The following is a 71,658-nucleotide window of genomic DNA, read 5'->3' as shown; positions in this document are numbered from 1 at the left end:
TAGGTACATGACAGCACACCCAAGCCCAGATGGCCGTCATTAGGCACAGAAGTTGGAAATAACTCCTGAAGGCAGCAGCGCTGCCAGGATCGGGCTGTGGTCCCAGCCCTCGCACCCACCCGGGGACCACGCCAGGCTCCGTTACGTGTGGAGTTCGTTAACATCCCGCTGCTTAACGAGGATGCACGGATCAGTTGCACGGACAAGGAAAGGCTTGTCTTTCAGTTTGGCATTAAATAAAATACGTGTCGCATCACGTTGTTAACGAACACACACATCGCTGGCAGGGCTACTGCATAATTTATCACCACAAATACCATCTTTCTCCAGAGTTTTCATAATTCTCTTATCTTTATTTATAAAGTGTTAATGTGCTTAAAAAAAGGGAAAGAAAAAGTTCACATGTAAGCCCTAAAATGTGGTAAAATAATGGAAACTGTAACTGGAGAGGAAAGGATTCAACTATATATTTTTGTCACTTTCAAATGCCACACGTTCCTGAAATTCTGAGTTTTGTGGCAGTTATACTCAGCACGTGGGGTCTGAGTCATGCCCTGAGCTGCCGGACATCACAGAAGAGGAGGAAGAGGCTTTGCTGTTAAACTGCAATTGAGACACACTTTAGCTGCGATTGCCTAAAGCCAAGTGTCATGTTCCCCACTCTTTGGGTAACTTTGCAGCATTAAAGGCTCAAAAATCTCTTTGGGATTATAAATTCAGTGAGAGAAGGGTTCTTGTTTTCCTGTATGATACCTGCATACTTCCACATGCAACCGTAGTATCTGAGTATTTATAGCAACTACAGAAACTTTGAAAACTGTTGGCTCTTGCACTCTTCTTTTGGTGTCAAAACTCTGCTAGAAGCAACAGGCTTTTGTGTATCTTCAATAGAGGAAAATATTTGAGATTTGAGGGTTTGGCTTTTTTTTTTTTTTTTTTTTTTTTTTTTTAGAGGTTTGATGGTAATAGGTGATACATCACATATATCATTTTTGTAGTGAAGACCTCTATCTGACCAGTGATTTCCACAACCAATGGTAAATGCTTGTATAAAAATCTGTAAATGTTCCACTCATCAAACAGAAGAAATTGTGGCATTCAAATATTCTCACCCAAAAGCAAAATGACAATCTTTAGCAGACCAGAAATGAAACAAGCAGATTATACCCCCAGAGATAAGGGAATATGTTTGGAAAAGCTTTTAAGTATCTCAAGAGCAAAGGGTTATTTGAAAACCAACATGTCAGTCAGACATTTTGACATGAACATGCTGGTTCCATCAACACCGCTATAGTAAATATTTCAAGATAAACTTGTCCTGAAATAGAAAAACTAGCTGCTTTACTTGAATGCCTTCATCGCTGTTGGGTTCCTAACAGCGAACTAAGGCTCAGCATGATCAAGCTGGTCGAGCCGTGTAATGCTGAGGCGGGGGGAGAACACAACCGGGCTTAGGAGGGCGATGTCAGCCTGGGGAAGGCTTGCTGGTACAGCGTAAGCACTCAAACCCCGTTGCTTGCTGAGTGCTTAGGTGAGAGCTACCTGCCCATCTCCCATCCTCAACACTGATGTGGCTCCACCTTCCCAGGAAGGCTTCCCTAATTTGAAGGGGAACGCAGCCAACCCCTTCCCTGGGCCAACAGGGCATTTTGCTGCTTTGCAGCAAGCGCCATGAATTGAAGAGAAAGGATTTTTTTTTTTACTTTTAGAGAAGAAGTGGCATCTTTTTCCTCTTTTCATAGTCACACCACAGCAGCTCCCACCCGTGCTCCTAACAGGGCATCCCTCCCCTTGGCGAGGTGTCGGCAAAGCTGCAGCCGCGAGCCTTGGAGAGAGGGGAGGAAACCACGTTCTCCCTGCTCTCAAACTAGGGCCAAGCATCCAAACCACCCCCTGATTTTTCTGCATTTTCTTTTTTTTTTCTCACACAGACAGAATGCTTTCCCTTTGCTCCTTGCCCTCAGTGGAGTCTCCTGCAGAAACTGCTGACATTAATCCCAGAAGTGATTCAGAGAGAGGGGAAAAGAGTGCTGTAAACCCAAACAAGAATGAGACCATCTGGTAAAAAGAAGCAAAGCCTGTTAAAAGCCCACTTTGTCCTTCCTGCATCTCCAGCACAAGCTGTCAGTGGCATTTCAGTAGGAACAAGTTTCATTTATAGTGCTGCACACAGTGCTCAGTTTAATTTAGGCTTTTTTTTTTTTCCCCCTTCAGTATTGCTTGGTTTATTGTACCAAAGCTGGTGGGATTGCTTACGAAGTAAGGTATAATCCAGCTTGAGTAACAGCATCAGAGCCTGGACCATCATCTCTAAAGCCTCAGCCCTCAATTACCCAAGCATCTGTTTGCAATTCAGTGTAGAGAGGGAATTAAACAACACTCAATGCAACAAGAAACTGGACAGAAATATGTAGACTCATTCAATCTTGCTGTGTTCACGGTACTAAACCCTTCCTGCAATAGTCACTCACACACTCATCCTGCCTTTTGAACGTAGCCTGTCTCGGGTTAGTTGCTAGCACCACAGCTGGATCAGCAGGGAGCGTTGGTAGGGCCCTTACTCATTACCACTATTAATACCAGGACCTGAGAATCATAAAATATCTCAAGTTGGAAGGGACCCATAAGCATTATCGAGTCCAACTCCATGCTCGTCGCAGGGCTACCCAAAACACTACCAACCTTAACGTGAGGAAGAAGCACCATGTCATGCCTGCATCCATCACTGGATGGAAACTAGAGGAGCCTAAAGGAGCTACAGCACTTTTATTCAATAATAAGTGAATTAAATTCACTCAGTTCTGTCCAAAGCTTCTAAGCATATTCAGCTTATGCAGACTAGATTCAAGTATTTAAGACAAGCACTAGAATAATCATGAGTCACCATCCAATAACACTCTGGTGTTGCTGCTGAACCACCACTTCTTAAGCACTGTGTCATCTCCAAGCTCTCCCAAAGTCTCACTACCATATTTTTAATAAGAAACCATCTCTGCTGCTGATATTTCCACCTCTGGATCCTGCTCTATGTTCTAGGACTGGCATGTTACAGCGAAATGAAGTGGGAAGTCAACCAGCGGGCGTGGTGGGTGCCATGATGGTCGTTTTCCTTTTCCTTTAATAGTTCTGATTAACCTTTGTTAGGAAATCAATCACCTTAATCTTGGGAAAAGGGGCGTGTTAATGACTGCACCAATTTAGCGAGTGTTTTAAATTTTATATTCAATTTTATTTTTTGCACGGAGCGTAAAGAGGAATAATATCAAGGACTGACATGCTTCAGAGGTACATCAGAGTCCTTTGAATATTAACAGAGCTCTTCCCTGAGCACTCCCTGTTGGGAATTACAACTGGTTTTAAGAGAAGTTAATTGCTTCTGTAAACATGAAAATGAATCGCCAGTACAGGGTTGGCTTTAGTCATTCTGGGACTGGGATTCTGAGGACAGGGGATGGGAGACCCTCTCCTGCTCTCTGCTGTTATATACTGAATATAGTATCTGTGCATCTTCTACAGCCCTCAGAAGGGTTCGTATGGCCATTGATAGCTCAATAGCCATTGGAGGACCCATACAGAGCATGCTGGGATTTGAAAAAAGAAAGTATGACACATAGATACTGCAGAAGATGTACAATTCCCACAGTGATGCTCGCTGGTCCGGGGTCCTTTTTGGCACTGGCACTGCATTTCCTTTAGCACTGGGGAAGGAAAGAAGGATGACTTAACTGGAGATCACCTGAGACAAAGCAGCTGTTAGCTGGGGAATTTTTATGCCTCTCTCAAATGCAGAAATGTTTCTTCCCTGTTCTAAGTCTCCCCCACCTCTTCTAAGACACATTCTTGCCCAACACTGCAGCTCCACAAGCATTAGCAATTCCCATACAATGACTGCACATGTGTGTAATTGGAAGGAGAAATGGCTAAGCAAGTAATTAGGCAAGCAAACTATTTACAGATACAAAATAACCACTTTTCAGACACCAAGTTCAACAAAGAAATGGGTATTAGCAGCATGCATGTAATTAATCTATTAACTAGTGTTTTGGTGACGGATTTCTAAATCTGTATTTACTCAAGCACATAGCAATCAGTTGTATATTGCTCTGGAAAAGGTTAGGTGCTGTCAGGTAAAATTCATCATATTATAATCCCATAATTAGCCACATTTTTTCATTTTCTATATTTCTGTTACTGCACAGTAACATTTAGGGAGATACTGGTGTCTTTGTTTTCCAACGTTTTCCTCTTGCACAATATAGTAGAAATGTATGTTGGGTTGAGGAAGCAGATTTATTTTCCTCAGGGTTAGAGAAGATCTCTGTGAGTTGGAGGTTATTTTGGTGAGCCCCACAAAAGACTATTTTTATTCTTATAATCATATATATTAATCCGTCTGAGCTGTAATAATAAGGGCTCATGATGCTAGAGACCCACATTTTTCAGGAGAAAAAAAAAATACAGCTCTGCGGATGCACTGCAAGAACAACATACTCAAAGGAAAAAACCTCCATTTCTTGAGGGGTTTTTTTTAATTACATTAAAAAGAGTAGGTAAACACCGCTCAGCATTTCTGTCGCCTCAGTGCAGGAACAGTGGAGGACCCGCTATGGGCCAGCACCCCAATTCACCTTGTCCTGAATACCAGTGCTTGCCTCGCTGAGTGGTGGGGCTCCCGGAGCCCCTCCAGCCTCATCCCACCACCCCATCGGTGCGGAACCAGCACCCGCAGGTGCGACCAGAGCCCGCTGGACCAGACGCTCAATACCCCTCCTCGCCTCCCAAGCAAGCAGCTGAAAGCGAAGGCGTGTGCTTTACGGGATCACGCCGTCTGTCTCACCGTGTCAGCTTTTGTCGGAAGGGATCCCAATGCTCATTTCTGAACTTATTTTGCACTTCTCCAGCTTTTTGCTGGCTGGAAGGCTGCGTTGCATGGTGCAGTCACACTCCCCCCTGCTGGCTGCTTCTCCAAAAGCGGGGCAGCATCAGGAAAAGCAGGGAAAAAGAAATTATTTTAATATCTAAACTGATGATTATTTTTCTTCTGGGTATTACTTAGAGAAAAGTTGTCCTCAGTAATGGCGGTTTCACAGCGCCAGCAAGGTAAGCTTTCTTGCCAGTTAAAATACCTTCGTCTGCCTCACCACTGAATTCTTTCTGTAATACAACTTTCATTTAATGCTTTATCTGCTCACCCACCAGCAGAGGCCCAGGCAGGGAGCAGGCAGTGCTCCAGGCAAGTGCTATGGATGACAGCAGGATCCGCTTGTTCTCACAGCCACCGCCTGCCCAGCAGCAGAACACATCTCATTTGTACTGTGATACCCATAATATTCACGCTGAAATGAGAAGGGATGAGTGTAGGGCTTTTCTGGGGTGAGGAGCTAAAGAAACCACCCAGTTCTTTGTCCTGGCTTTCTTTTAAAAATAAGCACCTTCTACAAATCAGTCCCGTGCAGACCAAGGACGAGGTGGAAGGACCGACCTTATTTCCGAGGCTCAGCCTGTTAACGCGTGCATCCACGGGTCACTAAAGGTGAACTCACAATTCCCAGCTTCGCCTCCCCACGCAGGGCTCAGGCTCCTGGGACCCTCCGACCTGGATGGGCACGAAACCTCCCGAGTCAGCAAAACTCCCCTCAACCTGTCACACCGGCCCACGACGGCTGCGGTAGCGGGAAGAGGGAGACTCAGGCAAGTGCATTCAACTTCTTGCAATTTCTTCACCTTCAGAGTGAGAAATCGGGCATGGAGCTGACAAAAGGAGCAAGGCTGGACTCCTATAATGTCACATTCAAGAATCATAGAATCATTTAGGTTGGAAAAGACCTTCAAGATCATCGAGTCCAACCATTAACCAAGCCCACTAAACCATGTTCTGGAATACCCCGTCTACTCGCTTTTTGAATATCTCCAGGGATGGAGACTCAACCACTTTCCTGGGCAGCCCATTCCAACGTTTGACAACCCTCTCAGTACAAAAATTTTTCCCAAAGAAAGAAGATTGTACCTTCAGCTGTGACACGGTGCAGAAAAGCCTGTCCCACACGCTTCAGCCACGAACAGTTGGAGCGTAGAGTATATAAAGTATACATAGCTGCTCCAGGGCTTTCCACCGCTTACTCAGAGCCAGGGTGATATTGGGACTCTCAAATATTTACATCTTACTACTGTCCAGAAGGACCATCTTCATCTGGTTCCCGGTAGGAGAGGAGATCCCAGACGGACGCATCTGCACAGCCTGTTAGCTTACAGTGGTTCCTGCTGCTGAACCAGCAGAGAGCTTTTTGGGCAAAGCTAACCGCCATCTAAACCTTATCACAAACCACGTGGCCACAGAAAAGGACTTAAGATGCTACCACCTCCTCCAGAGTCACCAAACTGCTACGTGTGAGCGCACCACAGCCTCTTCTGTATAAAGTTGCACACTTTATATTAAACTAAACTTAATAACAAAGAGCCCAAAAGAAGGTTGCCTCTGAAACTGCCCCAATACTGCTAAGATAACGTGTCACACAGCCTTTTTGTCATTTTGTTGTACAATCCAGCCCAAACCCTCTGTACTCGGATAGGATCAAGGACAGTATTCCTTCTCTAGGGAGCAGCTATTCAAATGCAGAGAATCCTTCCCATAAATGATACTGAAAATGTGACCTCACTCCTTGGAAGATTGTGGCTTAATTTCTGCATGATGCCGTTATGCCAGTTACTTCCACCTCCTTTCCCTCCCCGAACAACATGGAATATAATTCTCCTTTTCTGAACATCTGGCATTCCAGCTGTTGGGATTCACAGTCAACATGCATTAGAAATTAAAACATATTCTAGATTAACTGGTAGAATTTGTCGGCTAATACTGAAAGGACAATTTTTAGATGTTGAAAACACTTTGCACTTTATAAAGGATAATCAGCTGTTTCTTGCCCCAGTGACTGCACCTCAAGAACAGTCATCCTGTTACAATTTAATTTGGAAACTTAACAGAACTGTTAAGGATAAGCATGAGTTAACCTTAAAAGATACATCCTAGGGTGAGTCATCGCAGCTTGTTGTAATGCAAAAACTATGCCATGTCGGTACTTTTGAAAGTTTTTTTCACTGTCCCCCACTTGCAGAGGGGGAACAGTTATGCAGAGAGCATAACCATTTTCACCTCTGACAAAAAGTAAATAAATGCAGGGACAAAAAGGATTTCCATCAGTCATCACAAGTCACCCTGTGACACTAGAAGATGAAAGGCAGTAAGGTGCTAACAACATAATTCCACTGCCTTGCAGAGCTAGCTGATAATGAGTATCAGCTCGGTGATCAAAAAATGCAAGAGTCTCTTAATTCATGTAATCTGAATTTGAAATATTTCAGCATCCCTGGTACACCTGTGAACCTGAACTTCAGTTCTTAACCCCACCAGCTTCCTTAAATAGCTTAATCACATCCATTTCAACATTGTTTACAGAACAGTACAAAGTGATTAAATCTGGTTTCACTTAATCTTTAATAAAACCTCAATGAGCGCACCTCAATAAGGGTAACAGAACCTTTGTATTTTCATTTTAATAAAGATAGGAAATTCCCATGATTAGTGATTTCCAGTGTTAATAACTTAACAAGGCAATGTATCTTGTAATTAAAAATAAGTTTAAGGAGGCTGCTAAATTATTTTGATAATGATTTAAGGACCAGTTACAGAAAATATGTCATTCTTCCCTTTCTAATTAGATATATTGGAAACAGTGAAGCTGAGAAGTTCTGATACTAACCATTTTTCATTACAGTGAGGATGTTCATATGCTCCGTATCAGAAAAGTTTAACAAAAACCAGTATAGGGACTCCTCTTTAAAGGACACTTGGTTGTAAAAGAAAAGGTGTAAGAATGATGTTATTAGTTCTGCTGCTTTGAGGTGGCTGGGATATACGGCCTCGAAGATTACTGCTCTATCAGCCTTACATGAGGATTTAGCACTCCCATAAAGCTACTCAGCCTTGTAGGAGCACAAAATGCAGCTTCGGTTTGGATTTGGGATGGAAGAGGGAAGCCGCACGGCCAAGCGGGTGCTGTGGCATTAGGGGACCACGCACCCATCATCAGTGCAACGGGGCAGCACCACCCGTTAGCCTCCCCAGTGAGTCCGCTCAGGGATTTCCCTCCAAGAAAACAACCACAAAAAACAACCCAAACCAAAAGAAACCTTAAATCCTCAGGCCAGCCTGGCCTCTCCGCAACAAAAAACATGATGCTGAGACTGCAGCAACCAGTCACTCACCAGGACTCTGCAAAGTAAAATGCTCTTCTTTGGGCTTAGTTTTATGAGAGAGCTTAGTAACAGCTTTATGAGAAACCAAATTAACAGTTTATGCTACCAAATGGGGAACATGCCCATCTCTGTTCTAAAGGCTCCCATCGCTTGCCTCGAGCCAGCTCTGGCGCTGGTCTGGCTGCATGGTAAACCAGCTCAGTGCCCCAAAATGACTGAAAATCAAGCCAGGAAGAAGAAAGATTAAAAGAGAAATTGTTTTACCGGGTTAGGAACCTGCTTACCTTGCAGAGCAGGGGAGCGTGGCGTGGCGAGGGGAAGCAAGAGCCTCCTCTCGGGGTGTCAAGCGTTCTCAGTAACGCAACCCCACTGCCGGCCAGACCTGCAGGACCAGCCCACCACCCACCTGCAGCCTTCCCCTTCTCGATGGCAGCTCAGGCAGAAGAGCTCCGCCCGGGAGAACCTGCTCCTTCCCTTTCAGAGCAAGGATAGCTGCCGGATCACACCACCCTCTTCACCCCAGCCCTGGGCGGCATCGCTGCCTCGAGATTTAGGCAGAAAAACGAGGCCCAAGCGAGTACCAGCTGACAGCCAGACTTCTCCGTGCTCAGCATGCCAGCTTTTCACCGACAATAAAAGCTAATAAAATCTCACCCGCTGTGGCTCGTTGCAGGTTTCCTAAACTGATCGTGGCTTGGAAAAGCCCTGACCAATGTTTTGTCCACCTCGGCTTGCAGCTGCGCTGCTCCCTATTTGGAAATTAAACAAAGATTTCCCATGTCTGAGTTACAGCTCTAAGAGCATCCCCCTTCTCCTTCTAACATTAACAGTAGTCTGTGTTAGAGCCACAGAAATATCCCTTTTCCCTTTCTATTATTGTTGTAGCATGTAAATTTAAGAGAGATCACATTTTTTCATCTCCACGTTGCAAATTAATTTCCCATAACTCAAACCACCTTGCTCAGATAAACCTTTCCCTATTCACCCTGTATACAACTGAGCAGCAGCCAAGGACAGTTGACTTAGCTGAATAATACGCACTGGTGCTAAATGAAAATTAAACCATAAATATTTTAAAATACCTGATTTCCTGGATAGTAAAAGTGGAATGTATCATTTGTTTAAACTATCCTATTCATTATTTCGTTCCTCATTTCATAAAACTCAACCACTAACAAGAACCTACATAAATAGAGCTTCAACTTTCATCTTGAGAAGTTTAATCAGAAAGCTCTTCAGGAATATTTTATTCCTTTTATCAGAATATTGATGGAAGTCATAATTCACCTTAATGTGAGAAAGTTTCCTTTCTTCAGCAAAGAAATTCATCAAGACATTTCTTGTTGGTAAGATCTGACATAAATCCGCTTGCTTTTTCCTCTATTTTATCTCAGCACCTTATGAATTTTTGATTGCCTGCTCTTAATTTTCCACAAGCAAATTCAATTAAAGAAATTAAAAAACAGTAGTTCAATCCTGATTACCTCATCAGCAAATGGCTCTTTTATTGCACAACGGATGACATATGCCCCACTCTCCTGGTGCTGCTGGAGCCCTTACAAAACTGGATCATGAGAAACCTTTCCCTCTTTATCGGTACTATTAGGAAACAGCGTTATCAACTACCTAAGTCAATTCAGCAAGGCACTTCCCCTGTTCAGGCAACAATCCAAGGGCTACTGCAAATGAAAAAATATCCTTGAAAAAACAAAGTATCGATGTCACTGTGCACATTTCAAAACTTTTGTCTGTACAAGGCTGCAGTCCCTTTTTTTTACAGTACCCAGATGACAGAGTGACACACAAGGGCGCAGGAGAAGCAATTCAGCACAGTCGTTGGCCAGGGTGGAGGTGACAGTTCACTATTTTCTAACTTTATTTCCAGTATTATCTTGCTAAAAGTGAAGGTAAGCAAGTATATGCCATGTTGCAGGGACTGGATGGCAAGATGCCTTTGCTAACAGGCTGATTATTTAGCATTCACCTTTTCAGGACACAAATAACCAGTGTTAATTGGTACTGCAGCCTCTATGTTATGCTAGCATTATTAGCTGAATGCTGGAGCAGATCAGCAGTGAACAGGTTTTAACAGTGATATTCCACAAACATCATTATCTAAATTAATTTGCTTAGATGCATCCACAAACTTTCTGCTTTGGTATGACCAAACCTATCTCTTGGGGCAGCTTGCTACAATCACCGCCAACCTCATGGAACAAGATTCACCCCAAGTACTTAAAATACATTAGCATCCTAGAAGTGAATCCGTTTAGACAATTCCCCAAATGAAACCCATTGTTCAAAGAACTTCAAGGATTTCAAATCCATGTTAATTCCCTATAAATTTAAAAACATTTGAATAAGCTGCTCTTAGTACCATTAGTAAAGAGCCTTATTAAAAAAAAAAATTGTATAAATATTTAAAAGAAATTTTTCTTAGTTGTGAGAAAGAGGCTGTGCACAAAAGCTAAGAATAACTGCTCGTCTTAAGTGCTTGAAGTACTCAGAATGAGGCAAAGCTGCACTCTGCTAGAGAAGACACACGTGCGAGCCATGATTTCATGACCTCAAGTATCAGATACCTAACTCAAAAGATTTCAGTACTGATACGACTATCAAGAGCAAAACACTCAAGATATGATTTTCTCCTCTAAGGTAACCTCATGCAAGAGCATGTTCAGAAAAGACAGCTAAATGGACATTTCAGAAGAGAATTTATTAACATTTGCAGTACAGCCAAAGCAAGTTGCAGTCCATTAGGCCTAAATACTCTTAGGTGCACCTAACAAATACTAAATCTGTGGGACAAGTATTGCCACAACACAGCTGAACATAGGAGCATTTTAAAATGGGATGACTGCAAAACAAACTGCAAAGCAGCAGGTTTAGTAACTGAGCTGATGTTAGGCCTTTGACAGTTTTCCCTAAAATCTCTCAAAAATCAATCTTGCCACTAGCTGTGTGCATTCCTCCTCCAGCAAAAGTTATTGGGTTTTAAAAGAGTTGGTTTGTTGGAACTAACAGCTCAAAAGCTGGAAAGCTAATAAATTTCTCTGCCTACAGACAGTCTTTTCACAAGGACAAACAATTTGAGGGAGAGGGCAAGGAAACGCAAGATTTTTCCACCAATATATTAACATATAGTCTTAAAGAGGACATTGTTATTTGTTCAGAAAGCCTGGAAGAAAAACATTTAGATTGGTTTGACTCTGCCAGTTGAACTATGCTTCAAGGGCTTTGGAAGACGTTCAAGATGAAATAAGGTAGCACATCTACGAATGCCAGGAATCAACAACATTTGCCTTATTTCTACTAATTTAGGTCAATGTTAATTTCCTACATTATTTTAAACAGTATTCTAGCTATTATAGTCAGTCAGGTGGCTGAAAATGCAGAATTTGCCTTGATGGCCTAATTCACTGGATGTGTTTAAGAGAAAATGACATTTGAAATGAAACTTTTCATGTGGGTATCACTGTACTTCTGTGCAGTCAGGCACTTCAGTATCTCATACAGTGTCCTGTGCAAGGCCTGGGGTACCGAGCTAAAAGGAAAACACAAGTGTTCCGCAAAGTGTGAATATACTATTCTCTCCTGCCAAAATCACTACACCTTATGAATGTTATTTAAGGAGAAAGCTACTCAACTTCTTGGGTGCGAAAACATTAGCGTCCTTCTCTCCAATTCCGACATTTAAACACCCTAAAGGAGCTTTGCAAAGTAACCTTTCCCTTTGGATCTTGACCACAGCAATGTTATGCTTCAACGTGGGTACATTCAGATGAGAGTTTCAAGCATCTTCCACGAGAATTACTAATTATACAACTTAAGTAAAAAACTACTTGTAAAAGAATTTATTAATTCCTACAGCTTAAGAGATTTCATTTAAGCCTTGCTATCTACCCTACATACTATTTAACAGATGCATAAAACAAAACTCCATGCAACCCCTACACAGAGTGAATTTAATCAGTAACAGAAGAGATGGTTTTGAACTGGTTCTCCCATCCCAAACATAAGGAAGCTCTTTATCGTAAGGTACTGTATAAAAGCAGTGAAAGTTAAGAAAAAACACAAGCTTATTATTGTCATTTATTTTAAAAACCTTATTCAAAATATTAAGTGATACAAGTCCAAATATGATAAAAATTACTGCAAGAAAAGAGTTTTGGGATATTTCGTTTGTGCTTTACTTCTTGTGGTTATGAAAAGAATGCATTTAACAGTAGGATTTAGAACTTTTAGCACTTCATTTGTAAGATAGTATCATGCCTTCAGACTCCTCATGCCAACAGCTGTAAAGTTGATTTTTTCAAAATGTTACGTAACTACTTGAATACCAAGTCATTAATTATGGGGTTCTGATCCACCGTTATTTACATATTTATCAGTTTGAAAACTAAATCACAAACAGAATGTACAGAAAACTAAGATTTTATATTTTACAACTCATGAGAACATAAATAATGGAAGTACAAAAGACAAGGTAATAAAAAAAAAACTACTGTACCAGTAACTTGATTTACACTAATGCATAAATGTTTGTCAAAAATTAGAGTGCACTGTCCACAGACTGGCAGCCCCACACACCATTACTTTCATCTGCCTGTTACCTGGGTCAGAATAACAACAAAATAAATTATTCTTACATTTTCAGGCCTCTCCCATTTATAGTATAATAAACCACATAACTATTTCCCAACTGTCTTAAAAGTCAACAGAAAGCTTTGATGTATTGAAAACCTCTCAACTATCTATATTTCAGTAAGATTATTCAACAAGGCTTATTTTCCATTCATTAATTACAAAGATAATGAAATAGTCATAAATACCATTAGAGAAAAAAAATGGACAGTCAAGAAGCTGCATACCTTCACAAAGATCTTGAACATTTTAAGGAAATATATGGTATATAACTTCTGAAATAAAATGGGCTATACGTAATTATTTTTAAATTACTTACTGCATGAACCCATACAGAAATTATGAAGTTGCCATGCTAGCTATTCTGCCTAAAATAGGATCAAATTATGCAACAAGAAAACAGAACAAAAAAAAAAAAAAAAAAAAAAAAAGAAAAAACCCAAGATGAAAGATTTGCAGCATCAGGATTTAAGCATAGAAAAAAGTAATTATATTTTAAGTTTGCAATATAGTGGGATTTATGAGCCATAAAAGTGATTAGCAAAGAGATCGTTAATTTGATTTAGTGATGCCAAAGTCATTAATTTATTAGACCTAAAATATTTTATGCTTATTTTTTGTATTACCACTATTAAGACTGCTCCAGACAGAAGGGATGATGCTTAATGAATGGAAAGAGCACTAATTATTAAACTCTGTATCTTTATAGTTGATATAAAACCTGACCAAAGTAGCAAACAGATGTATCATGCCCTTGATCTTCCATGAGATTTAATCTCAAAAACATCCAGGTCAAAGAGAATACATCTCATTTCAGTACAAGCAGCGTATTTCAAATACCTGAATATCATTACAAGACTACGCAGGCAAAGAGTGATAAGTTCAACAAACGCAAATCACAGTGCTTTCAAAATACATAGTCATTAGTTATTTTCAGGGAAGGCATCGCTTCATTAACATTTTGATCTAAACGATGATATTCCACTGTCCTAGAACACAGGCCATCCCTCCATCTTCGGCTCTGGACCAATAAGAAGATCTGAAAGAAAAAGCAGCCAACTTAAGTAATGCTATGGAGAGACATTTTGGTTTTCATAGACAGCTTAACAGTTCTACTGATATCGCAGTTCTACCCCTTGATCCTGGCAATGGCATTACTGTTGCTATAAAACACTACACTAGCAGTCAGCCACTTCCATACTGTCCTTGCCATCAAGTCACTTACTGGCACAACTCAGTTGCAGTTTGGCAAAAACACAGCATTCGACACATAACTCTTCTAGTAAAGATATGTGCATAGCTTCACATAGCATATACAGGCTATTAAACTATCCCCAGATGGTGACATTTGTTCATTTATTCATCTTACCTATTCTGGCATTTCACCCTTGTTAAAAATAATTGTATTACTGGTGCTGAAACAAAGGCAACAGAAGCAGCAATGGTGTAATTTGATAAACGGTTTCTGCACTACAGCTCAGTGCCTCCTTCAGCAATATCAGCAGAGCAGTTAAAGAGGCTATATGATAAATCAAAGCACTCAAGTAATCAGATTTTTAAATGTCTATTATCTTTACCCTATTTCGCCTTGCTTCTTACTGACATCCTCTAAGAATCCACTGTACCAGACAGGGCAACTATACTGCCAAAAGGGGAAATGGGATGGTGTAAGGGGGCACAGGGAAAGAAAAAGGAGAACCTAAACCAACTTGACTGTCTCACACAAATACATGCTACTACCTATGTACTTAAAGTACTAGTGTATTTTCTGTTCCCAAAATTATTTCTAAGTGCTAAAAAGTAGTATCAAAAGCTAGCTTTTCAAACGACACTACAAGCATTACTTCACCTATGTAGCAAAGACAAAGCATTTTTTTATCACTTATTTGAACTTCCCTCAAAAGTTAAACTTTCAAATATAAGAGTCTTCAACATTTTCCCCTACAAAGATTTGGCAAACCACATTCCAGATATGCCATTGCACTGTAAAGCAGAACTTTTGGGGTTTTTTTAGCTGCGTTCTTTTCAGAGTCCCCCAAACTGACCAAATCAGTGTTCTCTACAAGGATAAACACTAGATTTTCCTCATATCCAAAAACTAACCTATGATTTAATTGCAAATTTGTGCATGCATCTGTACTGGGTCTGGCTGGGCTGGAGTTAATTTTCTATGCTAGCAATATATTTGAAATAACACTCATCAGGCTACTTTTGAGATACAGAGAATTAGTTTGCACTGAAGAAATAGTTACCTGAAAACTCGAGCTTCTCTGTGTAAAACCGGAAAGAGTGTTAAACATTTCCTAAAAGTTTGCAGTTAAGCCCTCAGAATATCTATGATACAAAGACCACCTTAAAGTGAATACTTATTACAAGGATTGTCACTTATAACAAGAACATTCCCACAGCATTTGGGATTAAACCTTCCTTAATTTGCTGTTTATAACCCTGTACAGAAACAAAATTAGTTAATGAATCACCTTCACAATTTGGCTCAGGTCTCATTTATAGAACTCATGCCGTACACTGCCATTGCCCATTACTGAACTGATTGATTACTGATGTTATCAATTAACTGATTTTCTAACCTAAAATGTTTGACTCGAGTTCATTTTCATTGTGCAGACAAAAATGACAGTAATGATCTGCATATTAGCATCACAGCAAGACAAGTGGTCAAAGATTTCATTCTCCAAAAAGCTAAGTTTCTCTTATTAAAAAAGTGTGCAAAGCAATGCAACTTCATTTTAAATACTAAAGCTGTTTCTCTCAACCTTTCACAGCATACCTACCTTCCTCTTATTGTGATAGGTGACATATACAACAGCTACTAAGAAGGCAACTACAACCAGATGAAAAAAGAAATGGCTGTCTTCTTCTTCTTCCAACCCCGTGACAGAAACATCTTTTATCTTCTCATCAAGGGTCTTGATCTCCTCATTGTAATTACTAATGGTGTCAGAGTCATCATCTTCTGGTATCTCTAGGAGGTCTGGGTTGTATCTGGAATTCGATGTCACTTCATAAGGACCATAGTCATCTCCTCCATCTGATTCCATAGTTTCTTTTATGATGGGTGGTGAACTATTTAGTGTGTCTTTCAAATCTGTTAGAAGATCCTCTTCCTCAATTTTAGTATCTTCAGAAGCATCAACATCCATTTGAGATACTGGACTAGCAGTCACCGCACGAGAGAGAACATATGGCGGAGAATCACCTTTTGCTGTAGATGGTTTTACTGCAGTCACCGAATTGATTTTAGCTGTTGTTGGGAACGCCTCTTTTTTTGTTGGGCTTGCCTCTTTTTTTGTCGGGGTTATACTCTGCAAGCTGTCTGTCAAATTTTGGGATCTACTTAGCGTTTCATTCTCACTTTTAGAAGAAATATTCTTCTGAAGCATCTCCACTTTCACAGAATCTGAGAAAAGGATGAGAAACAGTCAACGTTAAGCACAAGGCACTAACTTCTCTTGTGAAACTTCAGCTATAAATGAAAATCATTGCGAGGCATTTACTTTATAGACAAGAAATCATATGATGAACAGGGCATATTTCACTCTGCAAACTTTTTAGAATTCATATGCAGAAATACACACTCCTGTACTTTGGCAACTTCAAAAGAGAAGTCTTGAGTGGGACAGGAATTAAAGCCTGGAAACACATGCTTTCCAGATTAGTACACCAAAGTGTCCCTGAAAAATTTAGCATGCGTATTTTCCAGACTTAGAACTTCAGAGACATGTCCTCCCTCTCCCTGTGGATTTATGATGTCTTGTAGAATCATATAGGATTAGTATTTTCCCCATCATCAAACTCTTTCTCCCACAGAATTTGCTGAGGTCTACATAGGAAGAAGTTCTCAGTAAAGCTTATCCTGCAGTTAAAAGTTTTTAATCTTTCACCATTGCATATTTTACCAACAAAAAGAGAGAACATGCTGCGATACCTCCTTCAGTCAGGACACAAGGTCCTAGCATCTCTTCCCAGGCACTTATTTTTATTGGATTTGCAGACACAGAAAAAGATTTCCAACCTTATGTTAACTCAAATGAAACTAGCGAACCACAGCTTAAAAAACAAAGCTGAAGGACAGACAATCTGACTTCATATGCTCCTGCAGGAAAGCCTTTTGTCGGCAGCAAATTATTATAACGAAGTAAGCCAGCAACAGCACCACGTAACAGTGCACCCTTAGGCAAATTCATAATCTCTCCAATGCTAGGATGGCTTTGCAGAACTACATAAAAAACAAGCTGAGCATTAAAACCACATGCAGGGCCCATCATCCCTTTTCTCAATCCAATGGAAGGTAAAAAAAGATGCAGAGGGAGTTCATAAATAGCCAATGGGTTTTTAATCCTAAAAAAAAATAGAAAAGAGCAAGCTCCTAATGTTTACAGCATGTCACTTCCAGATTCAAATCAGGAGGCACCTTAAAAATGAAGAACACATTTTAGACTTTCCGTACACATCATAATTTAAATAGTGGAACAATACTTGCCTTGTATTTTGGCACGCCAAACTACTTCTTAGTTTTTTTATTTTAAAAAAGTAACAATAGTTTCATTAAGCACTCCCAAGGACCTCCCTGGTTCACTGGAAAGTTACAGATTCTAGAAATGAGCATTCAACCAACTGCTTGTGTCAAATTACTCCTAAGTAAAATATTATACAGGGGACACTGAATCATGTTATTCATGAAACGTGTATTTACAGAGGATCAGTTACACAGACTTCTTGTTTACGTGGTACACTTTCCCAGTATGAATTACTCTTTAACTGTAAAACAGAGAAGACTCCACTAATCCCACATGAACTAGACATTATGGTGCCTCTCTGCTGAAGTTCAAAGCCAACTACTTTACATTTAACACACTTACTGTTGCTGAAGAAACTACTAGTCTGAATTATCATATCAACATTAACTTGTTCAGTTCTTGTACAGGACAAGTTTAGGGAATTCCTATCTCCCCTCAGGAGTCAAGCCAGCTAATTACATACATGGAGATAAATATGATGAAAGGCAGCTGCAAGACAGTTTCATATTTATAGCTAGTTGGCATGTTATGAGTGAGGCAGGTAGACCTTACCGCCACCCTCACCAAACAGACAAAAAGTACAGCTAAACTGTTTGAAATATAAACAAGCATGTTTTTCCTACAAAACTACACTGCATGTATCCTTACGCTTCAAATTATTCTTAAACTCATTTTAACATGAAAGTTTTAGAAGGATATATGCTTAAACACAAGGGACTCCCACCAGCTAATGCTGCAGCTTCAGACTGAGAAAGAATAATTTCCTATTATTCCTAAAAGAAGTTATTTTTTGTTTCAATAGGAGTGGCAAGTTCAGCAACTACACCACAATTATTTATGACATCTACCCAAAACTATCTGGCATTATAAACGGTGGCTGCACTGTTTACAGTTACACAACACTGTCAGGTGATACTAGACACAGTGCCTGGACTCCAGAAATGCCTCAGCTTGAGAAATCAATATTAATGTCCAATCATGGTGACAGAACTAGCAACACAGTCCTCTTAGTAAACGCTGTACATAAAAACATCTGACGGGGTCAAAATTCACTTCCAGGAAAACTTACTTTTTAGAAAGCAAGTTGTTCCACGATTTTGAAGTTAAAAACTCTTGGTTTCCTACAGGTTTCTGTCCCACATCCTGAACCTTTTCCTTCATTACTGCCTACCCACTAGACCAGGTGAGGGGCACCACAAGTAGAGCTGTTTTGGATATACTGACTGACAAGCAAGAAAGGAACTGCCAGCTCAAAACAGCCCCCTTCGTTTCCTTCAATAATTCCCTTTCTCTTCACTGCCCAACCAATAGTGCATCTAAAACAAAGAGGAACTCACTGCACTTGAAATATGTATTTCTTATCAGCATTTGCTTGCAGTTGGTTTGTAGGTTGAAGGCAAGTGGTAGAAAGAAAACGGACATAACTTAGAGTCAACTTGCAGAATACCATAAAGTTATTTTCGGGGGGGGGGGGGGGGGGGGGGGGGGGGCAGCTAAAAACAGGCACCTAACTAGAATAACTAGAACAAAATATTAAGTCGGATGAGCGAAGCAGTCAGCTAAACCGATCTTCGTAGCAATAAAACAAGGTCAACACCCGCCGAGGCAGCAGCACTTGACAGGCCCACGTTCTCCCCCAGCGCTCACTCTCTCAGAATGCGAAGAGAAAACCCGGCCGAGGCCGGTTCCCGGGGCCGAGGCCGGTTCCCGGGCCCGGCCGCCCCCAGTCTCGCCTCACCGGCAGCCCCCGCGCACAGCCGACGCGGGCAGAGCGGCCTACCGGCGTGCGAGGGCGGCAGGCGGGCCCCGCCGGCGGCCCCGGAGACCTTTAGGCCCAAAAAGCGCCGAAGACGAGTCCGGTGTAAGACCGGCGGGGCGGCCGCGCAAGCGCCCACAGCCGCCCGCCCACCCAGCCGCCGAGGCCCGTCCCGTCCTCCGCCGTGCTCACCGGAGTCGTCCTGGCCGCGGATCGCCAGGGCCCATCCGCAGAGCAGCAAGAGGCAGAGAGCGCGGCCCGCCGGGACGCCCCTCTCGCCGGCGGCCGCCATCTTCCCGGGCACCCTCCACCGACGTGGCGATGGCACCGCCCCCCCCCACCCCCGGGCGCCGCCGGTGAAGCGGCCGCGCATGCGCCTGGGCGGGAAGGCGGGAGGGCGCCGCGCAGGGGCTGAGGGGAGCGCGGCGGGGGCACGGGGCTGCCCGCGGCTGCGCGCAGGGCTCCGGCGGCGGGGCGGGCGCCGGGGGAGCTGCCGGCGCCTGAGGGAGCGGGCCGGGCAGGCGGGGAGCGGCGACGTGGAAGCGCGTCCAGCCCTCTCCTGACAGAAAACAAGGGTTTTCCTTCTTCTCCCTTCAGTCGGAGGTTGATGCTAGGGGTCGGAGCCTCCCCACAAAGCCCCTGCCCCGGGAAACTGCTCACCAGCGTCCGCACGCGTGTGGAGCGGTTTTGGCAGAATTCAAGTAGGTTTATGGAAGAATGTTTTCCTGTTCTCACCGCAAGTGAGGCGTTCCCGAGAGAAGCCTCGAAGCTGATCGCGGGAGAAAAAAATTTCCAAAACACAGATGCCTCAAGCATGGGAAAAGCAAGAGCAAGGAGCCCAAAGGCTTATGGGGACACAGAGAACACAGGACGTGCACAGCATACAGGAACGTAAATTAATTTTGAGCGTTTGCCATGGTACTGCGAGCTGGCTGCGTGTGGTTTGTTTCAGTCGGTGAAGTCTGGAAGAGGACCACTTCTCCCGGGCGCGTTAGGTTAAATATTTGAGATAAGGCATACTAGGAAACACTCAGGAATAGCTCGTGATAAGAGGGAAGACAGCCAGCATTGCACAATTTGCGGACTGTCGCTGAGGAGGATCTACAGTCTCACAATGTCATAACTCCGTTGCCTCATCGGGCACATCCTCTTGCCACCTGCATACCACCCATGTCAATTGCTTATGTATGAAAAAATACAAAGTCTTAATGAAAAGCCACCTTAGTTTATCCCAGCTGATAACTATTCATTGCTCACACCTGTTTGCTCATAGAAAGGTAATTCAACTTAGTGAATTCTGCAATGAAAGAAAGAGAAACAAGTCGCATGATCTTGTTTTCTCCATGACCTAAACACATGCATATGTGCAGTTGCCAGAGCTTAGCAAGCACTAAGAACAGCCATGTCTGGAACTTAAATCTACTAAGTATTTTTTGTTTGTGTGGCACAAAATATGCACTGAGGTGTTGGCAGTCTGCTTCTGGAGCAAAGAATTAATATGGAATTGTTATCACAATTAATATAAAGACAAAGTAAAAGGTGACATTTCAATATTTTATTCAAGTTGGGTTTGGGTTTTTTATCCATTTTTAGTAGTGTCAAGTACAGCATTTTGGGGTCTAGTTCCACACAAAATGGAAGACTCTCTAAAAATGTACCCATTTAGTTGCTAAAAAAAAGTGGTAATAAAACAAAAGTCCATTTTAAATTTAGTGATGCAACTATGTGATTGCAGTTACAAAGACTCTTCCCTGATTATGGCCCTGTCTTACAAGCTTTCCAGTCAGTGCAAGGGAAAGGAACCACAACACAGGACAGGTAGTATTGGCTGAGTCACATCAAACCTCCTCTGCAACGGACTTACACAAGGCGGACAACCTAAACCATTCTGGAGACAGCTGTCAGTGTAAGATAACCAAATCAGATAAACCATTCATGAAATACCTATCTAAATAAAAATTTTTAAAAATCCCTTTTTCAGACAAGTTTACACATTCCATCGTGAATTGAAACCTTAAGTGTCGGAACATTTTGCTTGCAGAATTAACAGTACAATATAGTGGTCTGCGATTCTTAACGTCTCGAGTTTTTATACCACATCAGTATATTCCTTGTGAAGTCAACACGTTAGTAAAGGTAATCAGTACCTTCCTACTTCCTATCATGTGGCAGCTGACAGATGTGATGGGCAATAACATTCAAAAAAAAAAAGCCTGGAATTAGGATTTTTTTTTTTTTATGCTTTTGTCTCCATTTCTGTAACAACATCATTTTTAAAGCTTAGCTGTCTTTAACCAGGACTAGCAGGACTGATACTTAGCAATACTTGCATCCCAGACATAAAACATTGAAAGGTACACTATATTCTGAAGGTAGCTATGCTGTATTTTCAAATCAGTGATTGTAGAATCACTCCTTATGCTTCAAATTCCAATCCTAGACCAAGTTTGTGACCACCTGCATTGACATTCTTGCCATCCAACAAAGCTGACAATGTCAGTTTGATACCTGCAAAATAGAGAAAAGTGAGAGAAGAGACCAACTGTTAAAACTTGGAATGAGGTTTACGTTCAGTGCATCTGTGTTACTGCTTTAATTTATTGGGCATCTAGGTTAACGTAATTTGGCAGCTAGCCTTGTAAGGACCAGGCATTTTAAAACAATTTGCAGGTAAGAAATCTTTCTGAATTATGAAAGTTACAATAAACCACGGTGATAGATTCTGCTTTTTATCACTCCAAGTAATTAAAGCTCTGAGTCAGTTCACTGCTGCTGGTCTACTGATTAATCTAATTTTAGAGTACGGTATTATGAAAAATTGGGACCTTGATACATACCCACCTTTCTAAACCACTTTAAAATCTAGGTGTGAAAAGGCCCTAGCCCTGTCTACTGTAATATCTCATGTCAATCTGCTTGGTATTCTGGCAGCAGATTTATTAGACTACATTAAAACCAATTTCACAGCAGTAAGATTGTCTTCTTCCTGGACCAGGGGACTTAGAGAAAGTCGCATTTTCAAGCAAAATAAACTCGGTAATAGGAAGCCTCTGAAAGTACTGAAAATGCATTTACTTGTCTGTGAAACACCTAATTGTAGATGTATTTTGTGTCAACATAAAAGTATCTGACTGGTCAGTGGATGGCGGTCTCTAATAATTCTGCTTCCAACAGACATCCAAAATTAACAGAGCAGTCCCTGGAAAAGTTCATCACTGGCTTGCCAAGCAGAACAGCAGTCTTGCAAAACCAATCACATTTTGTCACAAAAAGCCCTTAGATATTTCAACATTAAAATATCACTTTATTGATTCTGAATTCCTTCTGCATAGACTTACCTGGCTTTAAAGTCTGAGTGTATCCTAATCCGATCAGACTGGAGTTGTTCACTTTAGCCTTAAAAGGAAAAAATACCATATGTAAATAATTCAGTATCTTTCTTCAAAGTCCTTCCTGCTTGAAAATTAAGTAATACCTTTTAAGCAGGTAAAGGATTTCATGTTTTAAATCACAAAAAAATCTAGAGTTAATTTTGCTGTAACTTAAATCCCAAATCTCAACAAATCTACAGTCACTATAGAAAATAATGTTTTTATTAACATAGTTTTTAACTTTTTCAAGACTGACACGAAAAAAATTCTCAGAATAGCGCCCAATAATACGACAAAACATTCTGTGTCACTTCAAGGAAAATCCAATAGTTCTGCTCTCATGCTGCCAAAACCAAGACAAATAGATATATGCGCCAACTATAGAGCATAGGACTGCATCAAAACCGTACTTCACTGATGTAAAGTTGCTTCACATTTCCATTACGACAGCCTATTTTCAAATGCTTATAAATGTACATGCATAGCACTCACAGAAAAAGAGGCATCTGGGTCAATCTGATACTTGGCTGCTATTCCAAAGCGAGTGTTGCTATTACCGGCTGTCCAAGCAAGATTCACAGCAGTTTCCAGTTTATCATTCACCTTCTGGTAAATGGAGCCGCCAAATTCCGTTCCATCATTCCTGGAAGGAATGCATTAGTCTAGTTTTAAACTGCACCCCAAAACAGTCATCTTTTTTTTCCAGTAAGACCTATATTTGTAGAACATTCACTCACACCTCATTTAACATCCCTATAACAACTAAGATAGAGACATTAGGCCAGACTGGTTATGAAATCGTTTTTAAATGCTTAAATTCATTGACAGTTACTATATTTCAACAAACAACTTACGAAACTGAAAAAAAAGCCATGACAATCTATCAAAAATAGACTAATGATGACAACTTCCAATTTTCCCTTCCCTCTAGATGGGAGTCTTTGTAGTAAAGAGATTTATTCTTCTCTGCGTATCTCTGAAATAATTATTGTCTCAGGCATATGACTCCCTAGTGCCCTGAAAGGGCTGTGCCCCAATCACCGAGCCTGAGCAGTCATCCTAACACTGCCTCGTCAGTGTGCTTTTACCAGACACAGATGAATTGTATCAGAAGTGAAGATGCCAATTTAATATCCAACCCTATCAGCTTTTGCAAGTGAATACCATTTGCAATAGTCCTTATGGTACATCTGTACATAGATGTCTCCACTAGAAACTGAAATGAAACTAATTTTACTTTGCAGAGCACTGGCCAACAACTGAAGGATGACAGTCTTCTACCACCACTACCGAGTAGCACAACTTCCAATTACTACTGACACCAGCGTCACACAGGGAATAAAGTGTGGTAAATAAAATGCAAAACATTAGAGCATGCAGATCATAAAAACAAGAGCAAAAGACTTCTAAAAGCCTTGCACTCCTTGTAAACCAGTGAGCATCTGAATTTCCATTTTCGCTCATTTTCTTAAAAGAGGATACAAGCGTATTGCACAAAATGGGCATTAAACCACAGGACAGGAAGAACTCTGCAAATAAAACACTTATGATTATTTCTAAACTATGAAATAATCTGGTTCCAATTATTAGAGTATACCAAACCTCTAGTGATTAAAAAGGGGGAAATCTCTCCACTTTTACCCCCTTGGCCTGATGTCCCTGCTCATAACAATTGCACAAACAATTGTAGTGATACGCCTATTTAAACGTTCAAGCAATAGCAGCAGCCTTTTAAATTGTTAGAGCAATTCTTCCAGAAAAACACTACAATACTTACTTCAGATAAGACTGAAGCTCACATATAACTGCATGTGCTTGGCTCTCAAGAAAAGGAGGGATTAAAAAGGACTGAGGAGAGCTGGTTATACAGGCAGATTTTGTGCAAGGTTCCCACACAGCTCTGTCTTGACCTGCAACATTAGGGGGGGGCGGTCTGAGCTATGCTTAAAAAATGAGGAAAGTCATATTTAAAACTAGAAATTATCCAGCCCTACCTCCCTTTAGTTATTATTAAAAAATAATAATAATTAAAAAGTCAACCCTCCTTTTAAGTCTAACAGAAATAATAACACTCTTCAGATGCAGATAAAAAAAAACATTATCCCCCTATGAAAATGAATATATTAAGGCACCATTAAGGAAAGTAACTTGCTAAAGTCCCCAGCTGGTCTGTGAAACACCAGAAACAAAAGACGATGCTTCAAGCCCCACCGAATTAAATTATCAGCTCTGCCACAGCGTCCCATGTGAAACACTGAACTGTCTAGATAGAACAACCGAGCAGGCTAGTGATGGGAGTTCCACACACAACCGTTTCTGGGACTATATAAAAACTCTGACACGTTTCAAAGCTGAAACACATCAAATACCTAAATAATCTATTAATATCAGCAAATCAGTTTTCTATTCATATCACACATTTATGGTTTTGCCTGTCAATTGGTAGAGTATGAATATTAAATAAACAAACTAGGCGTCCTCCTGAAGCTGATTTATCATCCACATACAGTAACAGCAACCTAAGAAACAGACCCTTAGGAATCCAAGAAACAGTACAGTAAGATCTGAGCCCCTTCTGCTCTTATAAAGTTATCTTCTGCTGTTGCTTTAATTAAGAGTAATAATAATTACAGCATTTTATAGCAAAAGCCAATAATACAATGTTTTGAAATGCTACAGTATGACAAAGTTGAAAGTCACTGTGCTTGAAGGAGTAACACATATCTACTGAGCGGAGGGGGACCCCGCATATTGCTTTGATTAAAGTTTTCTGCCCACATTTTTGTGCTTTGGCAATCCTTCAAACATACTGTCTGGGCTGTGAAGGTTCAATTGTTCTGTAAGGCAGTGTGAGCTTCCTAAACCAGATCTCTGCAACACAGCATGAAACAGAACAGAAAGCCTTTGAAGAAGCAGCTCCAGGAAGGCAGAACAGTTGTTCAGCCCCCAAAATGGGAACAGCCTGCAATAGCTCTGCTACATGCAAAATATCCAATTACCCAAGGGAATGCAAAAGGAGGGGCTGGGGGAATGGATTAGGGATTGCCTAATCTTAAAAAAATGTCTTCCCCAAAGGCATAAATTGCTTTTTTAAGAGGAACAGGAGACAGAGAAATTAAGGTTTTCATGGAATTTGGTCCTGGTTTCCCACTATTCATGCATTCAGAAAGGACAAATGCTTGTATGAATAGATTATTAGGAGATATACTACTAAAACAAACTTTTGCACCATATCCCTTCCAGTACTAAAACAAACCCAGTCCATATCTCCACCCATTTGTTCCCTTTTGCCTGTTCTTGTTCATCCTCTGATTAACTCTTTCATCTACAGATCAAACCACCATTTTGTTTGATTTTGACATGTGCAAAAGGAAGACATTGCTTTTATTTCAACTTTCACAAAGAGTATTTTTATAACCCACTTGTTTTATTATTCCGCTAATAGATGCTAATAATCTGTATCTGTTAGAAAGATAGACACTGGATGCTTAGGTGCTCAGTGAGTTCCAGTTCCTTCCATCATGCACTCCCTCACCCACATAATTCAAAGAAAAGTTAATACAGCTAAAAAAATGCAGTTTGCCATCTTAAACGAAGAAGTAATTTCAACTATACCATTCCCTCTTTCACCATTGCTGAAACTCTGTCCCTTTCATTGCTCTAGTAAGCAGCAAAAACCTTTCAAATTCCTTTTTAATGCCCATCTGCCAATACTTACACATTAGTATGAAGCTGGAATTCATCAGTCTTGTAGCCAACAGCAAAGTTGCTCTGGGTTACTCTAGACTTCGTTGTCTCAAAAGTCATTTGGTAACCTGCCAGCCACCCCTCGTAGCCAACCACCAGGGCTCCACGTATTGAAGGACCAGCAATATCAAAATCCATGTCGCAGCCAATGTTGATGTGTTCCCTTTTGTACCCTGTCTTAACTTTAGCGCTCTTCTTCCTAAAGAGAAAAGAAAGAATCTCGTACCTTTGAAAAGGTATGCTCGTAGGTAGCAATTCAATCAAATCAGTTACTTTAACTCAGTTCAATGGTTCTTGAAGACAAAGTATACATACCTGGAGAGCCACATGGTATGTCACCTTCTTACCTTTCACATCTGCAAAACCCTAATTCAGCTACAGTGAATTATTTGCAATCAAGCAATAAAATGCGGTGTGGCACCCCAATAAGCACTTCTGGGCTGTGTTCTGAAAAGCAGCAGCACAATAAGCTAGACAGGTGGTGACAAAAACAAATCCTCATCTCCAACTAATCTGATGTTTTTGGAAGTTTGGTAGATGCAGGGAAGGAATGGAAAATATAGCAGTTTACAGGTTTGCCACAGAGAGTCAATAGTAGCTGGCCTGTCTCAAACAAACAATTTTTAGACAATCCTAGTGAACTGGGTAATTTCATTTACTGTGACAGACGTCAAGAAATCACTACTTTGTCTCCAGCTTCCTGAGGGAAAGTCTCTGCTGCTAAGGAAGTGGGCTGCTTCAGTGGCTCTGACACCTTGTTTTCTCCTTCGGATGCTTTATGAAGTTTAATGGTTACAGCCATTAGAAAGGCTGCCAGGTAACACAGAAATAAACTTTCTCGAGTCACTTGTTTCTTTTTATATTACTGGCCAGAGCAGCGTTTTCTCATGTGTCCTTAGGTTGGTTTACATCAAGGGTGCCAGCCCTCACAAGGCATGAGAGTTACATCTAATATATTCAGCTACTCTTACTTAAGATTTTTTTCTTCTCTTTTTACCTTACAAGCGTTTTCTGTCTTTGACCAAATCTTTTACTGATATCTTTCTGGAAAAGTCAGGCTAATTTGAAATTTCAAATCAACCTTTCACTTCAGCTAGCAAAAACAGTCTCCAAGAACTGTTTCAATGCTGTATCAGACCCACATAGAGATTGCTCTCTTTTTTATTATGATTATTTCAGACTCAGGAATTTCTTGTGTTTTGCAAAATCAGAAATAAAGAGCAGGAGTGCCAAAAGCACTCAGCATTAGTTCATCTGCAACTTCTGTAAAAGTCAGCGGTACCTCTCCCACCAATGTCAACAGGGCAGGCTAACACAGAGCGCTCCTAAAAATGACTTTCCCTGTTGAAAGATTCATCACAGCCAGTAAGAAGTAAGGAAGGGGGAGAAGGTGTCTTATATTCAGACATGATGCATCCCTGTCAACCTAAACCAGGTCACACCAAGATTGAATCTCACTCCATTTATTCAAGTTATAATAGTCCTCCCACACAATAGTTATAACTCCTATACTATAGTGTCTGTGAGGTGCCTAAGAAATAGCTATAGAGCTGTAACTTGTCATTCTTGTACAGGTTTTTTCTTCTTTATTTAAGAATCCTACCAGCTAAGAAATAATTATCAACAAACATTAGAGATTATTCTGGTTAACAAATACAAAAATATCTACTTAATGCAGAATTGGGAATGGACTGGAAGCAGTTTACAATGCAGGACACAATCTAGAAGACAGGGTGAAACCTCCACTGGGACTGTAACCCCGGCAGCCTGCAGTGCAGCGTACTGCTCTGGGAAGCTAATGTGCAGAATATTTTGACTCACTGGCAGTGCTGCTTACAAAAAGATAATCAGGGGAAAAAAATAAACCAACATCTAGACCTACAGCTGCTGCTTAATCCCTCTGGCCCACATAAAACGTGGCATCCAATCGCCATGTCAGAAATACTCATCCACCAACAAGGCATGCTGTGGCCAGCAAGAATTCAGATGATAAATTCAGCTTGGGAGAAGAGCCCAATTACTGTGTCGACCTATTAGAGCCGTGGCCAACTGGCTCCTGGAGCTTGTTAAGCTTTGCATTACAGCTGACTTGTTTAGGGCTTTTATTCAGACAGTAGCTCATCCTCTGACATGGCCAGAAATACACAACAGGAGTGCAAACAAAACCTTTTCTTCCCACCCCAATTCTGACTTTCAAGTCAGAATTTTCAAGTTACTGTATTTAAAAGTGTGCTTGCTATAGCTTAGGATTAAAAAGGGATTGTTAATACTAAGATTTAAATCAGATGTACATGACTTCATGACACACAGGCTGATTATTAACTGTCTCGATATCTTAGGACAGAAAGAGTAAAGAAGCAAGACAGTATTCTGGAAAACTAAAATAAAAAATGCCTTTTTTTGACACTCAAGCTTACTCACTTCTTACCCAGTGTTAGGAGAGAAGGAGGAGTCAAAGGTCAGCTTCAGGCCACGTGCAAGCTGAACAGAAAAGAATTTCACTGGTTGGATTCATAATTAGAGATTGTCATAAGTTAATTTTTAAATTGCATCTTTTGAGCCAAAAATTACCTGATCTTCAAGAGTAATCTCAGTGCCTAGTGTGTTGTCGGTGTTCCACTTTTCCGTGAACATCAATCCATATTCCACCCATTTGTATTTTGTTTCCAAACTACCACTAACTTTGCTTGTTTCTGAGTTTGCTGAACCTGAGCTTGTAAATTCCTAAAAGGAAAAAAAAATTGTATATATACATTATATATATATATATATATATATATATATATATATATATATATATATATATATATATATTTGCATGCAGGTAAATATTTATACTTGTAGAAGATATTAGTCATTATAATTTGGGACATTATTCAATAGTGCAGACTTCTCAGAATATTTAAGAACATGTTTGCTAGTCATTAATACCAACACACCCTGGCACCACAAAACATTTCACTGTCAGGGAGAAAAAGCATTGCATGCTAAGGGAATGGGTATCGGAGAGGAATGTGGATAACTCGTACCAGCAGCATAACACAGAATAAGGTGCTAGTCTGTACAAGGTGCATCTGTGAATCAGCATGCAAGTCTGCAAATGCTTCGTAGATAGGGTCTAAAGATTAGCTCCAATACAGTTACACTGCAACTATACTTGTTTAGTTGCTAGGAAAAAGAGCGTGCAGCACATTCAGAAACCAGCATATTTCTGCTCGTTCAATCCGGGAAGGCAGAAGGGAAGCACTGACACTTCCTCTGAGCGCAGGCCGTGGCGATGGCCTCAAATAGCAACACAATTTTCACAGTAAGCAATTAGCATGGCTGCAAAGGAGCCCTTCACTGTATCTTCTACTCTAATTTGTGCACAGTCTCATATATTATACAAAAAATATAAATGCAAAGTAACTTGCAAGGTTATAATATATCTGAAAAATGGTAAGGGGAGGGTAAGGGATTCTACTTTTAAAAAGAAATATAGAGTAAACCCAAGAACACTGCAATGTTTTGGATTTCAATATCTTTCCAAACTCACCAGTCCATTTTCAGATTTTGTTTTCAAATCAAGTTTTATTAAGCCAAAACCTAGAAGACGAGTGAAAAGTATGAGTTATATATATGTTAATTTGAAAAACATTTCCGATTTATTTTGTAAAACTCCCTTCTAAATCTCCTGTGAAGTATTAAAAAAATAAACCAAGGGTACAGTTATCAAACCATGTGTTTTTATGAAGCAGATTACGCAGCGCGTACTCACTTCAGATAGCACTCGACTGATTGATTAATCCTACTGACCTCAGCAATATAATCGGGACCAAATTAGGTAATAATGTCTTTATTCATACTGAGCAGCAGCATTTTGTTCATAAGCAAACTACTGGCATCAATGATCCTATTCATGATACAAGGAAACAGTCAAAATACAACCCACAATTTTCTTTCAAAACAGACAACAGTCCTACAGGCAACAGGAAGAATTTTGTCAAAAGAAAAGTAAGTTACCCTCCCTTTCTAGACAGCAAGGGCAATGTGAAGCTATGATGGAAAATCCTCTGGATTCTAATGGAAATTATTGGAATATTTATCAGAAAAAAGTAATAAAATCCCAACAGTTTCAGGAATCAGGTAGGCAGCAAAAGACCAAATTTATTCTGGCTTTATTTACCATATCCCTTGGTGAAAACATCTCTGGCGGATTTACCCAGATCAGCATAAGCAGGTGGAACAGCCATTTTCTGGAAAAAAAAAAAAACAAAAGGGAAATTACAGTGTTCAGAAACTTATTTCATTCATTTACGCAACAAGAAACTTAAGCCCATTTCAGCCAGTTTTATTTTCTATCCACCACCTATCAATTAAATACAGCCTGAAGAAAGTAGCTATAGCAAATAGTGTGATTTGATTTTGCTCATTAGCCAGCAGAAGCAATTACCATGCATTTGCCACCGAGGATGAGAAACAGGTTGCAGAACAAATATATATTAAAAAATATATATGAAATATATATTAAAATAATATATATTAAAAAAAAAGAGAAACTGTCTATGCCTTTCCGAAGAGTTCACTGTTGTTGTCTTATCAGTATAACTGCATGAATGAACAACTTCTTTTTTTAAAACCATTTCTTGGAAACATTTTTCCTGTTACTTGCAACCAATCTATGCATTCTGAAGCAAAGCATTAGGGCCCCAAGTCATCCACTCAGGAAATCTAACTAGGACAAGCATCTAGCATCAGGAGCATCTCTCTCCCCTTAATTCAGAGCAGCAAACAGATAGCACGTTAGCAAAATCGACAAATGGTCATTCTTCTGCTTCAGTTTTCTTTGACTTTGCTACTGCTGTTAATGGGTTAAGATGTCTCCTTAGACAGTGACCTGTAAGTGTTTTCCTGTTCATCAACTGGGAAAAAAATGAGCTTGCTGAGAAAAATTAAGACTGAAGGGATGCTACACTGAGAAGTCAGGCAGTCAGGAGGGTAGGCACAACCCCACTTCAGCAGCCAAATGCTGACTAGAGAGCTCTCTGCAAAGGCTGGGGCGAGGCACCAGCCCAGTGCTGTGGACACTGCAGGGGCAGCTTTCTCCATCACGTTTTGTTCGGTAAGGATGCCCACGTCGCCATGTAGGTCCTCACTTTCGCACCTTCAGCAGGCCCTGACCATTCTTAGTTCAGTGGCCTCCTGCAAGAGATGTGAATGCATCCCATTTTCTCTGCCACTGAGAAAACTGTCGCATCACATATGGAGGAGAAAATAGGATCCTGAGAGGAACAAACCGACCAAATCTACTTTCTTATCCAAGTACAGTAATTTGTTCTAGGGGAGCAAAGTCAAACAATCTGAAATGGTGTACACCTTCTGTCTTTATAAACAAGATTTTGTAATTTCAAAAAAGCAAAGGAGATAAATCATACTTATAAAGCTGGTCCTCTCGATACCAGATGTTGCAATAAAATTCCATATTCCCAAACTCTCTGGTTTTACAAAAGTAATAAGCAGTTTATTACACAAGCGTGCAAATGTTTAAAAAAAATTGCCTGCCAATCCTTACTCCAGAATATTCAACGTTAGCAGAAAACTATTCCTTTAAACCACAAACAAAACGGCTAGCTCTCAACATGAGAGGTGCTGTTAATAGGCTTTCTGGCTGCAGATTTGGATGCAGGTCTCTGGGCAAGCACACCACCCCACGAATATCAGATAGGGAGTTTCAGCAGTCACTCAACACCTCAAGCACTGCATCCAACAAGTTGTTGCCTGTTAAAGCAGGATATTGCTATTGCATAAATGAAGAATCCCTATCCTAGAGGGAACAAAACAGATCTGGTAGCTAAATAAAAGCATAAGTCTTCTCAGAACATAAATAAAGTAGGATACAAGGGCACATACTATGATGTAGCTTCAGTTGCAGAGACTACCTGGATGCATGTCATCTCTTTCCAGTTATAGTTCAGTAATAGGACGCAGCCCCAAATATATAAGCAGCTAAACAGTTAAATTTAAAAAAAGGAAAAAGAAAAAATCCATATTCCAAAGCAGTTTTAGCTGCTTATATGAGACCTAAATGTCTCTCTCCGGTTTTTTGTGCAAACATGAAAGCAGGGATTTAATGTTTATATACAAAACCAGCCTTTAAAAAAAAAAAAAAAGAAAGAAAAAAAAAACCATATGCACAAAAAAACCCAAACCAAGCATTAACAGAGTTCTTTAAGTAATTCCTCTGCTCCTTATTAAAGTCACTAGAAGCAGAGTACAATGCCCTGCTTGGAGATCATACCTTAAGGTCAGAGCTAAGGCAGCACTCAGGAGAGGGGTGGCAGGATTCACTAAGGGCTGTACGTGTTCAGAAAGTGCTTCTTCCCTGCCAGAGCAACCCAGTCTCATGAGAACCCTCTGATGGGTACTTCCATTTAGCATCATCAAAAATTAAAAATGTTAAAAATCCTACACTTGAAAATCAAATAAGCATTGCTTTGGAAGATAATGCACTGCTCTGCCAGCTGCACTTTGGAATCTACCAAATATATTTTACCAACAGTCCCTTTGAGTCACTTCATAAAACCAAAATATTTTCTTGAAAACTGAATGCTGTGTGCTTTTGGTTTGGATTTTGTAGGTTATGTTTTTCCCTCCTCCAAGCCACGAAGCCAAGTTTTGCTCCCACTGATGTTTGTGTATTTCTCCACTGGATGTGGTCAGGCTCGTCGTGTGGATGAGCTGTGACAGGCTGCTCCACTGCTGCAGTCTGGGCTGTGGCTGCAGGACAGTGGGAGACGTCGAGATCTCCACTTAGGCAATTACTATAATTAAGGGACAATATTGAAAGCCAAATCCCTGCCGGTCGTAAGGCAAATCATGTAACGCACCCAGAGCAAGGTGTTTAAAATTGCTGAGCGTGGAAAACACTACGAGCTAGGTACGTGGTAGTTAACCTTGCTGTTGTCAGCAAGAACAAAAATAATTATTTCTGTTTGCACTGACTAATCGGAAGCCTCTTGTTTAACAGATGGAAAACAAAACTGATTACATCCTGTGCGAGTGCAGGTTGTAAGACAAGCATGCTTAACAGGGATTCAAACTCTTAAAGGATCAAGGAATGGCCATGGCCAAGTGCCCTTGCTTTTCACCAGTGGGATTCCAGCACATTAACTCAGATTAGGTTAGGGCTGAAATGAATTCATTGCTTTTATCTGTGTCCAACCGTGCAAATAGCTCAGAGTGACTGTGCACCTCAACTCCTGCACAAAGCAGGCCAAGTAGAATATATATAATGTGTTCTAAGTAGAAAAATATTTTTTCTTGAGTAGGAAATACCGTAGCACAAGTCATGGCTGAAGAAAATCTGAACTGAGGAGTTAGCTCCAAGAGCTGCTGTGAGGACCACCGCCACGAGCACCTCATTTATAACTGCCACAGGGAGAAAATAGGAAGCTTCCTCTGGAGCTGCAGGACCCAAGAGCCAGCCCTAGTGAAGTTTCATTAAAGACGAAGCACTTCCAGCAGGCCAAATCTGTGTATTTTCCAGTGTCACAGATGGCAAAGTTTTCATCCTACGATGCAGTTCTGGGCAATTAAACTAAAATCAGCCCAATAGGCAGCAAACCCCCGGGGTACCCTTGGCAACTGTAAGGACTGGCTGTAACCAAAGGAAAACTCATCTCTGCTTGATAACTCTCTTATGTGCTTCAGTTAAAGCTGCCCTACAGACTTACCAACTTTATGATATTTACCTGAGGGGGAAGAGCAATCTAAAAATTTAAGATAAGAATAAAATTAATTATAAAATTCCCATGAAGACAATGGTAATCTATCGGATTCAAGGGTAAGAAAATAAAAAGGTTGGATTTAACCTTACTCTAGCCACATTTTCCCCTGATAAATTTGAACTCTTGTACCATTTCTTGATGGTAACAGTAGTTCTGAACATTTCAGGTCCCCGTCTCCACAAGCGGTACCCCTGAAAAGATAGTAAGCGCAGAGCTGACGCGTAGCAGCTGCCGGGGACACGTCCCACCTGCGTGTGAGCTGAGAGGGACAGACAGCATCGGGTTATGAGACCAGGTACAGTCTGTCTGCATGAGGAAAAAAGCACACTAGGGTCTCTTGCCTCAAGATCAAAAAAAACCCTGATTTATTTCTCGTTTATCTATCTCCTTCATTAAAGGAAAAATTATTCCTTGGTATGAAGTAACTTCTAAGCGCCTTTCTGGACCCCCAGCCTGTGCAGTGTCATTTCCCAACCAACACATGTTGTATCAATAAATAGGCCACGAAGGACGGTGCTTTTGCTCTCAGGCAGAACAGGGCCCAGCTCTCTCCGCACGCCACAGCAGGCTGGCCGGAGTCGCCAGCTCCGCACAGCACCAGTGTCCCTGTCCCACCATCCGACATCCCGGGCTGCCAGGTGAGCACGGTGCTGGCTCCACAGCTTGGGTTTTATGATCCAGATCCCAAATCCATTCAAGTCATGACTACGGTCTGCTTTGAATCAGGTTCAGAAGCCTAATTGTGCAGAGGTTTAAAAATACGCTTAACTGTAAACACATGAGTAGCCCCACTGAGGTCAAACATCAAGTTAGGCACATTCAAAAGTCTTTTGAGAAGCCAGTATAAGCACGTGATTTGTAAATACTCTGCATTATGGGACACGATACCTAACAACACTTTTTGCCCCAACTTGCTACTGTGCCGACGTTGTATAATCCATGCACCATTATGACTCAAAATTTAAGACTCAGGAGTCCACAGTTTCTTTCATGCAGGTATTAGTAAACCCATGCAGCGTCCCTCTGACACTCGTAGGATCACAGCCTTCCTACCGCAGCTTTGCTTTTGAACTACATACATGATGGAGCAGATTTAGGTTTTAGAGATTGGTTTATGCAGTATCTCTGTAGCCCAATAAACACAGGAGAATAGAGGAGATAAACCCCTGAAAAGCAAACGTAATTATTATTATATTAGTCTATACTAATATTTATGGAATTAAAGAAAGAGCGAGCCTGCTCTTAATTGTATGGGTATAAATGAAGAACGACAACGTTGTACGGCAACCCCTTATTAAACTATCACATAGAAGTAACAATTAAACAAAGTTGGGGGATATTGCAGCCTGCTGTAGCTACTGTAGTTACTAAAACCGCAAGGGAAGAACAAAGAACCACATACCTTATATGTTAAATTAGACATTCAGGTTAACTATCTGTTCCTTTCAAACACCTGCAGAGGAGGAGACGAGCAGCGCTGCTGTCCCACCCCGTGCCACCAGCACGGCGCAGGGGCAAGGCTGGCGCACGCCCCGGCAAAGCGCTCAAGAAGGCACACGTCCCTCGCTCCCGGCCCCGTTGCGGGAACACCCAGCGCCAGATCAATGGGGATGACTAATGAAAAGGGCATTTTGTCTTCCAGCATCATTTGACAGCTTGCTCTCCTCGCACAGAAGAGGAGCATCCACCGCGCCTGAGCTCAGGCTACGGAGCCAGTGGATGGGGCTTTCTCTACCTGCAGAAGATGCCAAAGCCAGGAGGGCCTGCACTGTGCTTCCAGACTGTATCCCGCAGGGAGCCGGGGCTGGGGACATCGCTCCTGCTGCTATGGCAACCGACGGCGGCATCCCACACACCATCACACCCCCCACACCACCCGAAACGTGGGCAGGAAGAAAAGGTACAGACTGTGGATCAGCGTAAACCTTCAATGGAGAGTGCTGGGAGGAGGGATTGTTCTAGGATGTCTTTTCAATAGTGCAAAAGCCCTTTTTCGAAGGAATTCTGACAAAATTTCATAGCTGAAATGCCATGAGACAGGTGATTATTCAACCATCCACTGCACCGAACCAAACAAACTGCAACGTGCTTCTGATCCTCACTAGACAGCCTGAGAAACGAGATGGGATCTGTTTCAGCGGGTATCGCTATAAATATTCCCCAGAGACACAACCCTGTGTCGGTCAGTAAGGATGAGTCAGCTCCGCTTCGTTTTCAGAAAATTTTGTTACTTTTTTTTTTTTTTTTGCAAATGCCCAAAGACTGAATGAGTCTTTCACCCTCCAGCAAGAGTTGTTCCCAGCGAGGGCTGTGACGAGGCAGAATGGAGGCAATCGCACCGCTGCTGCTGCAGCTGCACACCGCTCCCTGCTTGGTTCGGGAGGGGAAAACCGACTCCTCCAGATTTTTAAACTGACGTTATTCCTCCCCCAAGTAAAGAGCTATTTTTTGAGAATCAGCAGAATAAAATGGAACAAATATCAGTTTGACTGCTTGGGGTGGGGTCCGGGTTTTTGGTGCACATCAGGATGAATTTGCCAACCTGCAAAAAAGATGCCAGGGGCGTGGACGAGCGAGGTGGAAGGGATGTCAGCGCTACAACGGTGCTAAATCCGGGCAGGTGCGGCCGCCCACGACCTTTGCTCCCCGGGAACGTGCAAAACGATCCCCGCTTGCGGAAGCCAAGAAACCTTCACCCACCCACCTCCGTGGCCGAACGGCCTTTAAATCCCCATCACGGGACCAGCGTCCGGACGGACCCGCGGTCGACCTCCCCGGGGCACAGCCGACGGCATCGCGCGAAGACGGGCGCGTGTCAGCACCCGCCACCACCCGCCTTCTCGCCTGCCGCCGCCTCGCCGCCCTCCGATGTCACCGTCACCCCCGAAAACAGGCCCTAATTTCATAACGCCCGGCATTACGTAAGAAAACAGTTATTCCCCCTGCTCCGACGTGCCGCGGATGGCAAGGAAAAAAAAAAAAAAAAAAAAAAAAAAAACCTCCCGGGTCGCTACCGCTATCCCCCAGCTCCCACCCGTCACCCGTGATCGGCTGCCGCGGATCCCCCCCTCCCGGCGCTCGGAGGGGGCGGCCCGGGGATGATGCCCGGGACCCCCGGGGGACCCCAGCTCCCACCCCGGCCCTACCTGGCCCGGCAGCGGCAGCAGCCGCCTGCGTCCCGCTCCCCCCCTCGGCCTCCTCCTCCTCCTCCTCCTCCGGCGGCGGCGGCGGCGGCGGCTGCCCCTGCCCGGCGCCTCCCCGGGCTCTGCGGCGGCGGCTGCGTGACGGCGGGCGGGGACGGGACGGGACGGAACGGGCGGGAGGGGGCGGGCGGCGGGGCGGGACTTGCCGCGGGAACCCGCTCCACGGGAAGAGACGGCGGGGGGGGGGGGGGGCTCCCGCTGCCGGGTACCGCTCTCCGACAACGGCACCGGCACCGGGAGGTGCTCCCCCGAGACGTCAGCGGGACCCCCGGGGCGCAGCATCCCCGAGATGCGCCGGTTGCAGCTACCGGGGCATCCGCAGCCTCCCGGGCCGGGGCGCTCCGGGTACCGGCATCCCCAGCTGTGGTGGAAACTCCCCGCTTAGTTAGAATTAGTTAAATTAGAATTACCGACAATTAGTTAAATCCTACCTCCCCACGTAGTCAAAATTCCCATTCCCGATATTGCTGTTGAGCCAAGAGCGGCGGGAGAGGAGGAAGGAGAGCCTGGGAGAGCGTTTTCGAGCAGGTGAAGCCATGTGTGATGGCGAGGGTCCGAAGGAGCTGTTGGAGGGATGGGGCAGCTGGGAGTCAGCGAGGCAGCAAGCCTTCCCAGAGCGGGACCAGCCGCGGGGCACGGGGATGCTCCGGTGAATTAGGGAGCTTCGCATCTTTCCTGAGTCCCGCTCAGACACATGAATCGGCCCTCACGGCTTACAGGGAACCTGGGGCTGAGTCCAGAACAAAATTCTCCCGGTGACAAGAGGTCAGGTGGGGAGTGCTCCACTATCGGAGAGAAACAGAGGCTGAAGCTGTGCTGCTTTCAGGAGGAGATACAAAACTGGTCCTCCACTGTTGGAGGCTCCCGGAGAGCTCAGAGCATCGCCCACAAGATAAACAGGAGAATCATCCCACCCAGGAAACTGCTGGTGGTCTTGATAGTCACCCTTCTGGCCCCAGCATCCAGGGGATGTTTTTGTTAGGAAAGGAAAGCATTGCTAAGAATTGACATCCCACCCACTTGAACTTGTATTTACTTTTTTTTTTTTTTTTTTTTTTTTTTTTTTACAATGAATTCTTTCCTACTCTTTCTCCCTTGCACAGTGGCAAGGGATGGTGAGAGGCAGTTTTGTGCTCTCGCCTGGTTCATGCCTTTGCTTTCCCAGCAGCATTTCTTCAGAAAGCAGGGCTGTACCCGCAGCAGGCGACTGGCACATGCCTCAGAGCAGAGGTCGGAGTCATCCTGCTCAGAAACACGACTGGAGCACACACACAAGGCACTTGTGAATTTTGAATCAGTATTCAAACTAAATAAACCTTGCAAGGGGCTTCATGTTGAACAGAAACATATAAATGAAGTGGTGCGTGGGATTCAGTGAGATCTCAGGAATTTCTTGGCATTCATGATGGGGTGGTAGAGGGGAAAGGGTTGCGCGTAGCCACATGCAGACCTTGGAAATGCAGCTGTGGCAGGAAAGGCTGAAATAATTGTGCCCGATACCATCTCTGCACTAAAATAAAGTGCACAGCCTGCCACCAGGATAGGAACCAACAGAAACAAGAGGTGTCTTTCAAATTTGGAAAGTTACTTCTGAACACAGTCATTTTGTTGATCCAAGGCAACTCTACGAGCACAGGTTTCGTCACCAGAGCACAGGGGTTGAAATCAGGGTGAAGTGTCGGCTTTGGCCAGTCTCTCGGCTCTCCTGCTCGCAGCCTTCCCTCTTCACCCGCATTCTGGGGCTTGTTGGAGCCTGCCCTAGGCTGATTTCACTCGTTGTCCCATGAAAAAACCTAGCCCAGCAAAAACAGCTGGGCAGCTTTCTGCTAGGGTGCATTGCACCCCATCACCCGAGAGTCAGAGGGGGAGAGAGGGGGCTGCCCTCCCCGGAGGGGAGCAGGGCCACAGGCCACCCCCCATCATCCCTATGGCTCAGCCACAGGGTGCACTTTCATCCTGAGCAGCAATTCCTCAACCTGCCCTCTGCAAAGGTAAATTGCACAACAACGAGCGTGATTTATAGAGCGCTGCCTCCCTGCCTCGCTCTCTCCACTAGCATCGTCCCAGCTGCCACCCCATCTTCTCAAATATAGTCTTTTATCACCTCCAGGCGTAAAAAACTCTTTTATTACCTGCAGGCACGCAGAGATTGGAGCCCGTTCCCCACAGCCTTTCTCTAGCTCAGATTTTTATACCACAAAGGACTTGCGGCATGGTCAGAGGCAGGACACAGGCAGAGATCCATTGCAGCCGGCGTGTGACGTGACCACAACCGCAGGGCCAGCCTGCTGCCTGCCCGTTCCTGTTGCAGGTGCTGATGGATGTGGGGGGCCAGACGGTTCGCGGGATGTCCCCTCTGCTACGGGCACAGGGAAACATTTGACTGGCACCTGCAGCAGCAGTAACGAGGCAGCAGTCAAGCCCTCACCACGTTATTTTGAAAATCCCTCTTGCACACGTGCTATTTACCCTGCTTTTGACTTTTTCTGGTTTTCCCCAGTGTTCAGATTCCTCCTTCTGGGCTTTCACAGTCTCTGCCTGAGCTTTTCGTAGAATCATTTAGGTTGGAAAAGACCTTCAAGATCATCGAGTCCAACCACCATCCATGCCCACTAAACCATGTTGTGGAGTACCTTGTCTACGCGCTTTTTGAATACCTCCAGCGATGGTGACTCAACCACTTCCTGGGCAGCCTATTCCAGTGTCTGACAACCCTCTCAGTAAAGAAATTTTTCCCCTTTTTCCCCTTCACCAGCAAGACCAAGAAGAAACCGCCCAGGCCCCCTGCCCCACACTTAGTCCTCCCAGCCCCATAGGCCCACTCGGGGTGCTCAGGGTCTCCTTGGGGGTATCAATGCTTGAGATTAAATTTTCACAGGCTGCATCTGCAGTAGGGGCTGAGGGGATGCCGCAGGTGGGCTAAGAATGAGCAGAGGGAGAAAATGTTTAGTATCTGTGCAGAGATAATTTTTCATTACTTTGTGGAACGTGCATCTACCAAAAGATGGCAGCAAATCTCCTCGTATGGAGCTGGGCATCAGTGTCATCTGCTCTGTTGCGCTCTATTTTTCATACAGGCTATGAGCTGTAGATTATCCTGGCGAGCGCCAGATGAACTGAAGGATTACACTCGATGTTCTCAAGGGAGAAAATCTGTGCTTGTGACTTCAGTTTAAATTTTAGAGACTCCTTCAACAGCATAAGAAATCACCAAAATGGTCTAAATGACAGTTCCTTTTATTTTGGCAACCTGTGGTTTGGGTAATGCTACATCTCTTACTTATTTTACCAGAATAAAATTAATTAATTTTATTTTACTAGGATTTACTATTTGACTAGAATAAAAGGGAATCCATAATAATGGATATGACAAATAATAATGCCACAAATAATTCAGATACAAGGTCCATCTAAATGTTCCTTGCTTTAGGTCTCGAGCACTCAGAGAGGCTTATTTAACACCAGTTTGCTGGAAAATCTGGAACTGACCCACCCTTTGTTATATAAATCTGCGTGTCAGTCAAAGGATTATTTTTAAGCTCTGTCCTGTATCACTAATGGATATAGCCGTGGCCCTGGTTCTGATACTGTTTCATACTGAATGAACTGGGAATAACTCAAGGTCAGTAGAGTTTCACTGCAGGTACCAACAACATCGGGTTATAGTAACGGGGCTGGGCTCCCCACCGCGCTCTGCCCTGTGCTCCTTTTGATGGGGTGCAGCTCTACATTTGTTTTGTACGGCAGTTACTGGTGAGAAGGCGAGAGGCATGGGAGGATCAGCCCTTCTGCATTTCAAAGTATGCTTCTGATTCAATTCCTTCATAAAACGGGATCAGTAAATACTGTTTTCATTAAGCACATTTATATAGCTAAACTATGCAAAACTGTCACTTTTCCCTCTGCTTCCCAAAAGAATTTAGCTGCCTAAAATGAAGCTGTGAGAAAAAATTTGCCCTGCTGTTCATTTGCAGCTTGTGAATTTTACGTGAGCAGCTAGGTCTAATTCAACTGCAGCTCCATTTGTATCACATAACATGTTTGAACAGCTGAAAAACTCATTAGCCATAGACCCAAGATGTATTTGTTCAGCAGAGTTTGATTTGGCCCTCTTTAATAACAAAAATGGTTTCAGCTTGTTAACTTGCAAGGAATTAATTCATAATCAGTCAAGAACACGCTGATGGAATGATAAAATAAGTGAGGACGCCTCGCAGTTAGGTATCACTCTATCTAAACACATCTTCATGCCTCTTAACACTTATAAACTCAAACCAGATTTTGCTGCTCAAAGGCAAGCCCTTACTGCCTGCTGTTCCCATGTCAGAGGACAGGTTGTTTCCACCGCAGAAAACACTGCATCGGGGGTGCTTACATAGCTCCAGTGCTCCATGGGGCATCTGTATATCATAATAAACAATTTCTGCCTCGACCAGCGTAAACGGGCTTCTCCCGGTCCCCAAGAATGAGCGTAAGCCGCTATTTGCCACCAGCAGCACAGCCACCTATCTGCGTGCCTCAGCAAACAACGACTTTTGGGGGGGTTTGCGGGGCTGCATGGCTTTACCCCCAACCCGAGCAGCGGGACCGCTGCCAGCTGGGAGCCCGGGAGCTGCGGGCAGGTACCACTGGCACAAGCCCATGCGCTGCTCCGGCTGCAGCCGAGCCGGGATGTGCCGTGCACCCTCACCACCCCCCCGCTCTTCCCGGGGCGCTCAGCCCCCTCGTACCCATGCCCATCACTGCTCCCTCCTTCCCTGTTCTCTCGAGATGATCTGAATCTCTTTAAACCTCTTAAAAATAGTTGAGTGGGGTTTTTTTTTTACGTGGATAGTGAGCACGTAAACCAGGGCAGCTGCAGCCAGGACAGGCAGGCTGAAGGTACCCAGGGGTAAGAGCAGGGAGAGCGACGAGCGGGTTCAAAATGCGGCTGCGAGGTGATAGGGATTCTGGATGACCAGCAGAAATGGCTCAGGTCAGAAAGGTCGCTAGTCCTTCCCATTCCCATTTGTCCAGTCCGTCACCCTCCTGGAGTTTCCAGGCACTGCTCAGCTACTTAATCAAGATATGGACGCACAGAAGTTTATATTCTGCCCTAGCAAGATAAACCAGCCCAGAGCCTGGTTTTCCCCAGCGGACCAGGCTCAATCCTTTGTGATGCTGACAAAACCACCAGGTAATGAAGGAAGAAGATGTTATTAGTGGAATTCTGTGGGTGGATGCTGCGAGGATCAGCACATCCCTGGCACGATGGAGCCCTGTTTGGGCTCTCTCCTGGCTGCACTCAAGTACCCTTCATCAACACGGCAGGGTGAGCTCCACCAAGAGAATAAATCCCAGTTCACAGCACAGAAGAAAGCCTGATTTTAGCATTTCTACTGAAGTAGCACCCAGCAGGCTGAGCGGCGGTGGGCATCCCTGATCGGTGTGCTACACCAGCACCGTGCACGCAGTCTGCAGCGGGCTTGGGGCTAGCAGGGGTGGGGGGCACAGGGGTGTTACAAGCCCAGAGAGAGCTGTATTGATTTTTAAGGAAGAAAGGCAAAAAGCAAAAAACAAAAGGGGAAGGCAATAAAAGCTAAACTCCCACAGCTCCTTTTGATCTCGGAGAATAACAGAGAGATTGACCTGACATTATTACGCCCCTCGCTCACTCCCTTTGGGTTATGTTTTTATTTCCCGTAACCAGCAATGATCAAAGCCACGAGCCTCTCCATCACTGTATATTTTCCTTTTCACTCCGAACAAAAGTTGCAAAGACTGCAACGCTTTCTCTCGCGCCTGTCCTGGACCAGTAGTCTGCTTCAAACAGAGCTGTTTGCAGGAGCACGAGCTCCCGCGGTCTCGGTAGTCAAATCTTCACCCTGCGGAGGCAAATGTGCACCTCCCTGGGCAGGGGAGAGAGGAAGGTGATACACACCCTCAGCCTTGGGTGCGGGCTGTCAAAACAGATGTCATGGCTTTTACAACTTGAATTGTTTGGGGAGAGTTGGAAATTTAATATGTCGGGTGAGGCTAGCTGGAGTAGTTGTTTCTTCAAGGACAGAACACAGATGATATCAGTAACCACGAGGAAGTGGTGAGTGACACGGAGGCATCAAGCATGCCATCATTGCAAGAGCTGTGACTGCAGGAACCAAAGAGATCTTCAGAGAAGAAGAGAGGAAAGAAGCTGAAGTCATGCCCTCCTAGCATACATTTTTTCTGCAGATGTTGAAGGACATGGCAGCCCTCTTCGCTCTCAGGAAAAGAAAAAATCAAAACCAAAGTTTTCACAGGCCACCGTATTTTCTAAATATACATGATTGCTTTCAAGACAATGTTAGAGAAGCAGCGAAGATATGGTATGTAAGATAAATAGGTAATAAATACATGCCAAGAAAAACATCATTGGTGGGCTATTTAAATTCAGGAAGCATTGGTATTAATTTGGCAGATAAGTGTTCCACATTGTGGTTACAGAGCTGCAAACATGATTATTAGCAATACAATATAACACTTCTTTTACTTGTCCAGGACCAGACCACTGAATAGAATTGGAAAAAAAACTATTCATCAAATAAGTTACAAGCAGCGGGGATGGCAGAAGCTGGCCTCCAGGTGAGAGATTTTTCTGGCCACTGGCTACTGAACCTATTTGCAAAGCAGAGCACAAATAACCTTTCCAGCCTCACCAGGAAACGTGTTTGCAATGAAGAGGGAACGCAGAGACACGAAGCACCTTGCAATGACACCTGCCCGGCCCCGTGGGGCTGGATCGCGGCGGGGGTCAGGTGTGGAGTGGGTCACGCTGCGGGCACCCTCCCGAAATGCAACCTCAAAGCCTGATGCTGATGGCCAGAGCCACCGAGCACAGCTTGCACTTCGCTGCTGGCTGCTCCTGGGCAAGAACGTGGTCAGAAAATGAAGATATCCAGCATTTCACATTGGAAACTAGTTCAAGAGAAACCAGCCCTCACACAACAGATTAGTTAGGTATCAAAAGTGCAATCGTGGCTCATCCTCGGTGCGTTTGCCAGGGAGCTGCAGTGATGGACGAGAGATTCAGGGAAGGAAGAAGCTGCCGGGGCTCGCTGCTGACCACCGTCATTGGCACAGCAGCAGGTTTCATAGCCATGTAAAATGCTCAAGGAAAATTCACCTTGGCAAGCAAGAACAGCTGGAGCTAAGAAGATGCTTCTTTTTGTTATCTTCACAAATGAAGTTTAAGCACCAGAACACTGCTGGAAGCAAATGGGCTTGGCAGCAAAATGCTCACATTGGATTGATATTTGCCAAAAAAATGCAAGTGGTTCAGCTCTATTTTAGTCATTATTTAATCAAGTCATATTTAGGCTGCCTGACTGAATAATCCTGCAAATACAGACAAAATGTAAAACTGTTTTTTTAAAAAAAAAAAAAAAAAAAAACCACCAAAACTAAGAACATCTGTTCATCAGCTGCAGTGTTTATTCTGTGCAGTTAAACCAAATGCATGAGATCAAATCTAAATGTGGCTGCGTTTTGTGTGCGCATCCTCAGCCTTAAATGCAGCTGTAGTTTCAGTACCCAATAAAATAGGACACATAGGTTTAGACTACAGGTCTTTAAATTCCTAGAGATAAAACTGAGTATGTAAACGAGATCTTCTCTAAGCGTTGTTACAAATTGTTTCTGCTGTTGCTGAGTGGGTACGACTGTGATTAGCACTGAAGGAGATGGTGGAAACTGCCATCGAACTTGGACAGTAGAATAATTTCACCTATTTAGTGTATAAATAGCATTCACTAAGTTATTGGATGTCCTAAATAAGATAGGTACGCCCATACAGAAGGGCGTACACAGGATGTCTATTGGAGTATATATTATCTTATAAACAGCTTTTCCATTTGAGCTGCTTCTTCCCATGGTAGAAAGGGGCATCTCTGGTTTAGGGAAGAACAGCCCATGCCAACGAGCTGCATTTTTCAGTTTCCTTCCCACACAGTACTGCAGAGAAGCAAAGCACCCACCCACGGAGAGGACTAGAGGTGGCCCGTGGGTCCTTCCCACCTCACCGTGGGTTTAGACCCGTCCTTGGCATTATACAGGATTAGCCAGAGTTCTCGTTTCAATTCCACAATACACAGGTTTTCCTCTTCAAAAAACTCAAAATATTAAGACTGGCCAACAACTGATTGGCAAGAATAGTAGGGATGTAATATCAGAAACTCGAGAGGAAGGATTACATGGTCAGGAGCCTGCAAAAGAAAAGACTTTTCACAGCCCTTTGAGCAAGTCCTGGCATCAGATTGAAGCTGGGTATCAAATGCACTTGTAATCCCATCCCAAGCAAGAGGACTGCATTAGCACAAGACAAATTGCTGTTTGCAATTGAAGCTGGGGGACTGCTCTGGGAAAGAGGGTTTGGTTGTTTTTTTTTCTGGAAGATGAAAGAAGATGGATCAGCTGCAAAGGGGTATTCCTCAGAGGGCACGGATCCTGCTGTCAAGGGAGCAGGCTGTGCCACGCTGCTGGGAAAGTCTGTCACCACATCTGCTCCAGGCTCCTCGGAAAGGGGCTCTTTATGGTCATTACAGTTCACAGTTCCCAGCCAAGGATCTCATGGAAAGTGCTGGCCGGGAGCTCTCCTTTGCAGCCTGCTTTACGTTTATAGAAATGCCTAAAGAAAGATTTGTTCCTAAAGAAATATTTTCTAGAGCTGGTGATGAGCATTGCTGGTTGCCTTGGGGTCACCCCACTGAGCCTTGCAGGGAGGATCAGTGGGTGACTCGAGCCAAGAATCCTTAAAATTTCTGGCTTGGTGTTTATACAAAATAAAGGCAGGCGCAGGGTGCAAATGCTGCAAAATGATGGCGCAAAAGATTTTGTAAATTAAGTCCACATGGGAGAGGTGAGGAGGGCTTCCCTTCCACATTGGAGGGAAGATCAGAGCAAAACCTCCACCTACTTGCTCAGGCACAGGTGAGAAAATAGTTCAGATGCTCCACTGCACTAAGCTGAGCTCAGGGCAGTCTTTTCATGGATCCCAACGGGGTTTGGAGCAGACATTATTTCCCGTGCACAAGCCAAAGCATTACCCGACGTCTGGCACTTCTGCTGAGGCTGGGAGCAGCCTGTCTCGCGGGAGTGTTGGCCTCGAGAGCTCGGCAGAGATTTGTTTTCCTTTCTGCATCCAGCCTGGATTAAGTCCAGTGAGCAGGACAGTAATAGCAGCTTGCAGAGCATCCTGCAGGAATGTGGGTTTCCTCTTTTGGAAGAAATTTTGCTCTTTGGTCTACTCCACCTTAGAGAAGGAAAAGGCAATTTCCCTCTCAGCTCTGAGAAACATCAGTCACAGCATAGAAATACAGTTAAATTATCACGAAAGAATAAGGCAGAAGTTGACAATAAACACTGCCCTCGGACTCCATACACACACGTGCACATACACATCAGCCTCTTTGTTTCATTGATTATAATTAGTGCTACCAATTTCTACTCTCTTTTGATCAAAGTGCTTTATTTCTGTCTGTCCAAAAGCCTCTTTTTGATCTTTGGTCTTAAACTTTGATTGAAAGCTTTAGTGAAGGAAATTCCTCCACGAGTTCAACACTTGGCACGCCAAGCCCTGAACAAGGCACCTAATAAACAGAATAATTCCTCTTGGTGGACGTGACAAAGGTCCCATTAAGCAGCAGATGTTAACGCTAGCCCGGGGGCAGTTTAGGAGCAGGTTTGACACTTGGTTTCAGCCACTTCAGGCCATAACTTAGAGGCATGTTCCCCCTGTAGTGACAGCGGGGGGACAGACATCCCAAAGGAAGGCCACCAGCTGCTCAGGGCCACGCAGTGGGACAGCCACCACCCTGTCCCCTGCCAGCACAGACCATTAGACCACTGCTATTCTCCATTTTTAGACTTTGCCGATATTTTTACAGGCGGTTATTTGTACAAAGACAGAATTCATAAAATATGATTAAAAGCAATTATTTATACAAAGGCAGAGTTCATAAAATACGATCAAAGAATCTTTATAAAGATATAGCATTTGCTTTATTTAGTATATGGTATTTCTTGGGCTTATATTTAGTGCTCACGAAGGATGGCAGAGTAACAGCTCTATCCTGGTCCATCCCTGGGATGGAAAGTGCCAGAACAGGGAGGTGGCAGAGCCACGCCGGGTAGCAGGATGGTATTTAACGGGGCTATAGGGCAGGTTTGGACGTGTTATACGCATCCTGCTGGCAGAAACAGCCACAGACATATAAAAAATAACGCTGAGGGATGAAACCTCGCTGCCTGGCTTGTCCTCTGCTGGTCAGACAACAACAGCTCACATGTGCCATCTAGTGATGCTAATATTTCATATACCAGGATTTCTCTGAGCAGGAAGAAAAATACTCAGGAAGGTTTGAGGGCCCGTAGCCACGAGGATGGCCACCAGCGAGGCTGGGTGTTCAGCCCTGTCTGACAGCCGCAGGCTGCCAGTGCAGCCCCCCACCCCATGCACAGGCTTAGGAGTGATATGAACCCAGACCCAAAAAAAAAAAAAACAACCCCAAACCAAATTTCCCAATTATAGTAGCAAGGCTTGTGTTCAAATCCATACGTTTTTTCATGCAAGTGTACAAAAAAATACACCTGGCAAAACTAGAATAACTAAATAGCTAAGAGCTAAATAATATAACTATTCAGAACTAGGAACTAATGCACCAATGCTTAAATCTGAAGAAAACTCAAGATTTTTAAAAACACGTCAATCAGAGATGTTCTGGTACCATTATCCAGGGGCAGAGCATACATGCAGATCAAGGCCTTGGGGTTGCGTAGGATTTATAAGGGCAAAGTGACAAAGGCAGCAAACGAATGGCAGGCACTGGGATTACCATTTTAATTACTGGAAGAGGGCTCAAAGGGCATAGACTGAAGGAGGATGTGGGGATAACCATTAGAGAGAAAAATGGAAATGTTTCGTGCTAATACGCTTACTACTGCATTTGTCACTCGGATGCAGAATGAATTATGCAGAGTTTCCCGTCCAGGCTGGGAAGGAGATGGGCAGGGAGATGCTGCAGAGCCCACAGCCTCTCCTGTGCTGATGGACTTGAGACCATTTTATGTCGCGGCGGCAAGGGATAGAGAACCATGGCACTCATCACTAAGTGCTGGCAAAAAATTGCTTCCTCAAGAGCTTATTAAAAATCAATGGGCTGAGCAGGATGCTCCAGAGCAGCTAACAGCAGAAAAAAACAAGCCAAGACGGTCAGGGCAGAGCGCGACTGCCCAGGAGAGCAGGTTCCGACACGTTTTGGGGTGGATATTAGAGGAGTGCGAATCCAGCTGCCACCTCGGGAGGTTTGCTCAGACCTGAATCCCTGTCCCTCGGGGCGGTTAAGCTGTGCCGGCGGGGCAGAGCGCCAGCCGTGCCGTGCCAAGGGCACAGGGACCGGGCTGCAGCCCAGGGCTCCTCTGAGCCCCAAAACTCATGAAAGCTGTGACACAAGCACTTCGTCTGCCTGCATCCAATCTGTCCAAACAAGTTTCCATATTTACCTATAACTGCTCTGTCTTTCATGCTCCCATTTACCTCCCTGTATTGCAGGATATTTTCAACCTTCACCGAGGCAATTACATCTCACGCAGGATTGTTATAGCCCACTTAACTACTCCAAGAAATACTTTCTCAAAGCACAAGACACGGGGAGAAGAATGGATCAACATTTTCCTTCACTGCAGGCAGTGCTCAATTTTTGCCCCTGAAGGCGGAGAGCTGCTCTCACACGTGTCTTCAGCCACCCCAAGGGGATGGCACTCAGGGATGTGACCTGACTTTTCCCTTGGCCGTTTCAAATTCTGCAGTTTGCTGAGACCTTCCCTGGGACCTGGAAGACACCCCCAGATTCCTCCTAAACCATTTAATCCCCTGCTCCTTCAGTCATAAGATGAATAGTTCGACTCGCTTTCAACCTCCAAATGATTGCCCTTTTCTCTGAAACAACTGGAGATTTTATCTCTCATTTCCCTGTACACCCACTCTCATATTTCTTTAAGCTTATCCCTGAAAGCCCTGAATTCTTCTTGCTCGTTTTTCATGGCCCGCAGCTTTTCTTTCAACATTAAGAGCATTGTTTCTGGCAAGACATTAAGGTGCTCACCAGTTGCCAGCCTGAAAGCCATAAGTACCCCATTTGCATTCGTATTTTGACAGTCCCTCCATCTCTGCTGCCATGGTGTCTCTTCCTTTCTGAAAAGCCTGGCTGTCTCCAGCCTTTTGGCCCAGGCTGGGTTCCCTCACCCAGGCTGGGATCGCACCTTTCCTCTTTCCATCAGAGGTTACTCCAGTGGCGACAGTCGCCCGCTCGGTGCGGCACCGGGGGACTTGGCTTGGACTTCAGGAGCCTTGCTCTCTTCTGCCTCGGGTGCCTTCCCTCGCAGAAATCTCATCTCCTGGTGGAAAGCTTGGACTCCCCAAAAAACTGCAAGTTTGGGGAGGCTTTGGCAGGCTGCTCACAAACTCGGAGATAGTTTCTCTTTCATTTTGCGTGCTCCCATGAAATCGCGCTGCTCGTTTCCAGCGGTGGTTGGTGTTCCTCAAACAGCTGTACTGCAGGGTACCTTCAGCATCACTCTCCGAGTTAGCTGCAAGGTGTATTTCAATACGTCAAATGCATTACAGCCTGGCATGGCCTGACTGGCTCCACATCCACAAACACCCACCACTTGTAGAGTGGAGTATTGCTTGAATGCCTTCAACTGCAGGCCACATCTCTATACAGATTTAGCCCCAGCAGAGCTGTTGCCTGTTCCCTTTTTCCCCCACTGAGTTCAGAGCTGCCCTCTGCAGCTCCAGCAGTCCCTTCCCTGGTTTCCACCACACGTCCCAACCCAAGATTTGTCACAGTAGAGACAAAATCTTAGTCTGCCTTTATTGCCGAGTTATAGGAAATGCTTTAAATTGGCAAAACCAGACCTCCACTGGAGTGTGAAATGGGATGAAGAGAGAATGACCCCCAGAACTTGTGATTGCCAGCTGATATTTTTATGTCACCAGATTCTATTAGGTCTTGTCCCCTTTTAAATCAATTTCAGGACTTCAGCAAGAAGATTTGAGCTATGAAGTGCAGGAATGTGATTAAAAGCAGCCACAAAAAAAATGAGCAAAGCCCTCAAAAATTATGGCCAGCACCACATATCCTGCCAGTTAACAGCTTCTTATGCTCAGGGGAGAAAACACTGCTTGGTTTTAGCTTTCCTGCATCCCTTGGGGAGATCGGTTGTCATAGCTCTCCTTCAATGAGTTCTCAGTAGATGGTATCAAGAGTTAAAGAAATTAATTCATTCCCATTTTAGGGCCAGTAAGATTTGCACTGCCAGCTCCCCACATTTGATGGGTATCCCTGTAGTTGCTCCAAGTTTAACCTCGTAATTCAGAGATGACAAGTTAGAAATTCCCCAAAGAGCAAAACTCACGTTCATCACTTTCAAAGCCATGGATGGCATTTCCCAGGCTGCAAACTCTTCCTTGTTTGAGTCTGCAGCGTGCAGGGGAACCAGGGCAAAGAAAGACTAAATTCACTTTTCTTTGTTCTTAATATTACTGTGGAAAAGGCACTTTGAGACTGGTTTTGGAGATGGGCACCGACACCAGCCTTCACGCCCTAGCTTTCCTGGAAGGTACCCTGTTCACAGGCTCTCGCAAATCACCCGCAGCAGCGGCTTGGCTGCAAACACGTGCGGTGCACAGACGTTACCATTTGAACCCCAAAGTAGAAACGGGTTGTGAACTTTCCCAGCGCAGATCACACACAAGGCATTAACATTTAGTTCTTCTTTGAAGCCAAGTTTGACCTAGTTTAGGTCTTCCTTTCTCTTTCTTTTAGTTCCTTTGACCTAAACGAGCTCTTGTGGAGCAGCTCGGCGATTCAGAGATCTCCCTGTTCCTCCCATCCCGCTATCCTTTCCATCCAGCTCAAAGCCATGGGGCTGGCTCTGCCGCATCTCCTACCCTGACTCTTCACACCTCTGCCCGCGCTCAGCAGTCCGAGCCAGAGACTGTGCCATGAGCACAGCCCAGGCTGAGACCAAGTAGCTGAAGGGCTGGCAAGAACTGCCCCAAAATGCTCCAAAATGCCCCAAAACCTCTATAAGCCATACGACCAGCACAGCGTCCAAGCGAAGGTGCAGAGCACTGCTCTGCACGGAGCCTCTCAGACCCAAGTAGGTCACAGGAGAAATAACACCAGGTTCTCCACCTTCTCAAAAGGAGAACCGTGTACTTTTTATGTGGGCAAGGAACGCACGGTGGAAGCGACTATTGCAGCGTGCTGTGTCGTATGACAGGCTTGTGCAAAAGTCACATTTGCAACCGTTTTCAGGAATGGTGTCATATTAAAAGAAAGAGGCTAAAAGCTTTTAGCTTTATGGCAAGGAGTTGGGGGTTTTTTTATTTGTTGTTTGGTTTTTGGTTTGGGGGGGGGGGGGTTTTTTTTTTTTTTTTTTTTTTTTTTTTTTTTTTTTTTTTTAAGTCAGACTAAGCAAAAAGAATTCTTTTTAATGATGGCTGTTCAGTGGGTTTCTTCATGAAAGGCAGCAGTGTCTGTACCAAGTTCCCTTACAAACATCAGGTCTCCCCAGCCTCCAAATAAAATTATTGCATTGGTGAAGCTTTCCTTAGGCTAAGCCTGCCAGCACAAGCCACAGGAGCTGGGTAGCAGAGGCATGGCCTAAGCGTGAATAAACTGGATCCAAACCCCTGTTCTGTGACAAAGCAAGCAGCTGGTGCCGGCGGGGCTTTTGGGGAGGCCGGAGGAGGTCAAAAAGCAAAGTTGAAGCACTGCTTGCCCATACCCTTGCCACTATAATTGGGATGTTTTTTTCTGACGGTCCCACAAGATTTAAAGGCCCTTTTGTTCAGCCTCACAGAAAAAAAAAATGACTTAGTGGCAGATTTTGCCCAGCCTCCCAAATTTCCCCAGTCTCACAAACATCCTCTAATACCTCTGAAATCAGGGAAATCAATCATAAACTCCTACTCCTTCACCATACTAAAAAGGAAGCGAAAGCAATTTCTCCCTCCAACTCTTTTGCTGGCCTCAGCTATTTACGCTCTTATGAGCGGGAACAGCGACGGGTCGAGCCGGGCTGTGATGGGGACGGCTCGGGAGGACGGCAGGTTACGAGGGGGACACCTTACGGAGGGGAGCTCCTACACGGGGACACCGACGAGCTGTAGCAAGGTGCCCCCATACTGCACAGCAGCACCGCAGGGTGTTACTTATTTGCCTCTTTCGTTGGCGAGGGGGGTTAATTTTCCTCTAATAGGAGCAAAATGAATTCCATACCAACAGATGCAGTGCAGGCAGCTACTTCTGACACTGGTAAACACCAATCTTGCGGTTCTTTGAACATTCGCCTGGCATCTTCCTGAAGCACTTGACCTACATCTTCCTCCTACTCTTCCTTTTGCTTCTGTATATTCAAATTAACTACTTAAAGGAGTTATCTGTTTTTCAGTAATACAATCTCTAATGATATGGAGCAAAGCCTCACAGATCAATCATGTTTTCAGTCTGTGACATCTACCACATACCTTATTTATGAAGCAAGTCCCCTTTTCCCTTTAAACTAGCTCATGAATTGCTGAGATCCTTGTATACTACCTTAGTTAGATTGGAGATCTTAATTGAAACTTAAACGGTACATGGTCTTTGCAGGCTGTAGGAGTAATGAGCAGTTTCCCTTCGATTTGATCAAGAAATATTTCAGCAGAGCTGGACACAACCACAGTCTTTACAGAAGTGTGGTTGTGTACCAGGCTACAGCTGCTTCACCTGACTTAAAACAGGTATGCTAACAGGAAGATGACAAAAGGTGCCTTTTTACCATCTCTCATGCTCCTCATCTCTTGCCAGCCTGCATCTACACCTTGCATCGGTCAGAGTACACTTGACAGTGAGTGCGTGCGCTTGAACCAAAACCAGACCTCCCAAATCCATTGCAAATAATTGCTGTTATAAGAAAAGCCTCCACCATTGCTTCTGGGTTTCGTTCCAAGGCCGGCACCGCCAGGGTCTGCCCGCGGCACGCGTTCACCAGCCAGGATGTAGTCATTGCATCACCTGCTTTCTGCATCGAAAAGATATAGGACCCGTTGCCCTTTTCTGATGCGTCATGCGCTTTGTAATAAATGTCAAGAGCGACCAGCTGATAGCGTGACTGCTGGTAAGCCACTTACCTTAATTTTACAGGCAGCACCTACCAGCGGGGCACTTACAAGGGCCAAGCAGTTCAATTCCTCAGTGCGCATGACAGTCTTAGATGGGAAGAGGTACAGAGCAAAAGACCAGCCACCACTACAAAGGGCTTGCTTTGTTTTGATCTTTGCAGCATTCATCAATGGGAGATGAACCCTGTTTCGTCTGGTCTCTGCCCCGGACAAAGCCAAGGGCTCTGTGGCTCATGCCTAAGGGTTGCACCAAGTACCAACCCCACCAGCACCTCCGGGGCCCCCCCTTCGCCCCCGACACACGCGTGAAAGCCAGGCAGGAGCAAGGCTTTGCAGCTCCGACTAACAGACGTGGGTATCCGATACCCCTCCCAGCAGCAACAGCAGCGTGGGATGCCGTCTGCTGCGATCACCTACCACCGCTCCTTTTGTCAACGACAGGACATCAGTAAAATATGCAGTCGCACCATTGCAAAACCTACTTCCCACATGCATTGGGCACAGCGAGCAACATTTTACAGTCTCCAAAGCCAGGAGTCTGCTGGTGTTAGCACTGTGGTCTATCCAATGCTGTTTACTCCGTTACAAGTAAGCAGTTTGCATTAATGGTGTGCATGGCCTTAAATATCCATATGTGTTATAGAAGCATTTAGACTAATTAGCAAAATCCACATCAGAAAGTGCAAGTTCCTCCTATCCCTCCCATTTCATTATGAATACAAGATCAAGAGGTTAAAGACCAGCTTTTCAAAGGTGACCAACACTTAAATACCTTGGCAGTCTGGCCCCGAGCAGTTAGCGTGAGGCTGTGCAGCGCCTGTGTCAGAGCCAGGATTCTCTCGGGAAGACATCTGTTGCAAATACTGGTTTTGTTCTTACAGACACAAAGCTCCTACGCCTTCAATAGCAGCCCCCTTTGCTGATACACAGAGAGGTAGCCTTAGCAGGGAGCAGAACAAGGTCACAGAGCCTAAGAAGGTCAGATCTGATCTTCTGAATACACCTGAGAAGTGCAACCCATTTCCACTGCTTGAACAGTCTTACTTGAAGCTCAGCCAGGGCCAGAGGAGAGCATTTGGAACAAGAAGGGTATGATCTTTTTAGATGTTTCTACTGAGATACTTCCACAAGATGGAAACACATGATACCACAAAGGGCGCTTCATGGCTTTATGTACGATGGAAGAACTATTCCCATGAGAAGACCGTAGGTGTGCGTATTGCTCAGCCCAGGCATGTCTTCTAGGTCAAGCAGTGAGTGTCATTCCCTGTCCAGTAAAGGTATCCCGTATTCATACCAGCCTTCAACTGTGTACGTGGCAATTCTGCCTATCCCATCAACTGACTGCCTATGAAGAAAAGTTAAAGCCTTATCACTAGCACAGAGTGACACTTTTGGACCCTACTCTCATATACAGAAGTGGCAGAGGAGAATTTGTGCAGCTCTGATTTTGCAGAGAGAAGTTGGAGGCTGGATTTAGTCAAGCAAGCACTTTGCTACTCCAAGAGCATTTTCATGTGACATTGGTCACGTTAGTTTAAACTCAAGGTACAGTACAAGGGACGTGTTACGCTGGCACGGTGATGATCTCCTTGCCAGGTTACTTGGTATTCAGGATCTTGGAGAGGAGAGCAAAGCCACCCATTATTTCCTAAAGAAAAACATAAAGGGTCATTTTATTTTGAAGTTTCAATATACAGTTTCAAGAGAGATGCAGACTCTTACAGAATTGTTTTTAAACTGTGCCCTTTGCCCCATTTGTGAAGGGATTTTGGATCTGTTGCCCAGAGACAGATAAGGTTTCTTGTGCATCTCGATCACCTTGCCAGAGCCTGGGAGCTTCCACTGACACCGGCACAGAATCGGCATCCCCTGGTGGGTTCTTCCAGAGATCCTGACTTTTGTGGTGATTAGGTGTTCAGTGGCCACAAAGCTAGTTCGATCCTCATCTGTGTGTTCATTAAAGCTTGTAAGCACAGCTGAACAGTGGATAAAGCATAGGAGTGGACATTACTGTCATTTTAAGTCATTTTCCTTATGAAAGATTCCTTCATGGGTATCCTTAAAAATTACATTTAGGTAGTTCTCAGTAAGACCTCTATAAATTCCCTGATTACTTGCTCTTTGCTGACTTTCTCACTGCCAATAATTATCGTGGTTTGCCCGTCTCCCAGCAGAACCTTTCTTACTTTCCTAATTAAAATTCCTTTGTAGCCATCATCTAAGAACTCGTAATCCAAAAAACTCAAGCCATTGCACAAACCAGATCCAACTCATACCTAATGTAAGCCCATTGCAATGGAGTCAACTGTTACACCCAAAACCAAAGAACCAAAACCTGTGAAGAGCTCCTGGGCTCCTCCAGCCTGCCTTTCTCCCACTGGGATTGCTCTCTACCAAACCTCCCTGAGATTTATAGCAACGGAATTTTCAAGGGATTAACCTGGGCTTTAAAGATCCCATTTCCAAGGGCATATCCTGATATTTCACCTGCTTTTTGCTTCTCCCCACTCTTACCTGCCGCTCCACACACTGCGCTAATGAATGGTGGCATCCCCAATGCTGAACCCCTTCAGCATCACAAGCCATGACCACCTTAAGCATCGCTTGGCTAAGCTTGCCATATTTTGCTGGTTTAACCTTTCTTCTCCAACACCCCAAATATTTTTGCCCTTCTCGCAACTCTTAATTAGCTAAGGAAAAACCCCAAACCCCAGTGATGCCCAAACCTGAACACAGCCACTGATGAGGAATATGTAACATCATGTGGTAGTGGATAATACCATGAAAATGCCCATTTGTCTGGATAACTGCGATTCATTCCAAAATCATGCCTAACATGGAAACTAACACACCACCCTAATGCCAATTATTACCTTCAAAGGCAGCAGCACAGACTAATGCTGTAGACAGATAATATCAGACATCCCTATATTAAAGCAAACACAAATGATTTAATTTCATTTCAGATTCACCTGGAAAATTCTGGCTCTCCCATTTATTGTGCTGGTCCCCACGTGTCATGGGAATGGCATCAGCTGGGTTCACCCATCCAACCTCCTTCCCAAATGTCATTGCTGCCTATTTGCTAACGTGGGCTGGTGGCACCACGCCTTGGCTAACAGTCAAGTCCATCACCGCAGCATATTCTAATAGCAGTTACTGGCTATATTAAGGTGAAAATAAGACTCTTGGGGAAAAGGTAATCATTCACTTCGGGTATTAAAAAAAAAAAAAAAAAAACACCAACAACAAAAAACAGTCTCTCACTCAAGTTACAATGGGGTTTTCATCTGATTGGTATTGATAAAATGAGTATCAAAGAAATTTAAAGTGATTTGATCTGTGCTGTGAAGTTGCAAGGTATCTTCTGATTCAATCCATTTTTAACAAGGCATTTTATTTTTCAGGTTAGTAGCATTTCAGTAGCTCTCAGGAAGTTTTAACTAGCTTGTTTTGTGGAATAACATGTTGCAACACATGCTGGTTGCATGGTGGATGACAGGCAGTCTATACTGACTAATCCACCTGGGTCCTGTTGGAGAAACCACTCAGGTCAATGGGAATTGTCCAAACTGAAACCAGCTGTTTGTGCAAGCTTTTATATCGGCCTGGTTCATTTCAAGAATTAACTCGCATTTGCTCTACCTAGTGTCAGAAGACCTGCTCTTCTCACAAGTACTTGTGTTTCTGGATCTTTCTGTTCTGGGAAGAAAAGATCCAGGGAACCGCTCCCAGCCCTATTCCCAGCCCGTGTCCCACGACGAGTTACGCAGGACGATGAGGAACAGATAGACCGTGCTGGAGACCTACACTGCACGATTGTGTGGAAATGCAAGGATTGAGTATAGTGCAGTTAAAAGAGAATATCTGCATAACGCATATTTACCTTTAATTGCCAAGAATGAATTCCATGAATGTTTTTATGTGCCTTTTCCAAGGCTTCTGGCTTGAGTTCTTTACAAAGTGACTGCAGGTCTTTCAGCACAATCCTGCACATCTGGTTTCATTCACTAAACAGTTTGTTTCCTCATATGATAAAAACAAATCTGGCAGTTGACATATCTGTGCAGAGCAAGAGCAGTGCCAAGCCATTGTCAAAGCTACTGCAGTTTGAAGTGGATCTCGACCTGACAGAATATTCCACAAGTTTTCTCCTCTTCCTCGGCTAAGAATTCATCACTCTGTGTGACAGCAGTCATTGCAGTGCCTCCAGCATCTGAGATCTGAGAAGAGTGCAAATTTATGGGCAACTCCAACAGGAGGCAGACAGAGGGGTAATAACTCCATCATAATTTCATGCATCAGCTGTTCAGCTCCTCACTGCCAGAACGCTGGGTGTAAGAAACCCTCGTGCAATGGGAATGAAAGCAGTGCAAAGCTATAAAAACATTACAAGGCTTTATATAAAGAAGTGCTGCAAAAACATGGAGTTTTGTTTATATTCTTTCCTGACGCATCCAGTAGAATTTTATAGGACTGAATGATCCTTATTCATGTCATGCTTATAAAGCCAGCAGAAACTTTGTGGTCATATTAAATTCTACAATTCCCTCCAATACTTGGATGTCAGAGGGACTCTCAGGGGTTTGACCTGTACATTAGGAGTGGCTGAAATCTCTGGATGCCTCTCTTCACATGATACAAATCTTTAGCTATAAGGGCTCTCCAGAAATTCCCTCTGCTCGCTTGGAGTGAAATTCACTGTTGGACAGAGTCAGCGCAAGGTCTGCATTTCACTTAAATCCCCCTTAAACTGTGAAAAGAAAAGGGTATTGCTCTGGACTTTGGCAAAACAGCAAATTTCACTCTGACAAAAATAACAACCAATAGCTAAGGTATGTCCAACCCATCCAGACCAGCCTGTGAAATAACTGGTGACTGTTTCCCCTCTTCTCCCAAACTGTGAATTGCTATTTCCATCACTAACCTAATTTCTTTCCAGCTTCACAGCCATTTGCGTTTGCTTAATCCAAATACTCTGGCTGGAGTTTTTAGAGGACCCTCAAGGAACTACTGAGGCTTATCCGTCGGACTCATTCTAGGAGGGATGCGTAAGGGGAGTATTTCCATTATGGGGAGCTCACTCCATTAAGTCCCCATGAAATGCCAAGCCTAAATGTATAAATCCACCACTGGGGATAGTCACCGAAACAGCAAATTGTAATCCCATATTTCAGGGTAAGAGCAAAATGCACATTTTCAGCTCATCATGCTGAACTTTCTACCAGCTGCTGAAACCTAGAAATACCCACTCCTAAAGAGGGAGCAGAAACGCATCATGCAACATATTCATCCAGCGGGAAACAACGTGGATTTACAATCCAAAGACACCCATAAATTGCTCCGAAGCGCACAGAAATAAGTCGTTCACAGAACCGATTTAGCGGAATAAGGAATACCTTGCAGAAAATTGATAGGACCTGAATTAGGCTCCTGCCTGTGCCTCCCCCCAGAGACGGAGAGGCAAGCAGGCGGCGGGTCTGCGAGCCACGGGCACGCATCTCCTGGCCGTGGCACCTCACCACGGGGCACACTGGACCATGCTCTGGACCACGTGTGGCTGCAGGACAGCTTTCTCCTTCCTTGGAGCAAGAACAAGAGCCAGGAGACAGCTGTCCGTTTTCAGACACGCTTGGATGTCCGGCGCAGACATGCCCGAGCCCTGCCCCAGCGCAGGACCAAGCACCACAAATCTGTGCCCAGTCTTGCAGCAGCCCACGTGGTGATCCCATCCAGGATTGCTGCAGTCCAAACAGCCCACTTTCTTTCCTCCCTCCCCACTTTTTTAATTTCCCAGTAAATTGCTGGGAAGTCTTCTTTAAAAGAGATCAAGTCCATGCAGATTATTTTTAAACAAGCATTTGGCAAAAAGCTGGACTGCAGCTTAATTGATGAGCAGGGATTTGGTCGGTAGGAAAATCCTATCTCCAAGCATCGGGGAACGATGGAGTCTTTTTTTTTTTTTCCCCTTTCACAAGCGCTGTGGCAAAAAAGCTCTCTAAAATATGACAAGGAAGAAGTTTTGACTAATTATCCTTATTTTTTGAGTTTTCAGAGATCAATGGGGAGAATGGATTGAGTTTTTCCCCCTTAGTTTTTTTTGCTCAGTCCTGACTGATCCACAGGGCATCACTACACACGTTGTTCTATATGATCCAAACTTAGAAGTCATACTTCTATCACCCAGTCGCAGAAAGCAGCCCCTTGTGCTCCCAACCGCCAGCTGAAAGCAGGTCACGGCAAAACGCATCTCTTAGCGCATCTTTTGACAGAAAGGTTTGTTACATGAACTCCAAAGCACATGAAAACGTTTTGCCTTCACAGATCTCAGCAGCAGTTGCCTTATTTTTGTTTTCACATCATAAAATTCTGCCAATTATTTTTAAACAGAAAATGAGCCCAATTAAGAGAATGAGAAAGGAGGAACCCAAAGACTGACACATAGGAGTTTGACCCATGCTGTCAGAACTTGCATTTAATGGGTTTAGGTCCATTACCCATCTGTGCAAGTCCTAACCGAGCCCTTTGTGCTCCAGCTCTCCAGGAGATGTACCACGGCTCTGCGGTAATAAGATGTCAACTGAAACCAAGCCAAAGCCCCAAACTTCCTTTTGCAAAAGATACAAAAACAGATTCTACAGAACACCTGTGTAAAATATTATACCCCTGTCGCTCTGCTTTTCTCCTGGGGAAGAGAAGGTGAAATTTATGTCATTGTTTCTCTATAGATGAATTCAAAACACACCAGAGAAAAACTTGGAAGCAAATATCAGAGTAGGTGTCCAACTCATCTTTTGGACAAAGTCAGCAGAAAAGGTAAGTGGATTTTTCCCCATGCACTAAACATGGTTTATTATGCTGGGCGTAAAGGATTGCTACAGTGAGAGATCAAAGCCTGGTGCATTATACAAAGACATTAACTGAAGGTTTACCGGACCTGCCATGAGATGCAAAACCAAGTTCCTGTGGGCAGTGGAGACCTCATGACCTCTCACAAGAGTTGACCACAGCATCCTGGTCAAATACCAATAAGTTAATTACATTTTGGCTTTAAGCATCCCCTGCTGTGCGAACCTTTCCTGGCTGGTCCGGAGAGCCCCGCCAACCCTTGCTGGCACTTGCTTTTCGGTGGGGAACGTACACAGGGTAGGTATCTGATTTTAGCTGATGAGGAGCTATTTAGGTATTTTCAGGCAACCTGTAGGTAGGTTTGGACCTTACGGGAGCAAAGCTGCAATTGAGGATTAATACTCCTCCACTGCTTGGTGAGCACGATTCCTCCTTCCGTGCCCCGATACCCACAGCTCTGAGGATTGTACCTGGAGATAAGCTGACCTCCATTTGCTGCCTTTTAATCAGGACTGAGCTTGCTAAATATTTTGACTGGCAATACCCCAAAAGTAGGTTTCCTGAATACAGTCACTTTCTTTTTTTTTAAAGTGCGTCAATAGAGGGAAAATGAACCATGAGTTCTTCCTTTGAAGCCAAGATTGTGAGGTGAATAAATATGAATGTGCCATCAATGCAGCTAAGATGCACATTGCTTCCAAATACCTTGATAATGTGATAAAAAAGGCCCTCCTCCAGTTTCAAGGTCCACGTGCGCGCTGCCCGAGCGTGGTCCCGTCCCCTCCCCACGCTGACACGCAGCACCTTTCCCGGGCCAGGAAAGGAGACGGGAGGTGATCCCGGTGAAGCTGACAGCTTTACCACTGATTATCCAAAGGGTTGTAATTCCGCCTAACGTGCTGCAAAGCCTTGGCATTGATAGCGCGATGTCAAGTTAATTGAGGCCAAAAATTGTCTTTTATTTGCATACCTCCCACTCTGACTGAAGAGAAACTCCACGTATATCCTAGGGAAAAGAACTGCCATTTGCTGTTTTGGGCCATTCTCAAGACAAACTCCTAACTACTTATCCAACCCTGACTCCAGGGAGACACTGGTAATGCTCCCATATGAAAGATCTTTACAGAATCATTCACCTTCTTCAGAAACAATTTTATTCATTTCTTTCCTTTTCTTCCCCACCATTAAAAATATGCTCACACCAGAAATGTATGGCTGCTCCATAGGGAGATGTGGGCTACTATAATCACATTTAATTAAAAATAAAATAAAATTTAAAAAAAAAAAACCACACAGGTTCCAGCTCTCTGTCCTATAAGTCATATATACAATATAGCATAAAATTCGTAATAGCTCAGTTCTTATAACTCAATTCAAGTTTTTAACCAGAACTCATACAATTCTTTCAGCAGTTTGTATCAAATTATCACAGAAGGAGCTAATAGTAGGTATCTCAAGGAAGCTATGTGTTTGCTATTTCACTATGCTTCATTAACTCCAAGCTCCAGCCAGGAAGAATAATAAATCAAAAAAAAATTTAAGAAAAAAAAAAAAAACCCAACAGTTAACTTAATTGGTCTAAAAGCAGTCCTTTTCATTTTCTGTTCTTTGTGAGAGTTATGCTCTTGTTTTTTCAGATGTGGTTACCTTCATTTTTCTTAGAATAGCTCCTTGTTTGCTCTCTCTCCCCTGCTCGCAGGGCACTTGCTAACTGGAAAGGCAGATGGATAGGGGAAGGTATCTTTTATATTTTAAAGCAGGAAACTGAAAAAATCCACATGAAGCTTTCGGTGCTACGGATGAGACATGAGCAGTGGCGTTATTTGGGGTTGCAAGGCTGTTTTAAGCCGGACCAGGGCAGCACGCGGGCCCCTCAACGGTACTTCACGCGGGGATGAGGCTCTCCCCGAGGGGGGGACCCGACCGCATCGCCTTTCGTCTTCCTGGAGCCGAGACCTTTCAGTCCTTCAGCGGCACGGACATTCGTGGGCAGCAGAAGTTACAGAGTTAAGCCCAAGTGCCTTCCCGTCCGCCGAAGGTCTCCTACACCGAGCTTCGCACCCGAGGGCGCGCGCCCGGGGCTGCCGCGGAGCGGGGCCGGCTGCGGGGACCTCCGCGGGAGCCGAGGCTGCCGGCTAACACGGACTACGTTGGAGAGCCCAATTTCACCTTTTTCCTCACTACTTTTAGGACTCCTTCCTCTCTTAAGCAAGCAAGAGAGCACCTTGCAAGCAGCTCGGTTCCCTGGGGCTTTGCAGGGTGGCTGTGGGAAAGGCAGAGCGAGCTGGATCGACCAGGCGAGGCTTTGCTTTTGCAACAGAGCTGATCGCCGTATTCCTTGTTGATGCACACACTGCGGGCCACCAGTGACTCACAACCAAAGAAAACTCAAACCAAAGCTGCACATGGGGAAGAAACGCCCAAAAGTTGCATTATTATGTAAAGTGAGTGGGATCTATAGTGCTGAAAATCATTTCTGAGAAACCCACAATACCAGGCAGAGTGCCACAACCCTCGTCCTCCTTATTGTCCCGTCTCAGCTTTGGCAAGGAGAAATTTCTGCTTTGATTTATGGGTCCATTGCTTGTTTTCCTGCATGGAAACAACCCCCATAAAATCGAGGCACCGTCACACGGCGAGAGGTGTCACCCTCCAGCTCTTGCACAGAAGCAGCCGTGAGCACATCACCCGCCCGTGGGACATCACAGAAACCCACTAAGGGCTGTCAAGGATACAGCAAGGCGGGAGAAATCCAGGATAAACACACAGCATTGCTCATCTCAAATTTTTTAGCATTAGACAGAAAAGTGAGAGCTGGGCTTTGATCATGAGAAGTGAATGTTTCACGCCGGAGGGGATGGCACAGAGACCTGAGCAGTAGGCAGGGGGTGTCTTCACTGTACGTTTCCTTCGTGAATTGAAGCAAACCACTAAATAACGTAATCATGGCCGTATGATTAACACACACACCCATCCTTGCTGTGTTATTGCTAGAGATTATTTTGGCTGGTCACAACTCACAGCATTTCCACTTTGCAATAGCCCGAGCGCTCAAGAGCACAAAACTCTCCCACAAGCTTTTTCTCCTGCGCTCAAACACCTTTAAACACAACCCTCCAAAGACACCTTACCGTGGAAGTCCTCCTCATTCAACCAGGCAGAGCTGCTCCCTAGCAAGGGCAGGGGGAAAATCTGCCAGATAAAGCTGCCATCACACCTGCAGGCTTTTAACTTGAGAATTGGCAAAGCCGGTATTGATAAGCGGGAGAAATGAGGGACCAGGGGGCAAACCCCACGGGAGGATAATGCTGCAGCTGCCCCTACAAACCAAGAGCGAGATGCCACTAGATGGTGACAGTGCCCACAGAAATTAAACTACCCAGGAGAGAGCCCCATCTCCAGCACAAGGCCACTGTGAACTGAAAACGTTGTTCGGAGATCAATGGTTAGCACTTCTTGTTCATAAAGAATGAGAATTTAGTTGGTGTTATGGTCAAGAGCACCAGGAGGCGGTGGTTTAGTGATAAATAGAAAAGTGAGTGAATTCACCTGCTTGGTGTAAGTGTGAAATGAGCTATTTCTGTATGGCCCACATCAGAAGCAGATAAACTCTATTTATCTTCCTTTCTCCATGCCTGCTCCCCTGCACCTCTGGTACCTGCAGGCTGAGACTGAGCCTATTCTGGGCTGTGGGATTCACCCGTCATTTCCGAATGGAGCTGACAATCTTCCGTGGGGCAACTTCAGCTGCTCTGTCCCTTGTCCCCAGCACAGGAGCAGCCCACGAGTAAAGAGCTATTGCTGTCGACCTGCCTGGATGCTGCCCTCGTGCTGCTTTTGCAACACTCATTTCTGTTTCAAGCTATTGGTTTACGGCACATGCAAAGCAACGTTTCAGCAGCGTTCTGGCAGTCCATTAAATAATGCTGAATTCAGTAAAAATGGGTTGTTACAGATAATCCATAAAATCTATAAGCACCAGTGCCGACAAGCGGGAACTGGATAGTAACTGGTTACCTTGGTTCGCTTCCTGTGCAAACGCTCGTGTTAAGGGATGTTTTATGCCTGCAAAAGGCTCCTTAGCCGCTTTCTTGAAGTCAGAGTTGTGTGACAACAAACAGATTCACTTACCTATTCCATCTACACGTGACACGTTATAAGATACTGGATTTGTCTTTCATTCTGTATCAATCACCATGCATTCAAGAAAATGCAAGTTTTCCAATAAATGGGTAGTAGAGGAGAAACTTTTTCCTGGCATTTAATAATCTTCCCCATCTCTGATCAAATAAAATTAAGGGCTCATTTACATTTGGCTGGTTATCTTGTTACTGTAGCGCGCTCATCCAAAACGCCAACTAAAACATGAGAAGGAGCCCAGCTTGAAAAAAAAACCTACAGTACCCAGATTCTTAAAAAATCCATATGCATGTTGTGACCTGCTGTTTATTAGACTTGTGCTAGCTCACAGCTTGCTGCAGTTCAACACTGAGCAAAGCTAAAGCGATCACCATAATTACCACTGAGCAGACAGCAAATCCACTTTTTTTCTTCTGTTAAATAAAGCCGCAGCCGTGATGGAAAGAGGGGAACGGCTGGAAAGGGCAGAGAGCTTGCAGAAACAGTGACGAGATTTGCAAAAGTACAGGAAAGATTATATTCTTTCAAAGATGGAAAGATAAAAAAACCCGTGGGTAATTCTGAAAAATAAGAAGGCTATTAACATGTAATTAATATCTGACTTTGGGCTTTGTTTAGCTCCTCCTTAAGCCAGCAGAAACATTCTGCTCTCTCCCAGAGCAGCAGCCCCATCGATCAGACTGTGCGGGCGCTGCAGGCCAGGGCTCTGCAGTCACATATACAAGAGCAAATGGAGGAGAGCCCTTGTCAAGTTGAACTGTGCAAATGAAGAGCAAATCATTACCACTAATGTAAATCATGCTCATTTACTAATAGCAGAATGGGATGCTAAGGAAGCGTGGCCGGCATTCCTGTAGCGATGGAGTATTTCTGCTGCCCAGTTGCCCAAAGGAAAAAAAGTTTACAAAAATACAATTTAAGAGTGTGGAGAAAGAAAAGGATTTCTTCTCTGACTTGGCAAACAGCTGGCAAGTGTATCTGTGGAGCATCTTCACCATCCCTTTTCAGGTGATGCTGCAACCTCCATTGCCCAACTTCGGTTCTCTGTTTTGTCAAGCAGAGTTCTCACATAGGAACACGCACATGTATGTCACTGCGCCAACTGAGATATTCCCATTGCAAATCCCCTTTGCTTAAACATAGGACAAATTTTACTCATTTCTAAACAAAGCCTCATCTCTTTATTTGAAAATAACTCATTTCTAAATGGAAAAAAAAAAAAAAAGCCAGTGAATTTTTTAACAAAGAAAAAAAATCGAGTTTCAGTTTTACAGTGAATGTGAATACCCAATTCTGACAGTTTTCACTTTTATTATACATTGCATTTATTTGCACAGCTCTTCTCTTACCCAGGCCAGTAAGCAACTGGAAAGTCAAGGTTTCACCTCTTCCAAGACCATATAACCCCTGAGAGCAGAAGCTGGCACTGCCCCTGTTTAGCACTGGGGTTCCCTCCCTGGCATTAACTGGGAGACCCAGAGGTCTCCCGAGGGAGCAGCCACCGAGGGGGGGCTGACACGGGTGGGTGCCCACGCAGGGATGGGGGTTGCTCCGGGGGAGTCCCGGAGGGTGGAGGGTGTCCTCGGCTGCCAACGCTTTGTCTGGTGGAACCACAGACCTGGCTGTGGACGGCACGGCTGTGGAAAAAATGTCACGTTAGAAGGTGCAAATAAAAAACCCTCCCTTCTCAAAGTGATGCTCCGGCTTTTTCCCGGCTGTGCAGGCATTTTTGTGAAAAACAGAGGCCAAAAGTCCGCTCGTGTACGCAACCACCTGCTCTCACCTTGGAAACAAAGACAGCGAAGAAATCCCGAAAGAAAAGAAAATTGCTTTGTGTTCCCATCAGAGGGCCTCGGTGGGGGGGAAGGCGGGGGTTTCTCCGCTATAATATTTCTTTTGTGTTCCCCGTTTGGTGCCAGCCCCAGGCACGCCGGGGGGCCATCTGGCTGGGAGCCGGGCGGCGGGGCGAGAGGCACGCATCCCAATCCGTGGTTTCCCGGGCAGAGTTCTCCGAATCCACCCCCCCCCTCCCCGTTCTCGCTGTTCTGCTTTGGCAGCTCGCGGACCTCGACAAATTGTCTGATTGCCAGAGGTGACACCTGAGCTCGTCAACTGTCACCGCAAACCTCGCAGCGGCTTTAAAACCTGATGGGAAAAATGTCGTGCCAATTTAAAGATGGGTAATTAGCGCTCGGGGGGAAGGCTGCATCGCCCTTCTCGGAGGCGCTGGGGTAGAAAGGAGCTGGTGTCCCCAGGGGTAGCAGCCAGGCTTGGGGCCAAGCGGACAGGGGCGACCAGAGATTTGGGGAAAATACCTTCAGTCTTTCAAGACTAAAGTCAGGGTTTCAGGAAGAGCAAGCAGGCGCTCTCGGCACCTGCAGCTCCTCAGCCCGGCCGCGCACCGAGCCAGGCGCAAGACGGTTCCCCGGCCAGGGCTGAGCTCTCGGCCCCGGAGCCCCGCGCCGCGTTGGGGTGTCAGACGGGGACGGGGCGACGGGAGGGACGCGGCGATGCAGCCCATTCCTATACCGCAATGCAGGAACCGAAGCGCTTAAAAACAAACTGCCTGTGGTTAGTTAAGTGGAAAATAGGCGAGGTCGTTCCCGTCCCCAGTATGTGCTCGCCCTGAATCCAGCTCCACGGCGGGGGCTGAGCTGCTCCTGTGCCCCACGCTTTCGGCAGGACAGGAGAGGGGACGGCATCTCCCCATCGGCCTTTCGTGCGCATCTCCCGGGGACGTGCGTGAACAAAGAGGACTTGCAATTTTATTCCAACTAATAATCCCCATCGCTTGCACCGTGGTAGGCTGCAAAATTCCCTTCAGGGCCACCTTGGCGCTGAGCAGCCGTAGGAGAAGCCTTGTCCCCGCATCAGTTCAACTGAGTGCAGATGCATCTCTATTTTGGAGAAAACTGCTTTCCATAGTGGCCCAAGCTCACCCACGATAACAAGAGGGCTTTGTTATTGTAACCCGTGCCACCAAGATGACAATTAGTTTTCCAGACTTACGAAAAACAAATGTGATTTAAATATTGCATCATATAAACAACCTGATTCTCAAGCATGGGCTCATTTATTCCATCCCAAAACAGATGTGCAGTGGAAGATGACAAAGCAAAGCAAAGGGACCACCAAACAAATGTTTTCTACAAGCAGAGAATTTATGTAGGTTTCATTGAAATAATCTGCTGTATCCCAGCAGTGAATGCTGCAAACTGTCAATTATTTCCATGTTTCCCCGACTTTCTGGCAAGCACATGGAAATATGTTGTTAAAAAACGTAAGCAAAAATTTCAGACTAATTAAAGGGATTTTATCTGGTTAAAATCATATCTTGTTTTTTAAAAAACCAGACATCTCCTTGCCCGTGTGTTCTAAATAGCATCTTAGATTATTAAAGCAGAAAGAAGTTTTACAAAGCTAATTTACATCACGCTGTTTATTGTCTTCTGTTTATTTTTGCATGTCTCCCAGTACAGTCTAGTCAGTCCTACCTTTCTTCACCAGCACTTTCTAATCAATGGCATTTTCAGACTCTTTCGCCCGAAAGCAGGAGACAGGATGGTTCAGTGGTTAGGGCACTAGACAGAAATACAACTCCCTGCTGCCAGCATCCCGTGGGATCCTGGGCAAGGCGCTCACCCGCTCTTTGTCTCAATTCCCCATCTGTAAAACACACCATTTTCCTAACTCACAGGGCTGTCCCGAAGCGCACAACGTTTTATTTGAGTGGGGTAATGAAGTGCAGACTTAGCTTGTATATGCCTCCGTGCATGCCACCACCGTTTATCAAAAAAAGCTACGGAACGATTGATGGGAGCTCTACGTTGTAATTGTCGGCAGTAATGAAGCTGTAGGTAAGGCGTATGACTTTGAAGAAAGGAGATACATGAAAGCGTGCAAAGGCGCTTCAGTCCCTGGGGTGGAATGTAAATACCGGCTTTCCAGGCAAACACCCTGCTCCAAAATTGGAGTAACTTTATTCAGGCGTAAATACTCAGCCTTAAAGAGCACAGCAGTGCCTTATCTTCCTTCCTATCTCGTCTATTAAGGAACCCTTTGTTTTTCAGCAGACTGCCACTGGCCTGAGTGATGATCTCGTGGCATGTGTGACTGCTGTGGTTGATATTAGCCGAGATAGGATTCGGCACAGCAGCGAGGGATGCGAGGGATGCTTGTTTTTCTCCAGTGAAACCCTTGCACGTTGCAGACAGCCTGTCCCGCTGCGGCTGGAGCTGCACGGGTGAACACGGGGGAGCAGAAAAGGAAGGCAGGACCATCTTCTTCCCCACCACGTGCCATCCTGACACCTTAGACCGAGGTTATGGCCTTGAAGACATGAAGCAGCTCTGCAGCCTCCTAAAAGTACATCCCAGTGCAGCCGACCCAGCACGGGGCAGGCGGTGATTTCCCCCCCGAATCTCTCTCTGCCCTGCTGAGCCAGTATAAAGCCGGCAGTCACCAGTGCATCGCAGAGGCGAGTCCTTCCCCGCGCTGCTCTGAGTGCACGTACCCCGTCCTGCCTCAAAACCCGGGGCCTGCCACCTTGGCAAAATGAAAAACCCGAGCGTGTCAGGGAGCAGATAGCACCTGGATCACCGCGGGTGGAAGCCACAGAAGAGCTTAACGGCTCTCCCTCCCGAGGGAGCCCACGTGCTGCCACGCGTGCACCAGCCCAGGTCCCCCTCGGAGCTCCCTCGGGGGTCCCCAGCAAATCCCCTTTTCTTACCCTGTGCAGTCCGAGAAACCAAGCAAAGGCTCTTGACCATCACTCTTGAGCAGAATCTGGAACACGTTTGATTTCATTCAAGCAGCTGGTCTCTTTGCCTTCTGTACTGTAAAATATTACAGGTAGCTAAATGAAAGGATATTGGTATAGAGTTTTCCATTTCAAACGGATAAAATCCAGCCCAGAGTCCGAAAGAATCGCCAATATAAACAAGTTTGTGGCACCAGGTTAGCTCCTTCTCTGACAAGCGCAGCATCAGGACACTGCTGACCCTGCCGTGGCTCTGGCTGTCTGTGCTCATGGGAAGCGTAGCTGAGAAAACCACCGGTGTCAGACCCCCCACCTGTAAGACCACCACCCAGGCAGGCTGTTAGGCTGGGCCCTGGCAATTTAAACGTGCAACGATCCTGGTAAAAGCATGAAGCGTAGCTACAAACAGTGAGTTTTTATAACAACTGAATTCCCAGAGCTTGGCCGTGCCGGTGGGAGCTGAATTTGGTGACATACCCATTGCACATCGCAGGGGGTCAGCAAGCTGCACTGCTCATCGGGGCATGACGTTACATTCTCCGTAGGCCTGTTCAATCAGTTTAAAACCCTCCGTAAACCCAAATGCATATGTTCATCCCAACTCCTATAGATGCTGGGTTACGTGAGCATATGCTCCTAACGCATGTGCAACTTTCCAGCATTTGTTTTCTAAATATTATGGAGTGATCAGGCCTGCTATTTGTAACAGAACCCATGAAAAAGCAACAAAATTACTTGTTTTCTCCCAAATATACAGGCTAGTAGCAACAATCTACTGTTCAATTACTAGTAAGCTTTCATAACCATAAAAATATATACCACTGTATGCATACTGGTAACAGTAATACCTACAATTACTGGGTAAAGCTCAGTTTGCCCTAAAACAGTAGTTGACTGTTATTACTTATATTTACCTAATTGCAGCTCATCACACCCCTGACTAAGTGGGGATCAGCAGCACTTTCATAAAGATACCTCTGAACGTGGTGGTGCACATGGAGCACTGCGTTGCCTTCGGGGAACGGGAGCACCAAGAACTAATCCATTTAATCTGTACCCAGATGACGCCGGCCGGTTCCCAGGGTCAGCCCATCTCTTGCCACCCTGCGTAACATCACCCCGCAGCGAGGGAAGCCTAGCAGAACATCTGCAGAACCCATGTTCTTGCACCAGCATCCTCAAAGTCAGGCTCAGCCCCTGGGGAATCACAGTCAGTAGGTGAAGATCCTACGGATAACGTGGGGCGTCAACCGGGTGGACACATAGGGATATTTTGAAAAGCAGGAGGCAAATAATTAAGAGCTTGTAAATGCTTTAACACTCATTTCTGATACAAGCTGCTCATTCGAACCACAGGTACTTACTTATTCAGCAGTCTGTTGCAGCACGTACACTTTACTTTAGCCATGTATCCTACGTACGTGTGTCTTTTCTGAATCAGGCTTTTAAATAGCCCATACGTGGAATTTTTTCCAATGAAGTTTCATGGAATATTAAGAGTTAGAAAGAAAATTAGAAAGGAAAGATTTCTTTTACTAAATGCAAATAATTCCTTTGTTCTTGTCACTGGTCTACAAGTGTTTAAGGCAGAGATGGGTTGGGGAAGCGAGAGTTGAAGGACTTTTCAGGTCTGCAGCTGAGCAATGGGAGCATGCTGAACACCAGCACCAACAGTGCCATTTTCTGGGAGCTTTTATGCCTCAGATTTTAAATAAAGTGCTTGGCTCCTGAAACAGCTACTGGAAAAAAATGCAACAGAACTAAAATAACTTAATAATTTGGGCAGCAATCTTATTGGAAATGTAGAAACAAAGAGCAAACAAAGCACATTACCAGAAAGGCCTGTGTGATTTCGAGGGTGCCTCGAAAGGCCATTTTACCAGCTCAGAGGTACCCACCGTCACACACTCGCCTGCCCCTGCTCACGACCAAGAAACTCTGTGATCTCTCTCTGCATCTTGGGAGTCTATAACCATCATTTCAGCATGTATCACTCACAGTGAGTATTATTACTAGTCATAATATTATCCAGCTGTTTGTTGGGTTGTTTTGTTGTTTTTTTTTTAAAAAAGATGACAACTATCATATTTAACTTCATGGACATTTTGCTGCAACAAGATGTTGCCAGATGTTCTGCCCCTTGATTATGCATGCCACAAAAGCATGTTTTATAATGACATAAATACAAAGCAAGATGAAAGTCATGGAAATGCCTGTGTGTTCTTTTCTTAACGCAGCTGTATTTGAGATGGTTTTTGCATCTGTCAAGCATAAATCAAACAGGGAAAAATGATCCTCAGAACTAGCCTGTTCCTTGATAGAGCTGGTGTTTTCTGTTACAAATATTAGTCCATGTCAAGAAGAATTCTCCATTATAAACTTCCACTTCCCACATTCATGGGGAGGTGAAGTTAAATGTTACTAAAGCATTTCCAACCCTGGA

General features: G+C 44.3%; 2 protein-coding genes across 6 annotated transcripts; both read right to left on the bottom strand.

Moving 5' to 3' along the window:
- Window positions 1–12,332: 12,332 nt before the first annotated feature.
- Window positions 12,333–19,538, bottom strand: C22H5orf15 (chromosome 22 C5orf15 homolog). Its single transcript, XM_029998288.2, has 3 exons — window positions 19,384–19,538; window positions 15,690–16,315; window positions 12,333–13,936 (listed from the first exon to the last, which is right to left on the bottom strand). The coding sequence occupies exons 1-3, from the start codon at window positions 19,481–19,483 to the stop codon at window positions 13,805–13,807; spliced, it is 858 nt and encodes a 285-aa protein (XP_029854148.1). The 5' UTR covers window positions 19,484–19,538; the 3' UTR covers window positions 12,333–13,804.
- Window positions 19,539–20,731: 1,193 nt separating this feature from the next.
- VDAC1 (voltage dependent anion channel 1) lies at window positions 20,732–37,350 on the bottom strand. 5 transcript variants are annotated; one of them, XM_029997940.2, is made up of 9 exons: window positions 37,222–37,350; window positions 30,475–30,544; window positions 29,845–29,894; window positions 28,881–29,033; window positions 28,738–28,790; window positions 26,281–26,508; window positions 23,055–23,205; window positions 22,530–22,587; window positions 20,732–21,699 (listed from the first exon to the last, which is right to left on the bottom strand). In XM_029997940.2, the coding sequence occupies exons 2-9, from the start codon at window positions 30,539–30,541 to the stop codon at window positions 21,608–21,610; spliced, it is 852 nt and encodes a 283-aa protein (XP_029853800.1). In that variant the 5' UTR covers window positions 30,542–30,544; window positions 37,222–37,350; the 3' UTR covers window positions 20,732–21,607. The 5 variants fall into 5 exon arrangements, with proteins under 5 accessions (XP_029853800.1, XP_029853799.1, XP_029853797.1 ...); XM_029997939.2 differs by having other exon boundaries at window positions 30,475–30,547; window positions 37,255–37,263; XM_029997937.2 differs by lacking the exon at window positions 37,222–37,350 and adding an exon at window positions 35,984–36,094.
- Window positions 37,351–71,658: the final 34,308 nt, after the last annotated feature.

This window comes from Aquila chrysaetos, chromosome 22 (assembly GCF_900496995.4).
Source record: "Aquila chrysaetos chrysaetos chromosome 22, bAquChr1.4, whole genome shotgun sequence".
NCBI classification, from domain to species: domain Eukaryota; kingdom Metazoa; phylum Chordata; class Aves; order Accipitriformes; family Accipitridae; genus Aquila; species Aquila chrysaetos.
Note: the sequence above shows the minus strand (reverse complement) of the source record. Positions and strands in the feature narration are given on the sequence as shown.

Excerpts from the sequence above, each read along its gene's own strand:
- C22H5orf15 (XM_029998288.2), bottom strand. The coding sequence starts at position 19,483 with ATGGCGGCCGCCGGCGAGAGGGGCGTCCCGGCGGGCCGCGCTCTCTGC. Across the intron at positions 16,316-19,383 it reads CCGCGGCCAGGACGACTCCG|ATTCTGTGAAAGTGGAGATG; the intron begins GTGAGCACGGCG and ends TCCTTTTCTCAG. Across the intron at positions 13,937-15,689 it reads CCTATCACAATAAGAGGAAG|ATCTTCTTATTGGTCCAGAG; the intron begins GTAGGTATGCTG and ends TTTTTCTTTCAG.
- VDAC1 (XM_029997940.2), bottom strand. The coding sequence starts at position 30,541 with ATGGCTGTTCCACCTGCTTATGCTGATCTGGGTAAATCCGCCAGAGAT. Across the intron at positions 29,895-30,474 it reads TGTTTTCACCAAGGGATATG|GTTTTGGCTTAATAAAACTT; the intron begins GTAAATAAAGCC and ends CTCGTCTTCTAG. Across the intron at positions 26,509-28,737 it reads TCCTTCTCTCCTAACACTGG|GAAGAAGAGCGCTAAAGTTA; the intron begins GTAAGAAGTGAG and ends TTTTCTCTTTAG.